At 32.4% G+C, this 59,685-nt stretch overlaps 4 protein-coding genes across 4 annotated transcripts; 2 read left to right on the top strand and 2 right to left on the bottom strand.

Annotated features, from left to right (window-relative positions):
* LOC18612684 (UV-B-induced protein At3g17800, chloroplastic) lies at positions 8,998-12,890 on the bottom strand. The gene is made up of 2 exons (XM_007049592.2): positions 12,341-12,890; positions 8,998-10,361 (listed from the first exon to the last, which is right to left on the bottom strand). Exons 1-2 carry the CDS (start codon positions 12,751-12,753, stop codon positions 9,563-9,565), a joined length of 1,212 nt encoding a protein of 403 aa, XP_007049654.2. The 5' UTR covers positions 12,754-12,890; the 3' UTR covers positions 8,998-9,562.
* Positions 23,955-26,252, bottom strand: LOC18612682 (probable glucan endo-1,3-beta-glucosidase A6). Its single transcript, XM_018118733.1, has 3 exons — positions 25,925-26,252; positions 24,533-25,831; positions 23,955-24,405 (listed from the first exon to the last, which is right to left on the bottom strand). The coding sequence occupies exons 1-3, from the start codon at positions 25,971-25,973 to the stop codon at positions 24,368-24,370; spliced, it is 1,386 nt and encodes a 461-aa protein (XP_017974222.1). The 5' UTR covers positions 25,974-26,252; the 3' UTR covers positions 23,955-24,367.
* On the top strand, positions 29,158-31,287 carry LOC18612680 (pentatricopeptide repeat-containing protein At3g25210, mitochondrial). The gene has a single exon (XM_007049587.2). It carries the CDS (start codon positions 29,299-29,301, stop codon positions 30,445-30,447), a length of 1,149 nt encoding a protein of 382 aa, XP_007049649.2. The 5' UTR covers positions 29,158-29,298; the 3' UTR covers positions 30,448-31,287.
* LOC18612679 (peptidyl-prolyl cis-trans isomerase FKBP15-1) lies at positions 53,580-55,681 on the top strand. Its single transcript, XM_018118997.1, has 6 exons — positions 53,580-53,732; positions 53,899-53,948; positions 54,507-54,569; positions 54,818-54,908; positions 55,044-55,148; positions 55,363-55,681. The coding sequence occupies exons 1-6, from the start codon at positions 53,669-53,671 to the stop codon at positions 55,449-55,451; spliced, it is 462 nt and encodes a 153-aa protein (XP_017974486.1). The 5' UTR covers positions 53,580-53,668; the 3' UTR covers positions 55,452-55,681.

Genomic DNA, 59,685 nt, shown 5'->3' with positions numbered 1-59,685 from the left:
GAAACTTGGAATTTCTATGAGAGATTTTATGGAGGATTCAAGGTTTTCTTCCTATTGAGGGTGAAGAAAACGTGAAATGGAGAGAAGAGATGGATGGAAGAAGAAGCTGTTGGAACTTAGATATTTATATCTAAAGTTTATCCAATTCATCATGTAAATTACCAAAATGCCCTTAATAAGGTCACTTTGTCTTTCTCCCATCTTTTGTATTACCTTTTTACTCTTTTGACACTGAGACAAAGTCCATAATAGTATAAAAATATTCGAGTTCAGGAAAACGTAAAAATTTATACTCGAGAGGTAAAATGACCATTTTGCCCTTACTATGAAAATTATCAGTGTTTCTATCTTCTTCATTTATTTTTCCATCATTCATTTGTTCCTTAGGCTTACTTAGACCGTAATAACATTAGAAAACTACTTCCAAGAGCTCACCATGAGAAATGACGAAATTACCCTTGGTTCGTGTTATCGCATCTACTTTTAATTACGGGTCTATGAAGGTCGAGTTTTCATAATATGAAGGTACTGAGTGTCACAAATCCTTACTAACTATGAGTGGTGCCTGCCTCAACTCGAAGCAAATATTGGTCAAATCTTCACTACCTTGGATTTCTAAAGCTAGTGTGAGTGGCATCTTGCCTCACCCACATTTGAGTGGTACTTGCCCCAACTCAAAATGGATAGTGGACAAAATCCCCACTACTTTGGGTTCTTTATGTATAAGATCTTTCATATCCATATCTCATCTCATGACTATATAAAAATCATGCTTATAAATCGTTCTCATAGTTAACTCATAGTTACGTGGAAAAATACATTACATACAAATTCATAAGCATACATTACATATTCATTCATAAACTCGTATGTGGGAATATCTATATCCACCAAGCATATAGGCAATTATACTCATTATACCATTTGAATTCATTTTGAAGGAAACCATTGAAAACGCTTATCTCCCTTTATTGAAAATTATATAGTAGATTCGAAAAACTTCTTTAAAATTATTGGATTCAAAACATTTAAACAGTCATCATAAAAATGGTATTTAATCATGTAGGACAAAACACTTCAATAAATCATGCTTGCTTTACATATACCAAATACTTGAAAAAGTGTATCCACTCACTTATTTGAATACTCAACTTCTACAAATGATTAAGACTTCACTCTGGCAAATTCCTCAGAGTTTTGATAGCACCTAAAGCGTTCAACAATCATTTCAATCAATACTCAAACTAGGAATCACATAATAATTCTTGTAAGCCATTTTGAAGCTAGTCGAGTTCATGTAAAACTAATTTTCTAGCTCAATACTAATTGTTCTTCACTTAACTTGTAGCATAAACATTTAAATCTTCCTTTATTCTTTACCTTGGTGAGCTATTTAAGATTGAACCACTTTGGAAACCTTAACTTCTTCAAACAATCACGAAATTTGTTGAAACATTTGAAATCAATCAAGGAAATCTAAATTTTAGAAGATCAAATGTTACCTTTGCTTGTTAGAAAACCCAAAACCAACTTCTAATCTTCAAATTTTTGAAAATGAGGATTTTTTATAGCAAAAAGGGTTCAAGGTGTTGGGAGTTAAGAGAAAATAGTGAAAAAGGCAACTAAGGGTTTAGGCTGAAGAAAACATGCCTTTAAGGGAAATTTTTAAATAAAAAAAATACCATTTTACCCCTTTTACTTTGAAACCTGATGCTAAAGTATCGATACCTTGGGTCTAAGTATCTATATCTTTGGAATAGAACATTTTTTCTCAAGAGGCCTCGATTAAAAGCATCAATACTTTAATGAAGGTATCGATACTTTTCTAGAAAATCACGTGTCTCAATACCACATGAACAAGTATTGAGATTTGTTCATTAGAAACTTTTTCTATGTTTCAAGTATCGATACCTCTTGAACGAGTATCGATACTTTTGATCCAGAATGTTATTTTTTAGTTAAAAACCGAACCTTTTGGTCCTCTTTTAGTCTCAACTTTCCAATAAACTTATTTGAGATCACATAGTGCATGTTTCCAAGTTTAAAAACACTTAAAATCATTCTTGAAAACTTAAGTCACTAGCTCACCTAAAGATTTCTTAAGCTAATCTCTTATGTAAGTTAGGGTTTTCACATTTAGCAAGATGATATGAGATGAGACAAAAGATAGAATTTACAATAGAAGTAAGTCGTATCTATTTAGAAGGGAAAGATCATGTTAACGCGGGAATTTAATTTAATTTAATTCAATTCTTGTATAGGCAATTAAGTAATGATTCCATGAGCTTAGTTTAGTGGGAGTTATCTTGAAAACTTGACATGATTTAACCATAAATATTAATTCATATAAATGCATAGATATATGTTCTAAATAATTAAGTTGAGCAAATTTGACTTTTTATTGAATAAAAATTTATCAAAATTAGATAGTAATAAAAAAAATTCATTTGGAAAATGGAAAAAAAAAGCAAGAAAAAACATTAATAAAACACAAGGCCACCTAAATTTTTTTTGGCTTAAATCGATGCATTCTAACATTTAACATGTTAGTACAAGCAATTATTAATGAATATATATAACCATTGGTGAAATCAGGATTTTGCGTTTAGAGGGACGAAGAGTCAAAGACAATGTTTATTAAATAGTTATACTAAAAGTTCAATGTTTTGCAAAAATAGAAAGCAACTTAGATGGAAAAAGTTTACATGAAAATTATACAAATAAATCCTTAAAATTATTCAAAGGAATCAATCTTAATAATTTACTTAAAAGAATTAACTAGTATAATCATAAATAATTTAATAATGACAATAATTCTAATTTCTATATAAACTTAACAGCAAACAAAAATTAACAAATATAATAACAAAAATCTCAATGGGAAGCAATCTCCTAAAAAATATTAAGAGCTATTAATAAATAATTCAATAAGGAATCAATTCCCTAAAATTAATCACAAAAATTAAATACAATATCAATAAACAATTCAATGAGGAAGCAATCCTGAATAAAAAACTTAATTGTTCATACTAATCTAAGCAAAAAAAAAAAACATAAATAATTTGTGGGAAAGCAATCAAACAATCTATATATAAATAATAACTAACTTTAAGTGCTTAATCAAATCCTTATTTTGTTGCTTTCAACAAAAAATGACTAAGATGGTAAATCCTAAATCAAAATCACCAAATAGAAATTATTAAATAAAAAAATTTTAAGTTAAAAATATTATAAATAAAATAAGTAAATAAATTAACCTTATCAATTATCATAACATGAAAATTGAGTTACTGATTAAAAGTTTTATGCACAGAGAATACTTGTAAGCAAAAAAAGTCTAAAAAAATTAACTTTCTTTTTTACAGTATTGGTAAAAGGAAAAGATAACAAGAGTAGGTGGTTGTGAGGTTTTGGAGAAAAGAAGTTTGAGAATAATTCTATTACAATATGCTTTATTTTAATCCTATTAAAATTAATTGTTGATTAATTGTTGTAGGGCACCTCATTAAATAAAAAATTATTATAATGACAAAATTATAAAATTTTAAAAAAATAAAAGTATGTTAAAAAATTTTAAAATTTTTATAAAGACAAAATTTTAAAATTTAAAATAATAAAAATTTTAAAATTGTTGGAAGAGGGGATGAGGGCCCCACTAGGCCCCTCCTCTCCGCCTATGTACATAGCATTAGTAAAACTCGAGGCTGCCTAACTTTTTTTGGCTTAAATTGACGCATTCTAACATTTTATACAGACACACCAAGGCCCAATTTGAGTTGATAATTTTGTACAGTTTGTAATTTAAGGTTAAATCTACTTTTAAGAAATTTTTATTAAGTATAAAGTCAGATTTATTCAATCTTAATTATTTAAAGCAATTCTATGCATTTATTATGAATTAAGATTTAATTGTTGTAATTGAACCACGTCAAGTTTTAATTGTAACTTCAATAGAATCAAGTTCATGAGATCATTACTCTAGTGGTAATTGTAGGTGGATGATATTTAGGGTCAGTGGTTAATTTCTTATTTTAAGCATTTTGATTACGATTGCATTGATTTGAATGGGCTTTTGACCTTTTCTAATATTTGTTGATGTTGGTGATTGTTGGGAGACCTATAAGGTGATGAACAATGAGGAATAGATGAGATCATATCACTATAAATATTGATTAACAAATATTTATAAAAACTTGTTAACGTTAATTAAATTATTCTCTTAAAAATATGCATGATTTTTCAGGGTTTATTCATTTGATTTCCTTTCTTGAATACTTTTCATCCTGGGAAGACAAAAGTTTGATATTAAATTTTGAGAAGTATAGAAGCTTGGGTTTTGTCATCTTGAAGTAGAATTAAGATATTGATATTACTACCTTTTAAACAAAATTGATATTACTCGATTTGCAATAAATTTACCATTTTCATGGATTCTCTAGTTTCAATGTTGTCTATGCGTCGACAGTTCTTTTGTTCTCCTCCATTAACGCTATATACATCAAACAACATTTTCAATATACATTAGTATAGGTAGGGTTTTAAAGCTAATCCTAATATATAGTTTCACTTAAATTGGGGTTTTTATTACAATTACTAGAATTTAGCTCGTGCTTTGCCACGGTCTTTTTATTTATTTATTTACGAAGGAATTGTTGAAAACAATTTAGTAAAATTAATGTAATAATATTTATTTACATATTAATATATTAGTGTTCAGGCGAGAGGAGTTAATTGAAACCTACTATTAAGAGTCACTACAGAATCATTACTAATTGAAATCTACTATAATCATTTAAAATACCTTTGTTGAAAGACTCGGCATGACCATTCTTTAAACTTACGCGTGGTAAAATGAAGAAGCCCTTCGGGCTTCCTTAAGTATGAAATATATTTTTTCTTTCCCACCGCGTAAACCAGTAATGAAAAGAAGGCTGAGATCTTAATCCATTTCAATCGGCTGGCTTGGTCAAAATCTTTTGTTTATTTCTAGGGCTGGCCCTGGCCCTAACCATGCACACTGAGCATTGAACATTCATATAGAAAAAATGAACCAAAAAAAAAAAAAAGAAATACTACAACGAAGAGCTGAATAGTGAATAGTGAACACCAATCAACAATAGTGAAGGCACTGCTTACATTAATTAGTTAATAACGTTATTTAGGTAATTATATAAAATATAAAATTTGTACATTAATTATCCTAAAAAAATTTGGAGCATTAGTCTGACTTTCACTATTGGAGAAAGGTCAAGAGGGTAAGAAAGGGAAAGGCTAAACTTTACCATGTCTTTGATAATTTTGATGTTGCAGTTCACCGGCTTCTTCCCCATCACTGCATACTTCAACCATAGGATGACATAATTTTCCGTTCTCATACTTTTCTGACCAAATGCTTAGTCAATTGTTTCCTTAGCATTGGACAACTTTAAATGAGGTTCCCCGTGAGCTCGAGCACATACATACTTTCCCATTCGTAAGGTCAACGTGGACTTGTTCAAGAGAACAGGCATCCCATACAACACGAATTGTTTTTGTCTCTGGAATTATTCCTTTTCGTGCCTTAACGTGCCTCCAATTCCTTGTAAATGTGGTCATATTCCTGAACAAGTACAGCAAACTATAATTTGTTCTCATCAAAATAAATAAAAAAAAAAGAAAAACTGACATTAGAAAACATTCATATTCTTTGGGATCTTGCATTCTATCAGGGGTGGAACTAGTCAATTTTTATTGAGAGGGTTAAAGATAAAAAAGATATAAGGATTAAAAATTAAAACTAATATATTGAACTTAAAAAATAATCAAAAAATTTATAATATACAATACTTTTATATAACATGTAAATTAAAAGAAATAAGAAAAAAAAAGACTTATCATAGTTTTATAAGTATTAGATTTTACTTGAAAAGCATCCATTTCTTCAAGATTGAGTTTAGGATATTTTGATTCATATTACTCTTTTTCATTATTTGAATTATTGAGGTTTGATTGTTCAACTATGGGAGAATTATTTAGAACTTACTCATACTTTAATCAAACTAGATTTTTTTTTTGAAAAATGTTTTTATTGAACCTCTAATTGACCAAAGATTCTTAAACCATTCGAAAACTTATAATGACTGTTCAAAGAGAACAAAAACGCCCAGCAACAAAAGGAAAGACAAACACATCAGACCACTAACATAAAAAAACCTAAGACCAAATCTTGTCAATGTGTAGTCAACATCCGATATTTTTATTTTATTTTTATTTAAATTTAAAATATTAAATATAAAACTATAATATATAAAATATAAATGTTAAATACGATATATAAGATTTTATACAATGGTTAAATATATAAATAGTTAAATAATATAAATAAATAAATAAAAAGATAAAAGAACACTTTACCTCTTCTTAATTTCACACAATGATGATGAGTGATCTCCGTCGTTCTTTATCCAAGCTCAAAAGCTCATAAATGTCTTTCGAGAAATGAAATGTATTTTAATGGTGAGTTATAAAAAAGAGATTAAAGTAAAAGTAAAAGGATAAAAGAGAAAAAGAAAGAGGGAGAAAGATGTGTAAAAAAAACTTAAATTAAGGTAAAGTTAAGTAAAGTTTATGAAATCATTTTATTATTTTTTATTTATATTAATAGTAAAATAAAATATTATTTTGAGGGAACTATTAAAAATATATTGTAAACAAATAATTTCATAAATTTGGAGAGGGACATTAAAAAATATATAATAAATAAAAACCTCTACAAATTTTAGAGGGGCCATTAATATATATAATAAAAAATTTTAAAAATTCACGGCCACCCATATTTACATTACCCTCCGCCCCTGCATCCGACCTTGTGTATCTATAGAAAGGAGAAATAGATATTGGCCTAGTCAATATGTACCGGCACCAAGAACCTGGTCTTTTTCTTACATACAAAATAACAATGATGGAAGGCATAAACCATAGACAATTGGAGATATATATAAGCTTTCCCTTCTAATTGTTTTTTTTTTTTTTTTGCATATAATAAAGGAGATGGATCATTTGAAACAATTTTTTGAAGATTGTAGGCAGCATCCCTTAAGCTTTTGGTAAGAGATTGATGGAAAGAATTTAGTTCCTGAGACAAAATTGTTGGTATTGTACACTATAATCATATGATAAAACAACCAAGCAACCTGATGATGTATGCTAATACACAATTAAGCATTTTCTGTAACATATCCCAAAGCGTTCTTGTAATTGTTCCACAAATCTGCCACCACGGTTGAAATCATCTCTGAAAACCCTTCAGCAATCTCCGGTATGTCTGTTAACAACTCGTCAAGGGACGTTCTCGTCTTCTCCACAAGTGTACCAAAAGCTGCCCCGGAAACAGAAGCAGACGAAGTAACAGCTTCTATAAAAAGATCAAAACCAGAAGAGATAAGAGAGCTTGTTAGCTCTATAATCAGCTCCAGGAGGTACTCAAAACATGCCTTGATGGCCTCGGCCAGTTGTTCTAATGCACCCTGGAGGGCTTCACCGGGTACCTTGAAAGCATGGATCAATAACACAAGAAGGTATGCTGTGGCGGAGAACATTAAGCGAGTAACCAGGTTGGATATCGTGCTGACTATGCAAAAAAGGACTTTGAGGAAGAGAGATAACATCCTTCTTCTGCTAATTTTTCTGAAGAGCTATGATAGAAGAAAACTTGTAAAGGAAGGAAATGAAGAAGAAGAGGAAGAAGAAGAGTAGTTTTCTTAGAACCTTCAATTGGTGCAAAATTTCCGAGGTGATGTAGGCAGGTATTTGATTAGTTTATAGACCATTGAAAGTTGAAACCTGGTGAGATGATCTGTTACGCGTAGTATTATATTGAGTAGTTGTCTTCACTTCTTGGAAACTCGATGAAACTAAATTACATTTGGCTTTCACATGGATGATTCTGACTAATTATTACTAAAATATAGACCGTATAAAAATAATTAGGGAGAAGAGTAAGTAAGGCATGTATGATGATGGAAGTTTCTCCTTTTCCTCTCATTGGAAGGTGTAGTCAATATCCAAATTAAAAGTAGCGCCCTTCCCCAGAAAGGAGTTTTCATTTTGTTTTCTATGTTTGATTTCGTAGGATTCTACATAATTCGTTCATTGATTCAAATGCTTCAATGGTTCTATTAAGAATTCGAGTTTCGTATTGAATTCATTAAAGTTTAGAATATGTTAATCAAAACTCGATTACATCAGACATAAGGGAGGACTTAAATTGCCTAGTTCCCAGCTTCCGAAGTCCTGCTGATTAATGCATTAGAAAATGCCCCGTTGACTCAATACGCTTTAAACCCCTTTCCAAGTCAACAGTAGGTAACAAAATCTAAATCAGAAACAGCATCAGATTTGAGTGAAACAAGATTATAAAAGAAGTTTTTGAGAATTTAAAAGCAGCAAGTTGCTTTAGAAGAAAGCGATCATCCATGTTAAACAGGTTACTTGAAGTGGATGGACTTCCTATCCAGGTTTCTAAGCATGGGTAATTTAGGTTACTTGAAGTGGATGTGCTTCCAATCCAGGTTTCCATTCGGAGTTAAAAAAAAAAAACCGTCAGTTCCAAACATCCTGCCAAACCAAACCGAGTTTTCTGGTTACCTGCATCCGAGTGTTGGACATTTCGACAACTCTAAGATCACCCTCAACGCCAACATTAATGTTGTAGAGTTCCTCTTTTGGCCCCCATAACTACAGGCGTATGACTTGGCAGAGTGAAATCAAGTTGCACCTAAGCATTTGGCTAAATTAGAGTGAAATCAATTCACACCAAAGCATTTGGTCAATGATAACCGCATCTATCCAACTTCGGATCTCTCTCAATAAAAAGAAAAGAAACGAAAAATGAAATAAATACAGCAGTTTCAATCTTTTACAATAATGGCTATGAGATATTAGGATAGGACTAGGAGAATCCCGCTTTTATAAGATCCTCAGTTGTCAGTACACAATTTATTCAGTCTGGGAGAAGAAAAAGAAAAATTACCATACTTCTTTTATAGGACAACTATGAATCACCCAATCAGTAAAACCATGAAGGAGAGAAAGGAAAAGATCCTAACAGCCTTTACCTTAATGAGTAATCCAAGGAATTAATACAGCAGAACACTGTCAAATTCTTTACTTACACAATTCTCGAAGAGGCAATCTCAACCCACCTTTTGAGACTCTCTGAACAAAAATAAAGCCCTCAGAATTCAAAATCATGCATTTACCCTTGACATTTTAATATTTACACCCTTCAGCGGAAACATTAACCACCACTGGTTTGCTAACTCTCAAATTTTGTCATCAACCACGTAGAAAATAAGTGCAAGACCTCATTAAAAACTGAGTAATGGTGATTGCTCCACTGCTGCAACGAGAGACAGTAGAAAAGTTCTATACTGTACATTATTTATAATACCAACTTATAGCTACACAAGGCAAATTGCTGGGCGCTTGCAAACCAAAGCAATGAAGCAGAAAATACACATCCTCTGTACAAAGAGACTTTACTCAAACTGCTATATCTTTTTTAATTTCTCCCTCTATCCAATCAGTTGTCCCTCAGCTTATACACAGTGTCAACATATTCTTCTATGTCCCAAAGGAAAGAACCGAATGCAACAGCTTCCAAAACTAACCTCTTCAGGCTTGAAAAGGATGTCAAAATCACCTCACCAGTCTCCAGCACACCTGTCTTCTCATCTCCAAAGAGTGCGCAGCTATGCTTCTCAATCAAATTTACAGCCTCTTTGGATTTCACTTTGGCACATCTCTGCAATGTCTCAGGGTCAAATCCCATCACGTAACACCTTAATTCTTCAAGATTCTTTTCCTGTCTACCTGGCCCTTGACCCAATGAAACAGATTGCATGTCCCTAACATGGCCAAAGACCAGACTTTTAAATCCACAAGGCAACAGATCTGGAAACTGAAGGGAGTTCCTCTGACTCAGACGGTCTTGATGAGCCAAAGCTAGGCATTTTTCCAGATGGTATCTAGAGGAGGCAGATTTGAGAAAGTAACCATACAAGATGGAGGCTGCATAAACTCGGCCTAGTTGGAGCCGTTGGATCTCAGTAGTAGCCCAGTTGTCTGTGACACTGGAGTTTGCTCTCAATCCGATAACAGTACTGACATGTTCCCTAACCATCTCCAAAACCTCAATGCTATGTATAGACTCTAGCTCCCAATCTTTTGAAGGCCATATCTCAAGTCTACCATTGTAAATGCACCTGGAGAGCTTTGGAACCAAAGGTACTCTGATTTCAGAGAATTTGTAGAAGATTAGCATATACATGACATCTTCCACAGCAGCTTGGCAGTAGTGTTCTTTCAGTTGAGCAATCCTTCTGGCATTAGGAAAAATCTAATTAGGTCACAAAAGAAAAAACAAAAGAGATTGTTATATTAACCATCTACAGAGTCAAAGGATTCAACATACGAATTTTGAGGTATTTCAATGGCAGCTCATTCATTAGAGTGATAATATTGCCAGCTAAAATAACACCTACTTCATTGGTGGTTATTACTATTACAACCATCGCCTGGGTACATCGTAAAACGTGTCAAGCCAGGGATTTGGAGAGCTCCCTTTCAGCAGAAGACAATTGCCATTGTGCCAGAAAGTCTAATTGATATCACCACAAAACAGTAAATACAATAAACTTCTTATCTAATCCAAGCCAACTGAAGAGTTCCACAAACAAACAAGTACAATTTTCAAGTGAACTTATGATCACAGTATGAACTTAAAAGAGTAAAGAGAAGATTACAGTTATAACTAGTTACATATTTAAGGGGAATAAAGGGATAAAATCAGCAATATAGTCTAAATAATATTTCAAAGTTCAGTTAAATCATAATATACCCAAAAATTATTGTTTCCTTTTGTACTCAACAACAATAGAAACAGGGGAAGAAGTATACGATAAGCATGTAACCAATGCTTTATGTACTTCCATTCTATTGTTAGACAAGATTTAATTGCATCAGAGTCAAGAACTTAAAACTTGTTAAAACCCATTTATAGGCTGCCTTTGTGAAACTCCTATGAAATGAGAGGCTTTTATCTGCTTATAAATATCATAACCTTTCTTGAGCTTTTCATAGTTTAAATTACAAGTGAAAACAGCACCTGAACATTTGGTTCATTGGTTGGTGCATGATTCCTTATTTGAAGAGCAGAGTTCAAATCCCCTTCCCCCAAATCCCCAAAAAAAAAAAATTACAAGCGAAAATAGAAAGAATACAATTAATGAACCTAGACAAAATTTTAGGGGTAAAGAACTGAAAACTATGCTTCAATATAATATTTGTTCAGTCCTGATACTAATAACAGAGTGAAGAAAGCCCAATTACTAGCTATAGCCTTGGCAAAGATGAGCCGACTGCTAGTTATGTTAGTGATTTTCACATCAAATAGACGTTACTTTCAGCAACCTTATCTGAATATGGCATGTGGCATTGCTACTCATCTTTGCCAAGTAATCTTCACTTCAACTGGAACATCAGTTGGGAAATATTTAAGTAGGAATATATCCACAGATAATGCATTGTGGAAAGAAAATATAGATGGCTTCTTTAATAGTAAAGAACAATGAAAGACAGAAGTTGATAAACATGGAGGATATACACAAAAAAAGATGAATGCAAAATAAATAAATGAGCAAATGATGCATATTAAATGAATTTCAAATGCCCAAATAGATGTTGCAATGCCGTTCAAGAGGTAAAACCAAATACGACTGGTAATACCACTATGACCCTAGAAAATTATGGTCAAACAACTCTCTCGCTAGGCTTAGCATAGCCTTAGAATCAGTCAATCTACAAGGTAAAAGTTAAAAAGACATCTATATAGCACAAAGCTATTAGAGACACAGATATAGCTGAAACTTCTTCATACTATATTTTTCATATCACAACTAATCCATCATTAATGACTTTGTTCTGTCATTTACATTTTTCATGAGTTTCTTCCAAAGAAAACATCAATCAAAAGAGACTTATTATTATCTGATGGATCTCATTTAGTAGACCAAGGGTACAAATGATTTAACAACTCATTCGAACAAGGGATTTGAATTTGATTGAAATCAAATTGACATAATTGTTAAATCAACGTTGACTTTTTTCCACACATGATCTACTAAATTAGACCCATCACATAATAAAAGCTCTATTCCACTGCACAAACATTCTAATCGTCATTAGCAAATAAAAAGTTCCCAAGTCACAACTTATCAACATAAAATAAACGCTTCAAAGAACAATAAAAAAATTACACAAATTTTTTAGAAAACTAAAGAAACCCAACTGTCATACAAACCTGTGCAGACAGGCTTCATCGGAAGCAGAGCTGAGAAACATGCGAGCGACGGCAGCATCACGATCACCGGCAAGCTGTTTAAGTTCATCAGCAGCGGCGAAGTGGAAGAACTGTCGCTGGTTCTGAAGAACACTGCTTAAGAACTTTCCAGGAGCGGACCTCGGCTCAAGCGGAGCATTCAAGCTGCTAAAGTCACAGTGGCTGGGGCCGGCGCTGGCTTTGACCGATGGTACCTTCCGGTCATTGAAAGGAGTAGAAGTAAAGCCAGTCCTAAGCGATCTCCGGTAGGTAAAAGTGAAGTTGGAAAATGAATTCGGAGGGGTAAAGATGTGGAGCCCCTGCGAGTTTTTTACCGCGGATGGTAAAAAGAATGAGAGAGAGGGGGCTTTGTGGAGGGAGAGACTATGGTCCATCAACTGTGTACGGGAACCCCAAAGAGATTTTGCTGAGATTATATTTTTGCAGGGAGGGGAGGGGAGGGCAGGGGAAGGGAAGGGAGGGAGAGGTTTATTGGCTTATGGCTTTCACGATTGTTTTTAAAGATGCCATTTGGATAGGGTTTTGAAGACTTTATTATTGTTTTTGCCAAAAAACAAAATAATGAGGAGAGATTGCTACGGTAGTTTGAGGCGGATGTGAGTGTATGTACACCTTGCCACGTGGAGAAAAGGGATGGCAGCAATTGGGCCAGTCCTTGAGATAACCTTTCCTATCGGAAGAAGAATGGCCGAGAAAGGGTCCCAAAAGAGAAAAGAGTTAGCGGAATTTGTCAAAGATCCGATCATATTTTGTGGTTTTGAGTAGGGAGTAGGTTCAATGAACTTTGATTTATAAGAGCTGATGCAAGAAAGATAAAAGAGGATATTATGATGGGGATAAGATAAGAAGAAGGAAGTGGGAGAGAGGGGACAAAATGTATAGGGCATTAACATTTTTAATCAAGGAAAAGGAAACCAGAGCGCCCATTGTATTTGCTTTTCTTACACTTGATCATTAAGTTTGACGCATTTGCCTTACATTAATTGAAAATGTTGGAGGCTTAGATAAGTACGGTTATGTTACTCTACTAATGTTGTCCGTTTATGATTGCTCTATCTGACCATTCAATTGTTTTTTTTTTTCTTTGTAAGGATAAAATATTCAACCGTCACCAATAATTATAATCACTTGATAACATAATTTTGATCTTGTATAAACTTATGATTTCCGCTCAATTCTTTTCTATGTTTGAATAATTTTTCTACTTTTAGTTTATAACTTTTCATTATATCTATAGCTTAACTACTATGACCTAGTTTGGTATTGCTGTCATGATTATAAAAGAATTTTTTTTGATTGAAAAAAGTATGTTTGAAAAATGTTGTGAAGAATTAGTGCCCGTTTTTTTTAAAATTTTATTTGTAAAATTAATACCTGTTTGGTCTGGGTTTTTTCAATTTGTCTACTTTTTAAAAGTAAAAACCAAACCACATAAGATTTTGAAAAGATTTTAAAAAAATAGTTTTTTAAATAACAAAATCTAAAAAAGTATATATGTATTTAGGAAATATTTTGGAGAAGAGTTTTCTCTTCTCTTTATTTAAAAATATGCTAGTTTTTCAAAAAAAATTTTATTTAAAAAATGTATTCATTTATAAAAAATAATCTTAACATTACCCTCTCAAAATTATAACTAATAGAAAGTTATTTATTCAACCATTTATGATAATTTTTACCAAAACTAGAACTTATATAAGTTTTGACAAATAGCTTATTTACAAAAAAAATTTATAAAAATTAATTTACCAAATAGTTTTAACTTAATTTCAAAAGTTATTATTTTTCATAAGAGTTCTATAATCGCTTTTAAACTAAACAAAAACCAAATCAAATAGATATGGTATGAGATTTTTCACTGTTTGACATTAATATGAAAATTTTTTATGAAAAATTAAAATATTTAATAGAGTATGATTATGAAAAGTAAAGAATGAGTAATTTTCTAGTATTTTTTAAATAGTTATTATTAAGATGTAACAAAAAAAATTTGAAACTTAATTTTAAAAATATGAACAAAAACAATTTTTTAATTTTCTAAAAAATTATCTTTCAAATCATAAACTAAATATTTATATTTTCACTATATAGTTTTTAAAATGTACTAATTTTTAATTTTAAATTCACAATCTTTAAATAATTAAAAAATAATTTTGTAATTCAAAAAATTTTAATAATATTTTGATTGTTCGATATTTAAAAGAGTTTTTGACAACAGGAAATGCTTTTGCTGTTTTCTGGCTACTAAAATGCTTTTGCTGTTGCCTCAACGTTTTTGAGCTGAAAACAATTTTTAACGTCACAAATGGCAACGGCAGAGCTAAATGGACCTTTACTGTTTTTTTGTTGTCTCTTAAGAAGATTCCTAACTTGCAAATACACTATTGATGTCAGAGCGTTTGTTCCTCCAGGTGAGATTTCAACTCTACTTTTTTTTTTAAATTTTATTTTTGCTTCCTATTTATTTTTATATAATAAATAATATATTGTTTTTATCGAATCTATCCAGACAATAAGAGTGATAATAAACAAAAAGATAAATATTAACTAAAATATACTTTCATATTTAGATGATCTTAGGCATGCCCTTCGAGGTCCAAGCCTCACTTGGCCCCGCCTAAGCTATGCTCAACTAATCTAATAGGCAATTTTAATACTTTCATCAAACATGCATATCATGATACAATGTTTTATCTAAATCTAATCTAAACTATATTGATTCTTGGTTACATACTTGCTCTACATTCAACACGTGTCCCTTGGTATTTTATTATGTTCGAAGGGCATTTTTAGATTTTTTCTTCTTTTTTCTCCTTTCTTACTGATTCTCTTCGCCTTTAGGATCCAACCTCTCCCATTCTTCTATCCGTCGATTGTATTGGGGTTTTTCTTTTTATTGAAGGGGGTTTGTGTTTTTGATTTCTTTATCCCATGTCTCTTTACTTTCTTCTTCTCTTTCATTCTTCTCTTTGTTTTTGCTTCTTAGGTTCAGCCAGTTAGGGTATTTGCATTGTTTCCCTTCGATTGTGTTGCTCTTTGGATTTGGAGTTTCGCATAGCAGCTGCGACAAAAACAGTTGCTTCAGAGATAGGGATTTGCTTTCCAGTGAAGTTGTAGAGAGAGGGAGAGAAAGTGGGTAAAGAAAATAGAAGGAGGGTTTTTATCGGTAACGATAACGACGTCGTTTAGTAAGGAAGAAAGCAAAAATAAGAAGGGACGAAAAGGAGAAGAGTTGCTAGGCTTTTGTTTATGCGAAAACAACAGCATTTCACCAAGACAACAAAAATAAAATTATTAGCCCCAAAAGCTACGTAAAAGAGTCATGCATTTTTTTTTTTGCTTTATTTGGTGTTTATTTTTTCTTTATTTTTAATTATGTATTTTTTTAGTAATAGGGAAATAGAAATGAACAAAGGGGAAAGGTGATGGAATAGGCCCGACAACCAGCCTTTGATACTTAAGTTAGTGAGTCTTTAGTGGAATGGGGAGTTGAAGCATACCTTTAGAGACAAAACACAAATTAAATAAAATAATTACCCAATATTAGGCATGAGAAAAAGAAAAATGACTCGAAGCAATCTTAATTTGTCCACAGGCATGGAAGATAATCATAAGAAAAGGTTTTGCTTATTTATTCTGTTCAAGAAAGTTCTATAGCTCTCGGGGAAAAAGGAAGTGCTGCAAGAAAGGTTAAATGGACACCTGAATTATGAACCACCCAACTCTTCATAGATATATTTTTGTTTTTTAATGATGAGTTGAGAGTCAAAACAGTTTTATCATAAGTTTGTTAGATTTTCGATCTTTTGACAAGTGGATTATTGGTCGTGTGCAATGCACGGGTCATAACTTTAGTTATCAATGAATTTTCTATTCATGAGCATTTGATAAATAGAGGCTAACAATTTCCATATAAGTTGACAAGGTTTAAAAGAAGAATTCATGTGATTGCAACAAAGATTTGACAAAATAAAACTTGTTTAGTATTAAAATAAATTACAACTGTCAAATTCCATTTTTGAGGATATTTTCAACACAAAAACCTATATGGGTATGGTTCATTAAGCCTAAGTAAATCTTTTACTTGGTACGCCATCACAATATGGTGAAGTTCTATATCACGATGTGTGGAAACGCTAATATACATTATACTAGGTGCATCATAATATGGTGAAATGCTACCACATGATGTGTTGAAACGGAAATAAAATTTTAAATCAAAAGTGGATCTCATAACTCATACAAATATCTCATCATAAACATTTTACTGCCAAATCCTTTAAAAACATACAAATCATGTTGCCACTCGTGGCTACACACTCATAAAATAAGCATCCTTCAATATATAACAATAAAATAAATGTCGACTTGTCAGCGAAACATGACTCGACCCTCTAGACTTTAAACATGGCTGCTGGAACACCTACCAAATAAAACTGGGAGCTTGACTTTGTGACAAGGGTAGCAAACCAATCACTGATCTGAAAAAAAAGTGAGAAACTAATGTGTTAGTTATAAAGACTCGGTGAGCGAATATGGGAAGGGACAAGTCAAGGGGAAAAGTTTTTGCATAAATCATCAATTTCATAATCATAACATTTATAAATCTTATAGGTTTCCTTCAAATCCTTGTAAAGAATGTTGTTCAAAGCCATTTCATGAAGGTTTAACTGAAACTGTAGTTGTATAAACATTAAGGATGAAATAGAAGTTTGAATCGTTTGAAAACCTTGTGAAAACATTGTTCTATAGCTGAAGTATTGATACATCTTAATGAAGAATCAATACTTTTTACATAGAATGCTTCCTAGACTAAATGTATATACTTCCCTAGAATGTATCAATACATTCTACATAGAATGTTTCCTAGGACATTTTGTCATCTAAGTATCAATACTTCACTCATGAAACTTAGATTCTGGAAAAAAATTTTGCACTTTCTAACTCTAGAAGTTCTTGTAGTCTTAAAGACATTCAAACAGATTAGGATTCATTTAGACCAAGTCATATTCCATCAATTCTTTAACAATATCATAACACTACTTAATCATAACTTACATGTAATCTTTCTAAAGATCCAACTTTTCTACTCATCAAGAATCATTTAAAACTTAACTAACTATGAGTAGTAGTTTACCACAACTCAAAGTGGATAAGGTATAGCCCCTTATCTTGGAACTCATTGGGAGTGACAATCCACCCTAACTCCTAACAAATAGGGTTTAATCCCCACTATCTTGGATTACTGAGAGCTTTTGTGATTGGCATCTCGCTTCACCCATGTTGTGAGTGGTAGTCCGCCTAAACTCATAGTGGATAGTGGTAAAAATCCCCATTATCTTGGATTACTCATAAACATTATGATCCATCATATCCGTACATTATAACATCATCATTTTATAGCCTTACTTAACTATGGCTCATGCTTCATTTTCATACTTGTCTCATAAGGTATATGGAATTACATCACATATAATTCATAAACATACATTACATATCACATAATCATTTTATAAGCTCATAGGTGCGAATGTCTACATCTACCAAAACATGTCATCTAGTATACATGCATTGCATACTCATCATATCAACTTAAACTCATTTGGAAGGAAATCATTGAAAGGGCTTGTCCCCCTTGTTAATAGCTAATATATAGTAAGATATTTACAGACGTAGTATATTCAAAAACTTCTTTGAAATTATTTGGATTCAAAATATTTGAATAGTCATCATAAAAATGGTATTTAAATCATGAAAGATAAACACCTTAAAAATTCATGCTTTACTTTACATATAAAATACTTAAAAAGGTGCATTGTGAAACCTCAACTTTTCAACCAAAAGAAGGCTGAAAATTTTCAACAAAGACACATAGATCGAGCTATTTCTTTATGAGTTGTTGGAAGGGATTCCTAATCAAAAGATCTTTAAATTTATCCCTTATATAGTGATTAAATTGTGAAAGGATGATGGTTGAAAGAATGGAAGGAAAAAGAAAAACGAATTCGTTCTTGCAAGTTAAGGCATGAAGGGTTGATCCATAAAGGTATTTTGGCTCAAGTTAGCTACTGAAAATGTTAAGGATCAACCCTTGAGGAAGGGAGGGTCGATCCCTATGTCACAAAACACTTGGGACAACTTTTGAAAATTCAAGGATTGACCCCCATGGGTTAAAGGGTCAATCTTTACAAGATAAAACACTTAGAATAGCTTTTAGAACCAAAAGGATCAACCCTCAAATGTTAAAGGTCGATCCTCGCAAGTCATAATGTAAAGTTTAGCCTTTGGAGCAAAAAAGGTTGAACCTTAAGCATTAAAAGGTTAATCACTAAGGTGAAAGGGGTTAATCCCTAGAGTTTAGCAAGAAAAAATAGAAAGGCCCTAACTTGAGCCCTACTTCTCATTTTTCATTTCCACAGCCTTCATTCACTTTCTAATAACCTCCAAATTGTCCTACAACCATGCAAGACCCCATTGAGCAAGGATTCAACATTCTAAACATGAATCTAAGGTGAGATTTACCATTTTAAAGTTTTAAAGACTATGGGTTTAACTTAACACATTTTTCTACGAATTTTAGCTTATTATTCTTTTTTTCAGTTGAGGATTTTGGGGGTTTTTACTCTTCAAAAAGGTTTTTGAGGTAAGGATACTTAAGGTTGTTGAATAAATGATTTTGGTTTGAAGTTTTGAAGCTTGTTGGAATTTAAATGGAGAATATTTGATTACTCGACTAGTTTAGATAATGGGTTTGCTAGAAACTAGGAAACTTTTGATAGGATTTATTGTGTTAGGTGATTGTTAGAGCTTGAGGATCTTAGACAAGCAAGGTTTTGGTGAAATTGAAGCTTAGGAAAAATATGTTTTTTTCAAGGTGAGTGAATACACTTGTTTAAACTATTTTAGTATATAAAGTTAAGCATGATTTATTGAATTGGTTACCTTACATGATTTGAATGCTATGCTTTCACTAATAAATCAAAATGTTTATATCCAAATGTTTTTAAAGAAGTTTTAGAATTGTTATACTATGTAAATATCATTACTACATATTAGCTTTCAATAAAGGGGGATAAGCCCTTTCAATTGTTTTACTTCAAATGCCTCAATTCTGTTATACTCAGGAAACGAGAAATGTGTATGGATAAGTGGATGTAAGTTTCCCACCTTCGTACATGACGATAAGCATGATGATTAAGCATTTTTGGGAGAATACTATTCATGGTAAAATGGTACCTAAATTGTTGCTTTGGAAATTAGAGATGAATGCTTAAGTGGATGTAGACGTTCCTACCCTTAACCTTATGAAATGTTTTATGTGAGGAATACTTGAACATGTGAATAATGATTCTTTAGGATAATAAGTGATGCAGTTCCACATGCCCTATGAAGAAGTATAGATGTTAAAGTATGAGTCTTAGTAAGCTTGAGCATGTTTTGATAATGAAATAAGTTATGCCTTTGTTGGGTCAACACGTGGGAGGGTTTTAATTGCATGTATGACAAGCAGACACGTGGAGCAAGTAAGCAATTCACTTCTATTTCCTTTCCACTGTCTAGTGGCTAGTTTTGTTTCTAGAAGGTCAACTTAAATTCATGTATACCAAAATTTAAAGGGGATGAATAGTTACGTGGCTATTGGTTTCGCCTAACATGGCCTCGGTGGCGGAAAGAATTTTCGTGTGTAAGCAGCGAACAGCCATAGGAATAGTAATGGATAAGAATTCTCATTGCTTTTGGTTATCTTTGAGGAAGCCCTGGTTTTGCCAATTAGCTCAAAGTTGGCATTAGTTGGAGACTTGAGTTGTCTTTCATTCAACAAATTGTTGTCAAATCTATGGTATCTCTTGAACTGATTTGGACGACTCAGTGTTACTTTCACCGATTTGGCATCATCCTCCTAACCAGAAGAAGTTCCAAAGATTTAGGTTCTAGATTTTGTAGCATGCATGTTTTTTGGGTGCTTGTTGCTTTTTATTCATCCAAATCACAATAATTTAGGACCAAAAGATTTTACAATTAGCCACCCGTCATTTAGCTATTTGTATTGTTTGCCTTTGTTGTACTGTGTTGCTTGGCTTCAGTTGATTAGCTGGAATACTAACCACCGAATTTCTTAAAGGGTCTAATGTTGTAGTTAACTGAATAACACGGAAAGGTCCACATCCATTGTACTATCAGGCTCTTGGTTGACTTTATCATTTGTTTTGGCCTACCCAATCGTATTTCCCCTATTATTGGCATCCATATAGTCTATGTTAGTAGTCGCTTTATTAGTAGGAGTGTTTCCTTGGATTACGTTGTTACTAATATTGATCAGGTTTTTTTGACTAACAATGACATTGGCAGTTGGTTCTATTGACTGCTCATCATTTAGTCTTTCCCCAATATGTGAACCATTCTGGTCCTCATTGGTTGGATCATGAGATACGTCATCCAAAATGCTAAATCTGGATCCCTTGTGTTCAACCCGATTTATGGCGACCATCACCCTTTGGTTACTTGGAGACTTATTTCTTCTCTATTTTCTCCTAGAAGCGATCATCCAAGGTCCATATATAGACTCCTCAGCCTCAATCCTCTAAGTGGATTCTTGGGGATACTCCTTTGAAGCCGGACTTATGGCTTGTTTAGTGCAAACCTCTTTAGTATGCTCGTACATGCCACAGTTGAAGCAGATTCGAGGTAATCCTTCATACTCTATCTACTACAGTTTGTCATTTAAGTAGAAGCTCGGTAGTAAAGGCTTTGAAAGGTCCAACTCAACAGCCACACAAGCAAATTTGACTCGTTTACCAGCAATTGTGTTGTAATCAATTTTGATCAATCTCCCGATTAGAGAAACAACTTTTCGAAGGATAGTTTTATGGTACATATGTAGTGGCATACCTGGAAAACGAACCCAAGCCACCACTTTGAAATGTTATGCATATCGCTCGAATATGTTCGTGACCAAGGATGCACCGTTAAATAATGCCCTAAAACCACCCACGGCCCGTCTAATAATGCTCTTAGAAAGTCATCCCTTTTCTAGAAGAGAATCAAGTAGCTGTTCTCCTCCAGATCTAAGATATTGTAACTACCCCTGGGTTTCCGCAGTAACAGGATCTTTTCACATAGAGTCTTGTAAGACAATGGTCGTCCCAACAATAGCACTATGACAGATTGTTGCCATTTCTTTGCTAGAACTTCCTGTATTCGGTCAGAAACAATAATGGAGGGGATGCCACCGACCAATCCAAACTGTACTTCGTCATCTGATTCAAAATCTGCATCCTCTTCTGCTGTGTCCGTGTCATCTTCATCCATTAACTCATTCTCATCGTCAGAGTTGACATCAAGATCTGTCTTCTCTCCTTCAGAGCTAAGTAAAACCTCCTTAAATGAAGGGTTGCTATGAATAACCATCTGATCACCCAATAATGAAATCTCATCATTTAGGGGATGAAATCTACCTTTTTTTCTTGATCTATCGTCAAGGGTGGTAGGATTTGAGTTTTTCTACAAAAGCACCGTTGGTGCAGACGCCATTATTTAATTTGATTTTTGATAATATAACAACAAAGGAAATTTGAAATTAAAACTCAATTTGGACGTCACAACAGATCCGACAAATCTATTTAGATGCATATTTTATGTTGATTTTCAGTTATATTAAGAGATAACAAGACAAACAGATGGGTAAAGCACTGAACATAAGAAATTCTGTATGCCATTCTGCCAAGTTACATGATACTTTGTCATGATTAGAGAGAAAAATATGGAAACAAAATAAAAAGATTTGGACTTTTTATCCATTTAATATTAAAAAATTGTATATTTGCTATTAAACTTATGAAGATTTTTAATTTCACTCTTTAATGAAATTTTATATTTTGGTGATTTAAAAGGGTCAATGCATCAAATATAAATATTTTAATTTATACTGAAGTTATGATGAAACTCTATAAATAATTTTAAAGAGGTCAACATCAATGTTTTTTTTCTCTGTGAAAAACGAAGTATCGAATTCTATCGCGAGTCAAGGACACTGAGCTAATGATCATATGCTATAGAAAGAGCAAAAATCACTGCTAACAACAATCTTTTCCTCGTCCCACAAAGAGAAAAACAAAGCTTAGCAACACATTTTAAAATTTGAAGTTACGTTGATGTCATTTTGGTCAAAGAAGGGCGGATTTTTTCCTCCAATGCATCACATGCCCTTATATTGCAATCATGGATTCTCGTCAAATTTACTGTAACCAATGAATAATGAGAAAAGAAGAAAAAAGTTGTGATCATTGTTGTGTCAACCATTTGTTCTAAACCTTTCTACCAACAATATGATGGAAGAAAGGCCAAGAGCCAAAGCACGCGCATGTTTGTGTAACCAATGCGCATATGTGGGAGCAGCAGAGTCAGTGTCCCTGCAGGCTATATCTTTACCTTGAGTTTAAAGTTCGATCTCTTTTTGCAGATCTTGCTCGGTGAAATACGGGATGGTAAACAAATTTTACGTCTATAACAGCTTCCCTGGTTTTGCTTGGTCTGATTTGATTTAAGCAACATCTCCATCTCGCTCTCTGAAACAAAAAGCCAACGCAGGAAAAGGTGAAGAGAAAAGGTGTTCAAAAGAAGAGGAATCTGTCCAACCACCAGCCACTGACTAGAGAGCGCATAGCATCCATATTGTGCATTAAGTTTTAGCTGAATTAACAAGCTTCCTCACAATTGGACATGTCATGTCAATGCTAAAGCTGCTTTTAGACCACATTTCATAACTTTGTGGTTTGATCTTTACCCAATGACAGATGAAAATTGACACTACTAGTACTAATTATCACATTTTGCTAAAAGGTTTTTGTAGTGTAATGATGTTGTGGGATCTTGGGAGTTCGGATGACTCCCGCGTTGCATGCAAATGCATAATTAAACTCGTGTTATGAACGGTGAACGGTGAACGTGTGTTGATCAAATTGATGTCTCTATGTGAGCTTTCTTTCTTCTTTAGGTAAAAAAAAAAAGAATAAACAAATAAATAGTTGTAGTAGTAGTAAAAGATTAATGAAGCGTTGTGTTCTCTCTATGGTTTCTTTGAGCTTAACCCATTTTGTTGCTGCATCATTGGATCTCATCCGAGCCAATAGAGAGGCTTGAAAACGAAGCACAAAATTTAAGGGTTTAGCGCTTTTGTATTAATCAAATTGATGGGATCATGGATGATGATGCTATGGAAATTAATTTCAGCCAATTTAATGGATCATTTGATTTCTAGTTTCCCATCATTAAGAGAGAAGAAGAAAACATTTAGAGAGGGAATGGGACAAAGGATGGGCCAGAGCAGAGTGGGATGGCTCATGGCTGGAATCCAAGGGGAGACACTTTCAGAAAGGAATAAAGGCACAGCGGGCCCCAGCAAGCCAGCACTACTGCCTACCGTGTACAAGCTTGCGTAGGGAAAAGAAATGCCAAAAGGCCGAAGCCTAAAAGGTTGAAAGATGCAGCAATCCTGGAAATTAAGCCCTCTTTATCTAGCCGTTGGCAAAAGGACCTATGGCATCATCTCATAAAAATAAATAGATAATAAAGACCAACACCAACCGGAAACCCGTTGCTTTTATTTATACGATGAAAAGTAAAACAATTAGCCGTTGTTGAAATGAAGCTTTCTGGAATAGACTAGACTAATACAGCACAGCAAACAATATCAAGTACTTCAGATTAACAAGTGAGAATGACTGATTACAGCAATGTGGTTTGGGTGCCCATTTTACTAATCATGGAAATTTCCTGGAAATTGCAAAAGACAAAATCAGGACTGGAATTAGAGAGGTGTGCCTTCCTTCCCATTCCCAGAGGGGCTAGGCTACAAAAAATTACTAGAAATAATTATCTTATTTTCAAGTATCTCTCGCTCCCTCTTCAATACAAACGAGTAAAAGGGGGACCCAAATCACTGTCTGAGGAGGACCTCCTAAAATCCCAGTCATTGGATTGTGTAAAGCTTCTTCAAAGAGTCACACTTGGAAACTTGCAGTGTCCAAAACCTGCAAAAGGAAAAACAGAATACTATTAAAAGAAAAGATTTCAACAAAGAAAACCAAGTAAATTTGGCAAACTTCAATCACCCTAACACTTATCATTAAACTTAAAAAGAGAAGAAAATAAACTTACTTGGATCCTTAGCCGTCTGAGTAGCCAAGCCGTTAAAATAACAGGTCGCACCAGTCTGCTTTAGCTGCGACCAGTAAGAGCTAAAGGCGTAACTCGCGTGCCAAACCAACGAATCCGGTTTGAAGCATTCCTTTCCGGGTTGAATCGGGTCACAAGTTTTATTCCCCTGCGAACACGCGTACGATAATGCCGAACCCAACTCGCTCGCATTAACTCCTCTAGCCGCCACACACCAAATCTTCCCCTTATACGGCTCATTATTATCCGGCTTTGGCAACGGTTCGAAATCCGAATCCGGCGTCTCCCCACTCAAATCGATCCCGTACACATTCGACCCATTAGGATACAACAACCCGAAATGCCGTTCAGTTCCAGGACCCGGCTTCTGGTTCTCATTATAAAGAGCAAATATGAAAGACGGAAGAACCCATCCGGGTCGGGCCGGAGTCCCAATAGCTGGCTTGGCAGTCAGTTTCTTTATAGCATTGCGGTTGTAAGTAGCGGCATTGTAAATGTTGGCTCCGATTTGATCGATGTCGCCAGCATTGGGCCAACCCGTTTCTGCAATCCAGATCCGAACATCCGGGTACCCGAGTTTTTTCATTGCGAAAACAACCGAGTCAACCATCTGGTCAAACATATTAGTGTAGGTTAAATTGGATACCGGGTCGGTGTACGTTATGGTTCTGGATTCGAAAAGCGCGTAATCGAGGTTAATATTTTTGGGCTCGCTCGACCAAGGGAAATATGGGTAAACATCGAGGAAGTAGAAAGATTTGGTCCGGCTTAAAAACTGTAACATCGGTTTAACGATCGGACCGGCAATATCAGATCGGAACGTGCCGTTCGAAGGTGGAAATGACGATTCCAGGACATCCATTGCCATTGAGGTACCGACTTTGATTTTGTTGAGGCTATGGGTTTTTAAGGAATTTTTTAGTTTACGCATGGCTGGTACGATGCTGTACCAGGTTTCTTTAGGGGAACTGCTGATGACTTCGTTGCCGACGAGTAGGTATCGGATTTTGGTTTTTGGGTAAAAAGGGACAACATTGGATTCGACCCAGGAATCGGCTAGTTTCTGATTGGTGGAGATGTTGGTTAGGAGTTGGTTTGGGACCATGATCGAGACTTGGAGATTAGTGTCTTTGAGAGCGTTAAGGATGTCGGGATTTGCATCGTAGATTTTGACGCGTTTGGCTCCAAGGGATTGTATTAGCGTAACTGATTGTTTTGGAGATGGTAGATTGTCCCCTAGCTGACCGTAGTTTATTCCCACTTGACTTGAGATCTCACCTCCTGAAAACAAAATAGCAAAGGAAGATTAATTGAAACCCGAAAAAAGAACTGGAAAAAAAATGACCTTTTCGGGAAGTTTCCGAGAGAGCTTACTGGAAATGGAAAAGAAAAGAAAGAGGACAGAGAGACGAAGAAGACCCATTTTCAGAATCGCTGGCCAGATGCTTCTTCCTGAGCCTGGTATTCAATCTCCAAGTCGCTGGTTAAAATGGTAGGAAGCAACTAAGAGAGTAGAAAAAGAAGGTCAAGCCGTTAGGGAGAGAAAGATTGGACTTTGAGTGAACAAGAAATGATAAGAAGGTGAGGTGGGTTAACAAAGATGATATAGGGAGTTGAACCAAAGCAGTGACCAACGAAATGGTCGTCAAAGGTTGGGTTTCCTTTCGATGTGTATTGGAGACTTAGGGTGGAATTGGAATAATGCTTTTTAAATAGACACTCTACCTTTGTGAGAGGTAAAAGATGAAAGAAAGAACCTAAAAGAAGAAATGATAAAGTTAACGAGAATCAAATAAGAATAAATAAGACGGTGCAGTGATATTTAAGTAATAAAAAAGTTGAAAAGTAACACATGGGGGCAGGGTGGGGCCTTTTCTGTGATCTATTATTAGCTCTTGTTCAGTTTCCAGTTTCCAGGAAGCGCAGGAAAAAGCAAGAGTGAAAAAAGCGGAAAAAAGACCCTGTCTGAAAAAGAGTAGATAGCCGTTTGAGTGGGGTTTGTGCCCGGCTCCTTCACAGGTAAGCAGCTGTTCTTTGATGGTGCTGTTGCCTGTGGCCTTCTGAGTCAGAAATGTGCGCTTATGAGCTAGGCAGATCTATGTGCCTTTGATGTACATCTTGGTACCCTTTCTACGAGCATGATTTGTCGTGATTGTTACTCTAACAGTAAAGATTAACGAGGTTTTCAAAATGACATTCGGATTAGCATAGCATCTCGGGCAGAACAAAAAATAAAACGTGTCTATCATATGATAGAGAACCAAACTCGTATGATACTGATGCCAATATATTAAGGCTAATATACCGTAAAAGACACATAAGAGATCTCATTCCTCTCCATCTACTCTATTTTTAGGCTTCTTCTTTTATCTGTCTCTCAAACTCGCCACCCCACCAATCTGATTAAATTGAAACCTGGACTGGATGCATATTACCATACCCCACCAATCTGATTAAATTGAAACCTGGACTGGATGCATATTACCATACCCCACAACCGTGAAATACATGTTCTCAAACAGAGAGACTGATAAAATTATGAAAACGGAAAAAACAACAGAAGAGTTGCAAACAAGAAGCATAATAAAGGGTGCATTTTGTCAAACGTGGTATGGGGGAAAGAGAAATTTATAACGGTAAACAAAAAACCATACATTTCACTCTCATCTTACATTTAATTCTGAAAAAAAAAAAAAAAAAGGAGCCACATCCAAATTACCAATGTTGATAAGAAACTTTGGCCAGTTTTATAAAAGGCTAAAACTTTTTGCGTTCTCTGAGGGCATGCAATAGAATAAAGAAGAGGTGGTTTTATAAAGTGAAAGCATGGAATTAGGAATCGTGGAGTTTCATCATCAATTTTCAGTTACTAATATGAGAAAGACGATTGGAATTAAGGAAGAAAACGATGATCCTGCAAATAATATAATTAGGTTGTAAACAAACAAAGCATTAATTTACGCTCCCCACATATACCTGTGTAGTAGTGAAAACAGGATCACCTGCTTGTCCCTTTTTCCCGCAACATAAATGGTAGAAAAAAACAAATATAATGACAAAAACTCATGTATGTAACTTTTGTTTTTAATCGCAATTGAGTGTTGTACCATTTATACATATGCTACTACATTAATTTTGCTGCAATACACTCTTTCTCTCATTACTTCTATAGACTCTTTGATACTCACAGCCACCTGACTAGAAACTCACCAAATCTAGAGGGTCAAAATCCCAAGGCCGGCTAACATGCCAAGATTGTAGAGCAAGGAAAATGGGGCTGCATAGGATTTTTTGTTTTTTCTTTTCTTTTCTAGAACCAAGGGATCAAGTAAGGGGAACTTACAGGGGACTCTTCCTTCCAACTAAAATAAGGGAATATTCTTTCTTTTTATCAAAGAATAAAAATAAATTTTCATATAAATTTAAAAAATAATTTGATAAGTAAAATTGTTTTAAATTATAAATATTAAAAATATCAAAATAAAACTAAGAAAAAAATCATTCTATCTAAATAAATTACAAATTTTTTAGTAATTTTCATTTTTTGTTTTTTTTTTGTCTACCTTATAGTTCTCTTTCTTTTACCAAACTAAAGATCCAGAATTGTTATACTCACTTTGAAAGAACTAATTGCTTATGGAATATATTCTATACTCTAGAGTAGTGCTGTTTGACTTTACATGTTTGTCCTCCAAGTTGTCTCAAGCCCTTCTGCCATATTAGGAAAGATATTTGGTGGTAACCTTTGCTCCAGACCATACTTTAAAGTTTAAACACAATGGTTTTTAATAGAAGGACTATAATTGACTGCTAATAATCCCACCCAAAAAGTTAATTATTCTTTGAAAAGAAGGATAAATTCCACTCTAAAAAGAAGGATTAGCCTTCGCTCTTAAAAAAAAAAAAAAAAAAAGTCTCTCAGACCAAACATTACCGAATCTCCGAGCCAAGACAGGAAAAAGAGAGTAAAATTAATAAAAGATGCAGCCAATGCCATTATGAAACACAATTACTACCTCCAACAACTGCATCAGCATTGCCGGTGTATCAGTTCCTCAGTTCTCACGAAACCACCCTCACTCGTGCTTTTACATGATCATTTAAACCTACATTACCCTGTATTTGATGCAAAACTCCATCAACCAATCCACATCCAATTTCTATTTGTATGCTTTTCCTTCCCTTCAATAGCATGATGCTCACCACTCACCAAATATCAAGTCAAGAACAAACTTACACCAAAAACTGATTCAGTCCGGTCTAACTTGTTCAGAGCTTAACTCCATGCAAGTAAAAATCAATGATAAAAACTTAAATGTTATCTTTAACAAAGTAAAAAACAACCATGTAGGTCTACAAACTCAAAATGATCTTCCTTACTCAAAAACTTGATCCAACTTGATTTAAGAAGGCTAAAATATGAATGGAAATGGAATCCACCTCAATTCCATTGCCACCTTGGACTTATCTTAAAGGACCTCGCTTTCCAAATTTTGCCCTAATTGAACCTTAAGCCTTTGCCAGGCCGCCGGAGCCCGGGGAGAAGATGGATAGCATCTGACCTTATGCTTATATTAGGCATAGATCCAAGCCTAATCTGCTTAATCATTAAGGAGGCCTAGCCCATCCGAAAGAAAAGAGTCGGTTCTAATGCTCTTACTTTTTGGGCTCACATTCACCCAACAAAAACTGCCTAGGGGTTTCTTTCTTCCTACTTCCGTTTCACCCGCTTAATCCCCGACTAAAAAATGCCTGTAGCCTTCCATCGCTTGCTTACCTCCACTCTCCAGAAAACCCCCAAAAACCTCCATTCCTCTCCACTTCCGGCTGTCTTCTACTTCCATTTCACGCGCCCTTCACTCTATCACCGCACCTTTTCCATCCCACCCCAAAGCCCCGCCTCACCCTTTCTTCGTCCCCGAACCCGAACCCCTCTCGAGACCCAATTCGAAACATGGATCCAAAAGCTTAAACCCGGCTTCACTACCGCTGAGGTGGACGCAGCATTGCGAGCCCAACCGGACGCCGATTTGGCCCTTGACATCTTTCGCTGGACTGCCTTGCAACGCGGGTACAAGCACACCGATGCGACCTACCTCACCATAATAAAACTCCTCATCTCCGCAAAACGCTACCGCCACGCCGAAACCTTAATCGAAGAAGTCATCGCCGGAGCCTGCCCCATTAGCGTTCCTCTTTACAACACCATAATCCGCTTCTGTTGCGGTCGTAAGTTCCTTTTCAATCGCGCTTTCGATGTTTACAAGAAAATGCTGAAATCAGATGATTGTAAACCCACGCTGGAGACGTTCACTTTATTGTTTAATTCTTTGCTTAGAAGATTTAATAGACAAAATGTTTGTCATGTATATTTACACGCGGTCCGGTCCTTGACGAAACAAATGAAAGCTTTAGGAATTATTCCGGATACTTTCGTCTTGAATATGATAATTAAGGCGTATTCCAAGTGTTTAGCTATTGATGAGGCAATTCGGGTTTTCCGTGAAATGGGGTTGTATGGATGCGAGCCTAATGCCTATACATATGGTTATATTTTCAAAGGGTTGTGTGAGAAAGGGAGGGTGGCGCAGGGTTTTGGGTTGTTTAAGGAAATGAGGGATAAAGGGTTGGTGCCGAAAGGGAGTGCTTATATGATTTTGATTTGTAGTCTTGCGATGGAGCAAAGACTTGATGATGCGGTTGATGTTGTTTCTGATATGTTGGCGAATTTGATGGCACCTGATTTGTTGACTTATAAGACTGTATTGGAAGAGTTTTGTAGCAGAGGAAGGAGTCATGATGCTTTTGAATTGCTGGAGGATTGGAAGAAGAGGGATTTGTCTATGGGCCAAAAGAATTACAGGATTTTGGTGAATGCACTGCATATTAACAATTGAGAGTGAACTTTGTATTCTGGTCTAGGATACTATTTGAAGATCTGTGTATTTGTCTCTAACCTAAGAATGTGGTAGTTCTAGCTGTCAAACCAGTCTTGAAGCAGTGAATTTGTTTGTACAGCTTGACTTACGAAAGAGAGATGCAGAACTGAATTATGACTTTTGAGGGTTTTTCTTTAAATGGATCTATATTTCATTGTGTCTATTGTCAAGGATAACTTTACAATCAGTAGGAAGGTGGAGAAAAGGAAGGGAGGGAAGATGTTGATCCTGTTTGTTATTAACAGGATGCCCTGTTTAGCTTGATGGAAGTGAACATTGGTCATTTGTTCACGGAGACACTGCAAAAGGGTCAAGTTTCCCTGTGGCTGGCTTCAGTGCCGGTGTTTTCTCTGATCAACTGTCAGAAACAAGTAACTTGACACTAGCAATTTGCTTCTTAGTATATCTAAAATGTTAGGTGAACATAAAGTGGCTAGTCATGACATTTCACTGATAGTGTTGGGACAAGAGGATGATAAATTGTTTTGCAAGTGGAAGAATATTATCAATTTACATGAAGATTTTTGGTTAAACACCTGCTAGCAGCTGTAACATTAAACACCTGCTAGCATCTTGGATGTTACAGCTGCGACAAAAATGGTGTCATTGCGTTTTGTTGTTTTCTTTTTATATATATTCATGCCTCATAAATATTGGGATCTTGTTACAAGACAAGATTTACTTGTATGTACCCTGGGTGAAGATTGGTTAATAAGCCTACTGTGTATGGAGGAGCAGGCAGCTTCTGAATTGTTGCTGATAATTAATGAAAGTTTGCAGTCATATGATTTTGTTGTAGTAGATTTTGTAATATTAAGAGTAATCATTGGCTACTTAAGAGGTATCTTACTTCTTGTGGTTGTTTTATGTTGGTTAAAATTCGGGCATTTCAATTTTGTACTTAAAACCCTATTAATAAAGGTTGTATTCCCCTCCTCCACCCCCCNTCACCATAATTAAATCAAAAAACCAAAACCCAGATACGATTTCAATCAAGAATCAAAACCCAAAATTGGTTTCCAACAAAAAAAACTAATGCCACAAAACACCCAGAAAGCTCCAAACCCCACCCCCCACCCCCCCCAAAAAAAAACTGCGGTTTCTTCTCAGGAATTGTATCCTGTCACCAGTTGAAGAGCAAGATGGATTTTACGCTGGAAGTTGCCTTGGATTATAAAGCTCTGATGCTGTATGTGCCTTGCCTGCATGGGGCTAACCAGTAACCTCTAACGTAGCTGTGCTATTGAGGACTGTGAGGACAAGTGCAGGACAACCGGCCGAGTATCATCATCTGTTCAAGCTCCAATTGGCATGAAATTATGCTGTTTCTTTCCACACTCTCAACAAGAAGAGAACAAAATATTTATTCAAAAAAAATATTTATCTTTAACTTTTAGAACTGCATGGGCATCTATCTATATTATTCTGCAATTGTGATATATCACGCAGCTTTAATGGGAACAGTGCTTTTCTCTTCTAGACTGAACAGGATTTCAACAAAAGGATGATCCGTAAAGTGAGTGGACTCAGTTTCTGTGACCTTTCGAAAGGTTTCGCAAGGCTTGCAAGGTTTTCAGTGCCAATCAATTAGTGAAGGCTTAGTTTGATCAGTGAATAATTCGCAAGGTTTGCAAGGTTTTCATTGCCAATCAATTAGTGAAGGCTTAGTTTGATCAGTGAATAAGTGAAACCAGGAACCAATAAAACATAAAACAAGGGATGACAAGCTTAAGAATTTGTTTACTTTTATTATTTACTTTTTATTTTTTAACTAGAAGAACAAATATTATGTTTGAATTAAGAAAACAAAGAGTAGAATTAATTTAATGTCTATGATTGACAAAATATTTAATAATGATTTTACTTAAAATGGTATCACCTTTTTCATTTCTTTATTTTAAACTAGTATTATTGTTTTGAACACATAGATTGAAGTTTTTAAACTTTACAAGTGAGATTATAAATAACTGTTATATGTGTATTTAATAATTAACTAGTAGTATTCATTTTTTATTTTAATTAATAATTATATAAATACACATGTTTTTAAAACATAAAGTTTGAAATACAAATAATTAAATATTTTAATATTAATTTATAAATTATAAATTATTCGATACTATTAGAATTCATATAACCATTTTACATACCAACATCTATACTTTTATACATATTATAGATTATATAGACTAGTATTTTTTGCTATATGTGCACATGAGTACTTGTTTTTTATTTATTTTAAATAATAATTAAAAAAAGAAAAACATTTCAAAAAAATTTTTTGTCTGACATATCAGCATCATGTCAGCATCGTTTGACATGTTATTACCACGTTACCATTACTAATAGTCAATTTGGATGGAGTTAAGTAGAGGGACTTGATTGCACAAAATTTTAAAGTAAAGGGGTTAAATTGACCAGTTTTAAGGTAAAAGGAAGAAATTGACAAAAAAACCTATAGTATAGAAACCTATGGAGTACTTTTACAAATATTTGTTGTCACGTGCATTATGTCACATACTAAGACTTTAGTCCAACTCGTATGACCTTAAATTTTGAAAATTGAGCTTAAGTAAGTCTCAAAACCCACATAAATGAGAGTCTGATAAAGGAAGAAGAGAGAACTTTAGAGAAATGTAAAGGATTCTTATTTTTTACTGTATTTATAGGTTGATAGCCCTCGAGATGTAAACAGGTAGGGTACTTGCTATTTTTAAGGTACCCAACCCCAAAACTATTTAAATACTAAGATACTCGAACTTTATAAAACTCAAATAAAATTATAAAATACTACCCAAAACCAAACCCTATTAGTGTAGCACTACCTGTTAATTATCTGAATCCGTTAATTACCCTATTTTTCAAAGCACATTTTTAGTATATGAATACCATTTAATAACTCGAACTTGAAACCCAAATAAAAAATATTTTACATTAATTCATAGATAATTAACTAACAATTAAAAACTATTCCACACTTGCACCTAAGCATTTGGCTCAATAATTAATGCATGATCTCTTTGCTTAAAAAAGAATGAATTCGAATATCTCTTTCTTAAAAATAAAAAAAAACTCTTCCACAATTAAAATCAACAACAATACAACATAAAAATAATACAAGTTTAGCATCAAACATCATATTCAAATGAAACATAAAACAACATGAATACATCATAAATTTCATTTGACTTCCTCTTCTTCCTCAACATCAATTGTGCAAAGTTCACCTCCAACTGAAAATCCTACATAAATTAAAATAATAAAAAATTATGTAACTTGAAATATAATAAATATTTTTATAAAACAAATGAAAAAAATAACTATTATATTATTCACCTTCCATTTCATTCTTCAACTAATTTTGGATGCACATTAATGCCTCCAAAGTTTTTGAATGAAGCCTACTTCGATGTTTGCTCACCACTCCCCCACTAGTACTAAAAGTTTACTTGGATGCAACCGAAGAAATAGGAACAACAATAAAATCTTTTGCCATCATTTACAATGTGGGATACATTAACCCATTTATCCTCCACCAATTCAAAATATCAAAATATCCAGTCCATGATGCAGGTGCCTCATCTAAATAGTAATCTAATTTTGATTTCACATTCCCATCACTAGAAGAATAACTCACAAATGCAATAAATTTGGAAAGTAATTTTTTTTTACTTAGTGCTTGAATAGTTGGTGATGCCTCAGCTAAAGTATTAGAAGAATGTGATTTTGGTTTAAATGATCTAGACTAGTATTCAAGAAGTAAACCATAAAAATTCTCTTAACTTGTGCAATCTCATAAGTTGCATCATAACCATGTACCTCAGGAAAATAAAACTCCACTGTCTTCATTTTACACCTAAGATCCAATATAACCGCAACAACTAACATGGTATGAATATTTTTCTAGTACTTATCAAACTTGTCAAGCATTTTTTTTTTGCCATTGTACTAATTGTGACATCATAAGAGCACAGCCAATATACTATATAACTTCAAAGTTCACATACTTGAACAAAATAACAATTCGCAGTAGGATACTTGTCCTAGAAAATAATTTAGTGGCATTATAAAACAATTTCAACTTTTCAACAATATTGTTTGCCTTCTCCCATTCTTCCTCACTAGGCATAGAAACGTAATATTTATCCTTAAGTTTTAAATTAGGGAAAAAAATCTTTATACTACAAAGCAATGTGAAGCATTAAGTAAATCGAATTGCACTTAGTTTTACAATCAAGGTTTAACTTTTTAGAATATGACACTTTTGACTGACGTGCTATATCTTCAAATTTTGCCACCCTACATGAACTAGTTGTCTAAAAAATTACACTACTACAAATATTTTCAATGACCTCATCTATCACTGATAATCTATCTTTCACAATCAAATTCAAAATATATGCACAACATCTCATGTGAAGGATTTTCCCATCAAGTAAAATCTTGGAACACAACTTATCAACTATGATAGAAATCATACCATCATTAGAGCTACAATATCCACAATTATAGTAGAGATTTTACTCTCTATATTCCACTAAGTCAAGGCATCTAATAGTTATTGTACAAGAACATCCATGGTGTGAGGTGTAGGCATATAAATAAACCTATATATTTAAAAAAATATTTGTTAAAAGTATGCTCATAAAAACATTAATGAATTTATACCACATATTATATAATTAAAAAAATATTATTTATGTCAAGATACGGCATTGCAACATCCAAGAATCATTTAATAAAATGAGTAGCGACAGACATTGTTAGAAAGATAAACTTAAAGTAAAACTACCAAGAGGGGGGCAAATCGGTTTTTAAATAAAAATTCCCCCATTTTAGAAAATCAGCTAAATATGAAAGAATCAAACAACAAAATAGAGTATAAGATGAATGACTAACAAAAAAAAAAAAAAAGTATTTCATAGGATTTTTATAAAGGTTTGGCCTTTCAATGCCTACGTCTTCTCCCTTGATAGCACAAGGAGTTTGAATCTACTCTCAACTTGTCTTTTCAATAAGGACAAGCATAACCTTTACAACATGCCTTTTGTAGGATCAAGCATAACCTCTACAACTTGCCTTTTGCAAGACTAGGTATAATCTCTACCAAGACACTACTTTTTTCAGGTTAATGCACAATCTTTACATAAGATGAAGCCTTTTAAAGGATCAAGCAAAACCCCTTTACCTTTTGCTTAGAGGTAAAACCAATACAACAGTGTGTTTTAGTGAATCACTAATTAAAAACTCTAATAAGGTTGATAAAGACGTTTAGGATCAAAAAAGTGAGAGCTTTCACAAAAATATGGATGATCAAGGAAGGTTTAAGCTCAGGAAGGATCAACTGAAAACTAAAAATGTGATTTTTAGGCTCTTTGCTTACTCAAAGGTGGGAACTTTTTACTCACAATTGTTTGTCTTGTTTTTTTCGCTCTTTTATTCTTCAAAGATGATTCAAATTCTTTCAAAATCCTTTTCTCATTTCACTTTAATGTCCTCAAAATGGATATTTATAGCCTCTAAGATTTTCTACACATTGGAGTGAAATTTGAATCATTTTTTGTACATTCCAACCAACTTACAAAGTTCTATCGCATCTGTAAAATCAATTCTTTATTGTTGAGTTGTCAGTTTTTCGCAAAGTCTGTAGCTTTTTGTCTCTAAAGAATCAATTTTTCTATCTTAAGGTTTTGGTTCTTCTATAACTAGGTTTAAAGGTGATATCTTTGCAATATTGGAAAATCAATTATTTTGCCTCAAGGTGTCGATTTTCCACTATGGTTTGACGTCAAAATTTGAATTCAAGCTTAACTTTTGCCGCTCCACTTTTGTCCAGTTGTGCCATTGCTTTCTTAGTCACTAAGTTTCTGATATGTACTTTTGGTGCGTCAAGAATGGACATCTTCTCCAAATATAATTGATTCTTTTTTTTTTTTTGCTTATGCATTATGTCTCTCCATAATCGATTCTTTGTGTCTGAGGTGTCAGTTCTTTACAAATTCTGAAGCTTCTGTCTTCCAAGAACTAACTTATTCCTTTTTCAGAATCGATTCTTCACTGTTGATCTTTTTTTGAGAATTGACTTCTTCTTTTCTAAAATCGATTCTTCCTCTAATCAAAGAAATAGATTTTGCTTATTTTTTTTATTTGAGAATCAAGTCATTTCTTTTGAGAACTTGATTCTTATGTTGGCACTTTGAATTTTGAAAACATGAGATCTTTGAGAAAATTAAGAATTATTTCTTTAAGTTAAGAACATGATCAAATAATCAAAGTATTTCAATATATCTTTCTTTTAAGTTCAACTTTAACACTCCCTTTAAGATTTTTTTCATACTAAAAAAAAATCTTTCATTCATTTCAAAGCTTATTAAGTTTAATCAACTTTGCCCTATCAAAATAAGAATAAAGCTAACAATTTCTCCCCTTTTAATATGACAAAATTAAGAATTAAATTTGCTCATTGAAGAAAACTCCCCTGAAAATATGTTCAAAACTTCAAAATGTTTTTCTCAAGTCAAGGTCCTTTAGAATTTGTGCTTTTTCAAAAAGATTTACAATTAAGTTTGAAAGCACTTTTTGAAAAATCCAACCATCATGAATGAAAATTTAAGTACAAATTTACTCATTATATTTATCTTTCTTTTTGTTATATAAAAAAGGAACAGGAAATAGAGTATAAGAACAAAGGGAAGAAAAACTCATAGAAAAATAGAGCATTAGTAACACAAGTTAAGTGTAATTATCAATCAACATAGAGATATTCACAACAAGTAAGTTCAATCAATCATCAATCAACACAGAGGAATATTAACAAATAGTGATATAATCAAGGAAATGTTTCATTAATTAAACGGAGTACAAAAGACCATTTGCAATACAGTCATATTAGAACAAAACAGAATGTATGCAAATGTTGTGCAATAAAACTTTCTAGGAGGTTGTGAATATGGTTGGAGTTTAAGTCAGGATTATGACTTTTTGAGCTAGTCGTATAGAATTTTCTGATTTTGGGACAATTACTATTGATTTCTGAATAGTGGAACTATTTTGCTTCGAAGCTTAATTAAATTTTTGTCAAGTTCGATGAAGGAAGCAATACAATGATCAACCATTTGTTTGAATTTTTTAATGTAGTTCTTTATTATTGCATCAGTCTTTTTGTTGATTTTATCAAACTTATCTAACCAAATTCTTTCTTCACTGTCTATTTCAACATAAAAGAAATGATGTGTACCTTTAGGTATATACTCTGTACTAGGTAGTCCAAATGGACCTTTATTTACCCTTGGAGGAGGTTCATAAGAAAATGATGGATCCATTGGTAGCTTAAGTATCCCAAATTCTATTTCAAAGTGGACATCAATAGACTTTTCTTTTGGACCTCTTGCTTGAACATATTTTTCTTTTTGACCTCCTATTTATGTTTCTTTCCCTTTAACTTTATCTTTCAATTAAATACTTTTCCTTATCCATCCATTCCTGACAACATCATATTCAAACCCAAGTTTTTGAGTTGCTCCTTGCTCAAAATTGTTGGCTTTCTTAGCCATTATTGGCTTGCCTAGTGAGATATTAACCTTCATTTTATCCAAAATCATTAAGATGGCCATTCCATAAGGTAGACTATTTCTTCCTCCTCTAGCTATTGACTCCATATCTTTGTAAATGAACCATGCTAGATTGATTGGGGTACACTTCTTGATATGATGTATAAACCATATGTCTTTAACTATCATTGTATTGTTCTTGTGATTGAATAGTCTCAGTGTTTGTATAACTATCAAATGCAAAATTTTGTTATTTGCACTAAGTCTTATTGTGGTTTTGGGATTCTTTGCTGATGTGACTGGACCAATCAAGAATTCAACTTCTAGCTCATCTTCTGGGATTTTGTTTTCTTCATTTATCTCACTGATAGAATCACTTTTGATGGGTTTCAACTATAATAATTTTTGTAGTAGTGTTGGTGTGATGATGATCTCCTTTCCACTGACCAATGTAACAAATGAATCATTGTGGTCCTTGATGTTTTCATCATTGATGTTTTCATCATTATCTCCTTGATAGATAATGGTTGCATTTAAATAAAATATTTGAACTAATTTCTAATAAATTGCTCTTCTTATACAGAAATATTCATACCATCCCATTTTTCTCAAATTTTCAATATTTACAATTTAAATTCTTTCTCAAACCATTTCAAGTCTATGACTTTTCCCTATGTTACCTTTCTTTTGGAGTAGTCCTCATCAAATACCTTTTTTCTTTCTCTATTTGTAAAGTTGATGTTGAATGGATCGAGGTTCTCGGATCTCATTGTTTTTAAAGGTGTTACCAAAGCTTTTTCTTTTTCTTCTCTTAACCTTTTGGAAGCCATTTTCTTATAAGGTTTGGAGTGAAGAATCAAGGTATGGAGAAAGGGTGTTTTGATTCTTTCATACTACATTAAAAAGTTTAAAGGATTAAATTGTAAATATTAAAAGTTTGGAGGATCAATAAGTAATTAGCCTAATATATATCCACCCTTGCATTAAACAAAAAAGGGAAGGAAAGCAAAAGGCTAAAACCATGGGTAAAAAAAAAAGTGCACTAACTTTGGAACTTTCACCCAGCAACATTGGTTATTCCACCCAATTCTTTTTTTTTAAGCTAGTTTTTGAAGTTTTTTCTCTTCCAGCAGAGTGCATGTCGCTCCCTATGGATTTTACTTCCAAATTGGCGATTTAAGGCCTGGAACTCAGTAACCATGGTGAAAGTAAGCTTCCTAGGTGCTTGAGTTTAAGATTTGACCGATTTTAACCTTTGAATTTTTACTGTTCTAGCAACTATTCGCTCTCCATGGTTAAAGATTCTAGAGATTTGGATGGCTTTAAACTAGCCATTAAGGTAATGATTTGATGTCTAAGTGTGTAAGACACTTAAGGTTGTTATTTGAGGCATGGGAAAGGAGTTAATTGCTTAAATAATGTGTTGAAAAATTTACAAATGCATGTTTGTCAATGCTAAGAAGCTGGATGAGTAGTATGTAGAGCTCTTATTGTTTAATTCAAAGATCAAGATAAATTCAGTCAATAAGGTATTAAAGAAGCCACTAAGCTACAAATAAACTAAGTAAAGGTAAGCTACTTCAACCTAGCTCAATTTCAAAAAAAAAGTTAATATATTAGCACAATTGTGAGATTTGTACACAATTTAAGATCTTTGCAAGTGCTAGTTTGGTAAAGGTAAAGTCACCATGGACAAAAGCAAGCTAAAAAAAGGTAAGCTTAGATTGAAAATAAGTTGTGAATGATGTGAAAGAGACATGAAAATGAAAGTACGATAGAAATGATCTACAAAATGCTAGGCAAAACGTAGTTGGAAAAATGACAAAGAATTAAGCACGTTAATGATTATTATACATTATTCTAACGTTAGATTGCATTTGAAGCATCAAGTATTACATTAGAAGTTTGATAAGCTATGTTGCCTAGCTATGATTTGAGCTATTACCAAATAAGTGGATATTGCATCCAAATGGTTTTAGAAAAGTATGAAATAAAGTTTTAAATGAATGATGCTATGTAAATGATTTTATAGAAAAGTGCAAGGGAACAAGTTGTTTTGAATTGAATTCTATGATATTATGCAAACCCTAGGTTAGGGTGAAATGTTTATACACCTAAGCATGTGTGTTTAACGATGAACAGATTATGATTAGATGAAACGTTAATGCACTTAAGTATATGTTGATCTAAGAATAATTTATGACTTAATGTGCACTGAAGGACATGGTAGTTGAGCTACATGTCACGTGGATATATAATGATTTATGACTAGATGTTATGTAGGTATTATGTTATGTTGTGTATGATTTGTTATGTTTGATGATGCATTGCAAGGCCTTGGTGGGGCGAAAGCAAAGCACCAAGGAAAGGGGTCGAGGTACCCAATTAAAGTGAAGGTCGAAGTACCTTAAATGCACATTTAGCCTCGGTGGGGCAAACAGTACCACTAGAGATACGTGCAAGATGATGAAAGTTAAGTATGCATTTTGCTATGAAATTGCAAATGATGTATGAAATGTTTATGCACATTTGATGGATAAGACCCAATTATTTAAGGTTTATGTATTCAAGTAGAGAACCGAGAAAGGTAAATGGCAGTTAAGGTTATAAGTGCAAAAGATTGATATAGGAAAAGCTTGAACAACCTTGAAATGGATACATGTATGTAAGATCCTACACATTAGATTGAGATATCGAGATAGGCTAGGTAAGATTTAAAAAGCCTCTTAAAAAGTATACCCATTTACTCTCTTGGCACCTCAAAGTTCATTGTTTGAAATTATATGTAAGTTACAAGCATTGGTAAAATACCAAAGCCTATGATTGACATCGATAGGTGAGTTCATGCTAAGATATATTTTTATGGGTGGAACCCAAATGCATCACAGATTTGTATAGTAAAAATGTGCATGTTTTTAAGAAAATGAGCATGGTTTACAAAGTTTCTAAAGCTATTACTTGTTCCCCTCTATATCCCTCACTAAGTAATTGTACTCATATTTTTAAACTCTCATGTTTTATAGATTCAAAGCTACTCGAGATATAGACATGCGAGGGATCTGTGTGCATAACATGATAGGTTCAATGACCAAGGCATTCAACAATACCTTCTGCACCTAAGAGTCACTTCGCTACTAGTTAATTGTTAGTCATGTTATGTGATTGGTCATGTGGCCTTATATGTACAAATGTATGTAGGTGATGGGACATTAATGAATTGTCTAGTATACATTGATGTAGCCACATATTGGCAAATGATAGAAAAGTTAATGAAATGCCTGTTATAAGTAAAGGCACATGTTTTAGCACAATGTAATGCTTTGTGCATATGTTTAAAAAATAAAATGTTATGTATGTCAAGTATGAATTATGAATCAATGTTAAAAGTTCTAATGATGGACTAAGATATGATGATGGATGTTAATGAGGCTTACATGGGCTTGTTAGATTACCGCCATTGGGTCCTCGTGCAGATCATGGCCTAAGATAGAGTCATGACATACCTTGAATTTTCCTATAAAATAGAATCAATTTTTTGTTTTAGTTCCTAGGCTTTCTTAGGTCCATGAGAGTTAGTTCTTCCAAGTTTGTTTTTACTTGGAACCTCAAAATTTCCATATTCTTTCCCATGTAGGTTTGGTTTCTTTTGAAACCCACACCTTTTTGATAGTCTTTTTTTTTAGGTGTTTTTTTAAAAGGACAAAAATATATAAAATGTCAATTCTTATGACAGCAACATATGATGCATCATGCTTTTCATTTTATTTTTTAAAAAAAGTTTTTATCTTTGTCTTGTCATTTCTTAAGCCATTTTTGTCAAAGAATGCTTTTTTAGTTTCAAGCATCTCATTAAGTTTCTACAAGCTCATGTTCCATTTAGAATATGATTCAGTTAATTGCTCATATTTCTTCTTCAAGGCATCCACTTCATTCTCTAAAATGTTTACTTTATTTTCCAGCTTAAACTTAACGTTAATAATGTAATCATTTTCTACTTTAAGCTTATAGATGACCTTTTAGTATTTTAAATTCATATGTTTAAACTCAAATGCAAGTCATCGTATGCATCCTCAAGCTCATTAAAAGTATATACATCATCAATATAATCATAAGAACAAGAAGCAATGTTTGAAGAGCATACCTTGAAATTTTCAACTCCCATGAAGCACATGTTTGCAATTTCCTCTTCCTGCTTATCTTGGGATTCATCATTAACACTCCACACAGCTACCATAGCTTTTCTTTTGGAGTTTTTTTGATGACTTTTTTTTAGTTATGGACATTTATATCTAGTATGACCAGGCTTCTTACATTCATAACAAATAATATGATCATTTCCATGATCAACCTTTGGACTATCTTTTCTCACATTTTTCTCTATTCTTCTTTTTGAAAGGCTTTTTGCTTCCTTGTTTACTCTTAAAAAATCTAGTGAACCTTCTAGTCAATAGTGCTATCTTCTCATCATTCTCCTTTTCATTGTCACTTTCATGTGACTTCCATCACTTTGCTTTACAGCCTTGATAGCAATGTCTTTCTTTTTTATTTTCCTTTAATTGTTTCATCTATTTCTTTCTTATGTTTAAGAGTCATTTTATAAGTAAGCCAAGATCCTACGAGCTCAGCAAGCTTAAAGATATTTAAATCCCTAGCTTCCTTAATAGTATTGATTTTAGGTCTCCATGACCTTGGTAATCATTAAAGGATTTTCTTCACTAACTATGAATTTGGGAACTCTCTTCCTAAAGCCTTAAGTCCACCTATGATTTTTGTAAATCTCTCAAACATTTCTTTAATGGATTCCACATCTTTCATTTTAAACAACTCATAATCAAGTATCAGCATACTAATATTTGATTCCTTAACTTGACTAATGCCTTCATAGTAGTTATTTAAAGTATCCTACATCTCTTTTGTAGAGGATCACATAGCTACCCTATTAAATTCATCTTCACTAAAAGCACAAAATATCTGTTACAGCTTTGTGATTCAACTGTATCAATTTTTTGTCCTTATCTTCCCATTCAGCTTTTGTTTTAACATGTTTTACACTATCAACAGTTTTAGTAGGAATATGAGGTCCATCAACAATAATATCCCAAAGATCTAAGTCAATAGATTGTATGAAGTACTCAAACCTCATTCTCCAAAATGGGTAATTTTCCTTTTTGAATAGGTAGTTATCCCCTTTGAACAAAGGAGACCATATCATAAATTGTCCTTCACCGATAAAGCTCGAGGATGCTTTGGCTGTTACTTTAAGCTATTTGTTTAAGATCTCTTAAAGATGGTTTAACCTGTAAAGACTTGAGAACCTACTATCATACCAATTATTAAAAAGATAAGCTTAAAGTAAAACTACCAAGAGGAAAGGTGAATTGGTTGTTAAATAAAAATTCTTTCTTTTTCGAAAATCAACTAAAATATGAAAGAATCAAACAACCAAGTAGAGTATAAGTTGAATAAGTCAAGAGTAGAAAAATAAAAAGTACTCAGAGGAGTTTTATAGAGGTTCGGCCTTCCAATGCCTACGTCCTCTCCCTTGATAGCACAAGGAGTTTGAATCCATTATCAGCTTGCTTTTCAACAATGTCAGGCATAAACTTTACAACATGTATTTTACAAGATCAAGCGTAACCTCTATAACTTACTTTTTACGGGATCAGGCGTAACCTCTACCAAAATACTGCCTTTTCAAGTTAAAGCATAAGTTTGACACAAAATGAATCCTTTTAAAGGATCAGGTAAAACCCTTCTACCTTTTGCTTGGAGGTATAACCAATACCTCTAGAATGGCTGATAAAGAAATTTAGGATAAGAAAGGTGAGAACTTTCACAAAAATATGGATGATCAATGAAGGTCTAAGCTCAAGAAGGATCAGTTGAAGAATAAAAATGTGATCTATAGGCTTTTTGCTTGCTCAAAGATGGAAACTTTTTTATTACAATTATTTTTCATGTTTTTCGCTCTTTTTTTCTTTAAAGATGATTCAAATTCTTTCAAAATCATCTTCTTTTCTCATTTTAATGTCCTCAAGATGGATATTTATAACCTCTGAGATTTTTACCTATTAAAGTGAGTTTGAATAATTTTTTGAATGTTTCAGCCAACTTGCAAAATTCTGTCGCATCTATAGAATCAATTCTTTATTATTGAGTTGTTGGTTCTTCACAAAGTTTGGAGCTTTTTGTCTCTAAAGAATCGATTTCTCTATTTTGAAGTGGTAGTTCTTTTACAACTAAGTATAAAGGTGACATCTTTATAATATTAAAAAATCGATTCTTTTTCCTCTAAATGTTAGTTTTTCATTGTGGTTTGGTGCCAAAATTTGAATTCAAGCTTGACTTTTGCCTCTTCATTTTTGTCTAATTGTGCCATGTCTTTCTTGGTCATCAAGTTTATGATTTGTGCTTTTGATACTTCAAGAATCAATATCTTCTCCATGTAGAATCAATTCTTTTTTCTTTGTTTTTTTACTTCTATATTTTGTCTCTCCAAAATCAATTTTTTGTCTCTGAGGTATTGGTTCTTCACAAATCCTAAAGCTTCTGTTTTCCAAGAACCAACTTCTTCCTTTCTTAGAAACGATTCTTCACTATTGATCTTTGCTTGAGAATTGATTTCTTCTTTTCCAGAATTCATTCTTCTTGTAATCAAAGAAATAGATTTTGCTTTCTTTTCATTTGAGAGTCAAGTCATTTCTTTTGAGAACTTAATTCTTAAAGTAGCACTTTGAATTTTGAAAACAAGAAATCTTTGAGAAAATTAAGAAACATTTCTTTAAGTTCAAGAACATGATCATTCATATTGAAACTATGATCAAACAATTAAAGCATTTCAATATATCTTTCTTTGAAGTTCAGCTTTAACACTCCTTTGAGGATTTTCTTCATACTTAAAAATATCTTTCATTTATTTTCAAAGCCTATTGAGTTCAATCAATTTAACATGTCAAAACAAGAATAAAGCAAACAAACATGTAACTTTTCTTTTGATTTAAAGTCCACATATCTGTCGTAATTATTATTCTATTTTTTATCTTCTCAAATACACCTTGTAACATGGCTTTCTCCATGTTATAAACCTTGATAATATCCTTTCTAATCGTATTGCAAGAAACCAACTTAACAAGGGGTTAAAGACTATTATTGTACCTCCTAAAACAAACATGTTCAACTGTACTAAGAGGATACTCATGTAAAGCTATAGCACAAGGCAACTCATGTCTTCAAACGTTTGGATCAAAGGTAAAATTTGGAAGTTGAACCTTTCCATCATTTTGCATCCCCACACAAAGTTATTTCTAACTTTCAAAGCATTCGTAAATGCTTGAAAAAAATTTTCTTAGACAAGTACCCATATTATTTTTCAAAGATGTTGCTTCATTCTTACTACTGGCCTTAAGAAAAGTGTTCCAATAATTGCAAACTACCTTGTCTAGTCCATTTATGTTTTTCTTTCCAAAGTGAGCCCAAACCTTTAAAGTTAACTTATAATGTTTTACAGTTACAGCACCTAACAAAGGTTTAGTTGAAATACGCATAGGAAGATGGTGCATTAGGTGTTTCCATCATCATAGGTGAGTTTCTCGAACAAGACAAGTTTACATCCATCAAAGATAGATTGTCTACATTCTTATAATTCTCACCATCATAATTCTCACCTTTTTTTTCAGTTGTCAACATTCTTTAAAAAATCTATACATTGTAGAGGAAAAAAAAAGATATTAATGAAAAGTGACAAGATATTAACAATATATTATTACTAGCAAAATAACAAGATATATTATTGCTACCAAATAATAAGTTATTACTTCATCCCAAAAACTCAAAACATCCTAATAGGAGAAAAAAAAAAGAAATCTGCTCAAAACAACAGAGGCAACAAAAACAAAGTCCAGAAAACAAAACATTAAAGAACAAAGCAAAAAGAAGCAATCATGGACACCAAGAAAGCTATAAACAGAAGCAAAAAACAAAGTCATAAAGGCAATCAAGAATGCAGCAAAAAAGAACATGTAAAGAAGCAAGTGAAACAAACATTTTTCAAAAAATATTTACATTGTAAAAAAAAATATTAATGAAAAGTGACAAGATATTAACAAGATATTATTGCTGCCAAAATAACCAGATATTACTCCATCCCAAAAACACAGAACATTCCAACAGAAAAAAAAAATCTACCTGGAACAACAATGGCAGCAAAAATATAGTACAAAAAATAGAACATTAAAAAAAAGGCAAAAAGAAAGAATCATGGACACCAAGAAAGCTATAAACAAAAGTAAAAAATAAAGCCACGAAGGCAACTAGAAATGCAGCAAAAAGAACCCATGGAGAAGCAAGTGAAGCACCAAAAAACTCAATAACTAGGACATCAAAAAATTAAAGCAGAGCCAAATCACTAGAACAATGGACAAAGCATGGAAAAATCAAAGCAAAACAACAAGATGAGCAAAAACACAGAAAACATGGAACCAAAAATCCACAGCAACGTTACGATCAATAACCACAAGAAAAAGGGAGAAATAGAGCAACAGCCATGCAAATAGCCAAGAAAAATTCCAAAAAAGAATAGAAAAGCAATTAAGAATTCTCTCTAAATTTTCAAACAAAAAAAAACTATGCCATTTACCTGAAGTGACAAGATAGTATTTCAACACTAAAGTAGCACTGTAGTAATTGCTAAAAATAGATAGAGAGGAAAGGGAAAGGAAAATGAGGAGAGAAAATGAGGTTTATATACCTAGGGTTTAGGCTGATGGAAGGAAATAAGTGCTAAACAGCACTGTTTTAGGCAAGTTGAAGAATGTTTTTGACTTTTTGGTGCCTTGAATCTTGATTTTTTAGTGTTTAACCCTTTATCATCTATGCTAGATAAGTCATAAGTGGTTATGACTTGATTTTCATGTAGAAGAAAGGACTAATATTTTTTTTCAAATTATTTGAAACATAATGAAAAGTATGGTAAAAAACTTTGGACAAAAAATGTTTTATTATCATAAATGTAAGGATTTATTTTCATATTGAAAGCATGCAACTTGTGAAACCCTTTCAATTAAAAGAAAGCAACTAGTGGCTAATTAGCTTTAAAAACAACTGTACAGTAGATATAAGTTACCAAATCAAATTAAAATAGTTGAAAGGATAATTAAAGTTATTTCAAAAATATTAAACATAAATTAAGGAAAAATATTATTCGTTGCTTCCAAAAGATTAAAGTGTTTATTAAATAAAACAATGATATGCTATTAAGTTTGCATCATAGTTCAAGTAATATAAATTAATTTTACATTTATTTGTTTACAAGTTCAACTAATATAAAAATTTTATATATTTAAGTTTGCATTATTATTCAAGTAATATAAATTAATTTTACATTTATTAGTTTACAAGTTCAACTAGTATAAAAATTTTATATATTTAAGTTTGCATCATAGTTGAAGTAATATAAATTAATTTTACATTTGTTAGTTTACAAGCTCAGCTAATATAAAAATTTTATATATTAAGTTTGCATCATAGTTCAAATAATATAAATTAATTTTACATTTGTTAGTTTGCAAGCTCAACTAATATAAAAATTTTATAATATTTAACTTNTAGAAATTTATATATTTAAGTTTGCTTCATAGTTCAAGTAATATAAAATAATTTTGTATTTATTAATTTACAAGTTCAGCTAATATAAAAACTTTATATATTTAAGTTTATATCATAGTTTAAGTAATACAAATTTATTTTACATTTATTAGTTTACAAGTTCAACTCATATAAAAATTTTATATATTTAAGTTTGCATCATAGTTCAAGTAATATAAATTAACTTTATTTTTAATAATTAATAAAGGAGAAAGTTGGTTGAGATGATTAAGATTATAAAAAATGTAAAGAGAACAAAAGTTCAAGTTTCACTAGTTACAACATTTTGTAACATTATATACATTATAAGTATAATTGAGCTGTACGAGTACCGGGGTACCAGATAATACCCAAAATAAATATAATCGCGTTCAGGTTTAAGGTACCTTAAGGGTGATACTTAAACTCGAGTCAAGTACTAAATGTAGTACTCGAACCCAACTCGGGTACTAAAAGTAATACCCAAACCCGTCACGTAACCGATTATAGAGTACTTGAACCTTATGTTATCAAGTCAGGTATCCACGGATACCCGATTACTTATTACCCATTTACATCTCTAGATAGCTCCTTATTAGGTAAGATTAGGTTACAAAATAAGGATAATAATAAGGGATTTAATTTAAAGAGATAATATTCAAATTAAATCCAAATCTTTAGATAATCTAGTAAATCTATATCTAAACCTAGATTAAGGTGGCAGATTAAATAGTTTTCGAAGGCCTTAGTTGTGGTACAAAAGGTCAATATTCTCTAGATTTTGTCGGTTTACTTGTCATAAAGGTGTGATAGAAGTTAGTTAGCTTTTGTAATTCAGGTTGAATGTTTTAAGATGTAGTGGTATGGTTCAAGCCTTACTAGTTACAACATTTTGTAACATTATATATAATATAAGTATAATCGAGTTATACGGGTATCGAGAACCCGATAATACCCAAAATAAATATAATCAGGTATGGGTTTAAAGTACCTTAAAGGTGATACTCGAACCCAAACCCAAGTTGAGTACTAAAAGTAATACCTGAACTCACCCCATAACTGATTATAGGATACTTGAACCTTATGTTATCAAGTTAGATACCTGCAAATACCCGATTACTAATTACCCATTTACATCCCTAGATAGCCACTTGTTAGATAAGATTAGATTACAAAATAAAGATAATGATAAAGGATTTAATTTGAAAAGATAATATTCAAATTAAATCCAAATCTTAATCTAATCTAATAAATCTAAATCTAAACCTAGATTAAAGTGGCAGATTAAATGGTGGTCGAAGGTTTTAGTTGCGGTACAAAGGTGAATATTCTTTAAATTTTGTTGGCTTGCTAGTTATGAAGGTGTGATAGAAGTTAGTTAGCTTTTGTATTTCAAGCTAAATGTTTTAAGATATAATGGCATGGTTTAAAATGTTTAAATCGTGGATATATTGTAATCCAAGAAGTTTTTTAAAGTTGGAAAGATTAGTCTTTTTTGTATAGGGAACTCATTGTTAAGATAGAGCCACTATTATCTATTTGAAGAGTGGAATCTTTTTGTAATTGTACTATTTCCTTCTTCCCTAGCTTGATTTGATATGCTTGTACAAGTCTTTTATCTCCAAAGTTCAAGCCTTTTATCTCCAAGGTTCAAGACTTGTTAGCCATACAAGCTATGTTGAATTACTAAACTTGTTTTTCAAATAAAAAATACATTAGGAAATTCAAGAATTCAAATCAAATTACACTTCTAAGTGTGTGAAGACAATTACGCTAGCATTACATGAGTTAGGATTATTATTTGGCCTACTGGACTCTCTAGCCTATCTAGGCTTCTATCTACTAGGCTACTTGGCTTACCTAGGCTAGTCTGAACTCTTAGGTCATGGCGTTTTCCCCCACTCGATCTAGCAACACCCTCGTTATTGAGAAATGGATGTCTTTGTGCATTATCACATCGTGGTCGTCCTCTCGTACATCTTTACCTCCAATGACCTCATTCTATGCACTTTTTGGCTTTTGCAACTTCTTTAGAATACGTTGTCACCTCCAACACTTGTTGTAAACCAATCCACCATTATCTCAACCCTTTGGTCTTACGAGTGCTCGACTAGTCTTGATGATTCTTTGCCCATGTCTTGGGCCTCTTGGGTCTCATTTATGGCCATCTTATCACCATTGATCTATTAATGCAAATAGGGTTTAGATGGATTTTAAGGAACTAACAAAATTGACTTCAATGTGAGCTTTTTTAATAGACATTATCTTGAAGACTTTTTTCCCTCTCACCACTCGGTATGCAAAAACGAATAATGTGAATAGCCTTAGGGATACAATGAAACCAATGTCTAACTTCATCTTGCACTTTACGAGAGTAGACCATTAGATACACTTAAGGGTTTGTAAAGTTGTTCGGCCTTAAATGGGAACTTAAGTGTTTATGTTAATTTTCAAAACACAACACTTCTTTTGCTCTTGATTTTTCTGCTTTTGTTTTGTTTTTATTTTGATGTGTCAAAATGGTTGGCAACAAACCCTTTATATAGACTTACAAGTGTCTCTTCTTCATCGACACAACCCTTTCATTAAGGCACTATTTTGTCTAAAAACATCTTTACATTTTGCAAAACACAACCTTTGGATAAAGGTATTGTTTCAATAATCATCTTTTGAAAAAACAATTATTCATTCCATAAAACATAATATTTGAGTTATAATTTGAAACGATAACTTTTCATATTTAATTTTTTAAGTTGTGGTGTTTTTTCAATTTGTCTCATAACCTTTAGATGTCATTTTACTAAGAAACGTAACCATCCACATGAAAAATCTACCAACAATCCAGTAGTCACACCATGTCACTTTATGTGACATTACCTTTGATCTAAGATAACTTTTCATTATATGACATAATTTTTTATTTTGAAAATACACCAACATGATCTTAGTCTTTCTTGAACCATATGAAATTTCACTGTTGTTGGTTGCTCCTCTCGATGTAACATGATGCTTCCTAATCCTAGTGCACTTATAAGCTCTCTTAGCCATAGATAATGGCACTTTTTACCATTGCATTGGTCCTTCTCTCATACTGTATAGGTATCCTTTTCCATCTGCAACACTAGGCTCCTTAAGTATGACTACTCATTGGATCCTTCTACACATTGGCTGCCACTCTCGTTGCTTGGATCTTTTTCATCTATCATGATGGGCACGAGCTTTTTTCGTGTAAGGTGGTCCCTCTTTAAGTGTGATTCCTCGCACGAGAAACATTTGATGGGCTTCTTTTCCTTACCCTTCCACTTGGTGACTACCTCGATCTAGTGGCATGGAAACTTCTTGTTAGCCTTATCCTTTCATCCATTGTTTTTCTCTTCCCCACCATTGCCTTTTTTCTTGGGCTAGGATGAGCGGAGATTAATCAAACTCTCAGCCAACACTATGGCTTGTGTGAGATCTTGCACACCTCTATGTTGAAGCTTTTATTTCACCTATGGCTTCAAGCCATCCGTAAATGCAAATAGCACCTCTTTCTCCAGAAGATTGCTAATTTGAAACAATAATTCAAAGAATTCTTTAACATATTCTCCTACCTCACCTTGTTGGTTCAGTGTCTTAACCTGATGGTTTCTCCCTCAAGCTTTTTATCACACCTATATTGCTGCCACAATAAGGTTGTCTTCACCAAGTACATAACAACTGAATTGGTCCTTAAAGCATGCTTCGTGATGCTCATTACTTTAAAGTACTGTTCTAAGCTCTATAAAAATTTGTTGACATCCTTGGCCTCCTTTTAACCTCGAAACTCTTTGGGCTTGGATACTTTTAATTGAGCCCCAATTTGAGTAGTTGGTACACCACCCCTCGTAATTGTCTTTATTGCAAGGAGCTCGTCTTTGAGTTTTATTACCTTCTACTAAAGTGCCTCAACTAGCTCTTTTAATGCAGCATCTAATTGACTCAACATATCCACCATATCATTAAAGGTTGATTGTAACTCCCCACGAAGCTCGAGGCCACCTCCACCTTGGATACTCGACCATTAAAAGTAAACATCTTATCGCTTTGTTAGCATTGAAATATCTTATGTTTTGATTTGACAAAATTGCATGATATCTTAGTTTTATTGACAAGCATTCAAAATTGTCAAAATCATGTTTTCAACCTTCTAAAGTCATACAAATGTTTGAAGAGCCATTCATACTTAGAAAACATCACAAAGCTTTCAAACATGAGTGTATCCAGCTTGAGAAAACATAGAGCAAACATAATTTAACTTGATATTTGATCACAATGAAGAAGCAAGGAAGACATAGTTGAAGTTAAATGCCAAAATGACAAGGAATCTTAAAGAAACAAAGCTACATTCAATCCTAAAGCAAGACAAATCGATCCAAGGACAAAATAGATGAGAAATCATGAAGAATCAAGTTCCAGTCGATCCTAAAAGTAGCCCTAGTCAATCTTATGGTAGAACAAGCGAGAAAACTTGAAAATGCACAACCGTAGTCAATCCTATAGAGGCAGTAGTCGATCCTTGAGTAGTACACATGTGAATCCTTAAAGAGATAATATTAAAATTAAATCCAAATTTTAATCTAATCTAATAAATCTATATCTGAATCTAAATATATATATATATATATTAGCAAATCCAAAAGTTCAAATTAAATTACACTCCTAAGTGTATGTAAACAATTACGCTCTTGATATGTGGGCTTGCTCAAGTTAAGCTTGTTGGGCTCCCTAGTTTGTCTAGGTTATTTGGCCTATTTGGGTTGTTGTTTATTGGGCTGCTTAGGCTGGTTTGAACTCTTAGACTATGACACATTACATGTGAATACTTTTTTTTTAAATAATAATTAAAAATAAAAGATAAATATTTTTAAAATGTAAAATTTGAAACATAAATAATAAAATACTATAATATTAATCTTAAATTATTCAATACTATTAGAATTAAAATATTTTTTAATTAAAGTTTTTCAAAGCAATTAAATTTCTTGTTTACAAAATATGTAAAACTTATTAAATATTAATAAAAAAAAAATTTACAATAACAGTGTAAAAATATAATGAGCAATTGTCTCCATTTTCACCAATTAAATATTTTATCAAGATCTAAATTTGTGTGTGTGTATACATACGCGAGTAAAATTTGTGACAAAAATATTAATTTATTTATCTATAATTTTTATTTATGTTTATAATATCTATATATGTGGATACTTGTTTTTATTTATTTTTAAAAAAATATGTATATGAAAAATGTTTTCAAAGTATCAAGTTAGTTTTTTATCTATTTTTAAATCACTATTAAATAAATAAAATTGTTCACGAATATAAATATGAAGTATAAATTAATGAATTTTTTATATTAATTTACTATTATCATTACAAAATATATATTTGATGAAAACCATTAAATGTAATTAGAACTTTTTATATACAAATTGGATAAATCTTATTAATATTTATAATAAAAAATACTTTTAGGATTGAGAAATTATTTTTTAATGAGAGATATTCAATGTAATTATTATTTTTATTTGCAATTGAGTAAATTTTATTAATATCTATAATAAAAATATTTAAGAAAATTTAAACAAATATTTTCATTTTCATCTATAAAATATATTACCAATATTTGTACTTTTACTTATAATAATAATTATAACTATAATATAAACATATATAAATAATATATTAAATTAATTGTGAAGTTTTAAAACTCCAATATGTTGTATAGAATTATTTTTTAAAATTCTTATTTAATAATTTTAAAAAAATCTTACTTTTAATTTATTTTGCATAAAATAAAATAAAAACAATAAAATGACCAGAAGACGTCTTGAACGGCCCGGAACACAAAACTAAGGCCTCGAATAAATCAGAGGGACATTTCAGCCCAATACATTACAATTTTTCACGTCTTTTGTTGTTTAGAAAAATCGAAACACCGAAATTACAGAGAAAGTCGACAGTGAGTTGTGATAGAGAGAGAGAGAATGGGTGTAAGCTGCGCGTTGAAGGTGGCTCCGATTCTGCTTCTGCTGATCCTTTTCGCATTTGGTAAGTTTCCTTTCCGATCAAATTTTCGATCATTAATTTTACGGTCTCGCCATTTTCAGATCTGATCAATTGTTAAAACGTCTGCATCCTTTTTAAATGTTTGTAAGGAATTTAGCTTCCTTACGCTTAATTATTGTTTTCATTTTTGAACACTTAAATTCTTCAGCGGATGCCAAGAAGTCAGCCGATGTGACTGAGCTGCAGATAGGGGTCAAGGTATTTCTACTTCCTGAGTACATATACTCCCTTTCTTTCTGTTTTTCCTATTTTAATGGGTTTAAACATTTTTGTGTAAGTGTTATAGTGATTTGATCTGAGATAAATCAAACGCTTTCAAAAATGTGTCTGTAATTAGCTTTAATATGGTATTTCGGTTTGGAGAATTCTATGGTTGCATAGTAGTAACTGTTTTGTTTTTTTCAAAAAATAAAATTCATTCTTAATGACCATGGTTTCTTTAGGGCTAGCTCATGGCTATTTATCTGTGAGCGTCGGATCTATTACTTTGTTTATGAAATTGCAAGAAATGCACAGTTAAAAGTTAAAACTCATTGATGAATTTTTACCTTTTAATTTGGCTATTGCGGTGCTAGTTCGTAACCTTGTGTTTTGATGCTAGTTGGTTCTTATTGTTAGAAAAATTCTTTTAAGTACACATAAATGAGTTAACTGTTGTTTCTTATTTCTTTTCTTTTTCCACATTTTCCCTTGCTTGTGATCTTATTATCTATTCGTTGCTCACCATTGTTTTATGTGTCCCTTCTGTATTTACAGCATAAGCCCAAATCATGTGAGTTTCAAGCTCATAAAGGTGATAAAATCAAGGTGCACTATCGGGTATGTTTCAAGAAAGCTTCAGCTGGATGTTAAGTTTTGTAATATACATTGCTTGAACCTCAAAAGTAAATGATTAGATGTTTGATTGTGCCTTTTTCCTGCACTATCGACTTTGAGAAACATTTAGGTCATTCTTCTGAAAGTTTGGTAGTAATAAATTAGGAGCTAAACATTTTTTAGATTGGTTAGACTTAATTGTATGCTGCCTGAGTTTCTTGGTTTATAAAAGTTGTCATTCCTTTTTGCAGGGGAAACTCACTGATGGAACTGTTTTTGATTCTAGTTTTGAAAGGGGTGATCCCATTGAGTTTGAGCTTGGTAGTGGTCAAGTAATTAAAGGTTTGTGTGCATTAACAACCACTCACTGCTTTTTGCAAAAGCTCAGACAATGTTTTAACTTGCTTTATAGCTGGATTGTTGGTTGTTATATTGCATGGGGTTCATTGATGCTTGAACAAAAAATAATCTTTGCAGGATGGGACCAAGGACTGCTTGGGATGTGTGTTGGCGAGAAGCGCAAGTTGAAAATACCTGCAAAGCTTGGTTATGGTGCACAGGGTTCGCCACCTACCATTCCTGGTAAGTCCTTTTTGTCTGTTATTCTTTTGTGGGGGATAGAACTATTTTAATGTCTTGAGATGGTAACAATAATTAGTCATGTGTTACTTACCTAATCGAAGGAATGATGTTATTATGCAAGCTGCATTACATAACTGCATCAAATCTTTGCTCAGCTGCTTCTCTTGATTGTCCATCAGAAAATTTGACAATTTGTGGTTTCCTGAACTTACAGGCGGAGCAACACTAATATTTGACACAGAGCTTGTTGCAGTCAATGGGAAGCCATCAAGTGGGGGGAATGCAAGTGAAGATGAGCTATAGTAACTAGTTAGAGAAGCAGCAGCTTTTATCCTTTACTACGTTGTCTTCCTTTTAAGAACACCATCGATGGTAAACCTCACCAGGCCTTCTCACTGGAATTTGGAAAATATACTTGGGTAGCATATTTTCTTGTGCAAAACTATTTGTTTGTTACTTTGTTGGAGAAACTAATGTTTCATTTTAGAGTGGTTGTTCTTGGATCAGAATCTATATGACCTTAGCTAGGCCGATGAGGTGAGTTTAAATGCCTGATTACTTTATGGATGGAATAACAACATTTAAATAATTTTAAAAGAAACAAAATTGGGAGTTCTAATGTTTTTGAACTTGATCAAGAAATCATTGAATTCTTTTCTCAATTGTATTAGTAAGGCAATATCTAGGTTACTTTAAAAAATATTAATGTGTAGTAATAAAAATTTAATAATATTTGTAATATTCTCACTCTACTCTTTAATAAGTTATGGATATAAAGAGAATTATATATTTTTCATATTCATCTTTTTTATTCGGTTCAATTTTTCTTTCTTGTTTTCATTGACTTTTTTTTTTTAATTTTAATTAATGAAAATTATTTTATTTTAAATATATTTCATTCTAAACTTTATGATTTGATTTAATAAAAATGAATTTTTTTTATCTACTAAAAATAAATTAAATATGTGATCATATAGTATTTTACATTTGACAGCATCTATACATTAAGTCTGCTAAAATATTTTTTTTTTTTACAAAAAATTCCAACTGAACCAAGTTGCAGTACTAAGCAGGATTAAAGGATACACAAAATGGAATAAAAATGAAAAATGTACCGAGGAGATGAAAAACAAGAATGAGACGCTACTCTTATGGCGTACCAAGTAGGGTTTGGATGATGCGTGGGGGCCCCAAGTGAGGTTGGTACAAGAAAAAGGGTGAAGTGCAGGTATTGGTGCACCTTGATTTTAGAGTTGTTCCTTGCTTTTTGATACACTGCACTGAGCCTGCAGCATCATTTCCTTGTTGTTACTTTTAAGGAGGATTTGTATTTCTTTTTTTGTCAAGAGAAGATTTGAAATCTGGTCTATGTTATTGTGATTGGTACAAAGCACAGACGTGCAAGTATGTGGTACTAGTTCATCAGATGGCAGCTTCAACTGGTACCTCTTAGGTGTGATGTGAGTCTACACAGTGAAGAAATTCGTATTTGATTGCAACTACATATTATATACGACTGAAAAAGGTTGAAACTCAAAACTCTTCTACTTAAGGTTAAAACTAGAAATCAATTCAGAAGAATGTCAAGATACTTGAAAGAACTTAATTCCACTTTGGCTTAGTTGTCATGGACCTCAAACTATGAAAAGTAGGTTCCAATTCCATGTCAAAGTTTAAAAAAAACATGAATGTTATACCTACGTACGGTGTGTGGTGAGTGACTCACTTGATTAGTATTCAACTGGTTGAACTTAACCATTCGTTCAACTTATTAAGTCAAACAAGAAGAGGGACAATCAGAGGTTTTGACTCAAGCAATACTTTGGAATCTACCCAAGCTCAAGGCTAAGGTCTTCAATTAGGCAAACAAATCAAAACATAGGTGCCCAACTGAACTATGGCACGGGGGGGACGGAACCAGAACATAAGTGTCGTGTTTAACCAAATTATGGTTAGCGAGTACAGGGCTCAAGAGTACGTATTAATACTGCTCCAACTGTCGTGTATCCAAACCAGACTAACGGGACACCAGTAAATGCAGGTTAGAATTAAACTAGAACTACTGTAGAATGCTTTGGAATAACCAAGGGCTGGAGCATATGAATTAGACTTATCCATTCATAAAATACCAAATTCACAACCAATTCACGGTGCGACAAAAGTGTGATACAAATAATATCTTCCATTTAATTTTTTTAATAATATTAAAACTAAATTCTTGACACTATTAATGAAACAGGATCTCTTTCACACAAACACATCCTTCAGCAACAATGCTAATGATTTCTTCGGGCCTTATTTCGTTTTTTCCTTTTTAGGCTTTTGGAATTATTTTGTATTGTTATAGTTATTTAACTTCACCTTTTGTTTTCTTTTTTGGTCGTCCAAACCTCATTATATGTTAAACAATCTCTTATCACTTATCTTTATTTTAAAAGATTTTCTTCGAATGCACAACTTCTTTTATCATCATTTCCCTTTTTAAAATACTAGTAATAAACTTTCACATCAATGCCATATCTCAAAACAATCATTTAATTTTTTAAATAAAAAACCTTAATAAATTTTGATTGAAAAACATTAATATATTATTCTTTTATCAACTAACCAAAAAGATGGTTCACCAATTCAATTTTCATACTCAAACTTGACTTTGTTTTTCTCTTGCTCTTTTTACTTTTATAATACTTGAGTTTGGATAATTTCTTTTTTGTAAAGATTTTGGGCATCTTAAATTCTTATTACTTTTTAATTCACTAGTGTTTATCATCATGTGCATTGCACCTGAATATGTATTATTTATTTATTTTAGATTTGAGAAAGATAATTCGAACTCTACTTTTCAAATAAGAGATTATGTATCAATCAATAAGTCAAATATTCAAGTATTATTATTTTTTTATTTTTAAATAGTAACTATAATAAAATATAAATATTTTTAAAATGTAAAGTTATTATCTATAACTAAAAAAATAATTATAATTGAAAGACAATGTTTTAATTATATATAATTGAAATTTTGTGCTAATATTATTTTATTAATTATTCAATATTATTAGAATCAAGAAATTTGAAAAAACTCATTCGTTGGAATTAGAAATCTCATTTAGATATTGGATAAATCTTATTAATATTTTACAATAAAAAATATTTTTAATGAGAGTAATTCGATGCAATTAGAATTTTTTATCTATATACAAATTAGATAAATCTTATTAATAATTTAATATTCATAGTGAAAAAATATTTAGAATGATAATTTAAAAATAATGAATAAATATGATTATTTTCGTCAATAAAAATATAAATAATTTTTTTATACCTTAATCTTCAAACTCTACTTAATTGTTTTCTCTTCATAATAAATTTAAATCTTTGGAGTAAAACAACAAAACATGTTAGATTCAAAATCACTATTTGCTCTACCGTTTTTATACCACATAATGTGACGTGGTTTACCAACGAATCCATCATTTAATGTTTGACACTTAACCTTTTAATAGCTCACGGTAAATCTTTTCTCTCATTCTTTCCTAGTTTTTTTTTTTCTTTTTAGTAAAAGAAGGTAATGGAAAATATATATTTGTTGGTTGATAGTTTTTTTAATATATAATTTTAACATTAATATAATTTGTTAGATGTAGACTCGCAACAATGTGTGAATAAAATATGTTTGTGTTTATCCAAAATTTGATAATTCTAATTTTTTAATACTTAAATAATCCAGATTACTACCATAACGTATATGTTTACATATACCCAAGGTTAGCTCTTGCAAATTTAATTTATCCATACCACGAAAAGTTTGATCAATTGGTCTAGAAACTAAGGGCTTGGTTGGTTGGAGGGAATGAAATAGTCATTCCTCCCCTATTCTCATTCTTCAGATAAAGCTGCATTTGATTCAATGGAATGACTATTCTTCAGAATAACCATTTCAAGAGAAACCTGAATAGTCATTACTAAGGCCTCCCTTGGTAATAGCTATTCCAAATTATTGAAAATAAGAAAAAAAATTGATTAGACAAATATACATTTTTACAATTTAAAAAATTACCTTATAAAAAATACTAAACCTATTTTTTTCTTTCTCTTCCTCACTCCTCTCTCTAAAGCACAAAAGATACAAAATTTTTTACTTCATGTTCAAAAAAAGGGAAATGAAAATATTTAAATATAATTTAATATATTAATATTATTTCACTATAATAAATATTATAAAGCATATTACTTAATATTATTATTTGAATATAATAAATGTAACAAAGAATATTATTTAGTATTATTTAAATTTAATGAAGAATATATTTTTTCTTTTAATATTAAATATTATTTAATTATAATAAAAGGTTTAATTATCTTCTAATAAAAAATATTATTAAATTATAATAAAAATATGTTTGTATTTTGATGAAAATATTATTTAATTATAGTAAAAGTTATTTTGATTTTATTGCTCAGAATATTTTTATTTTTTAACAAAATAAATTCTTTAATTTTTATAAAGAGTATTTATTTCTCATCATAGTTTTTTTTT

The sequence above is a fragment of the Theobroma cacao genome, chromosome 1 (assembly GCF_000208745.1).
Source record: "Theobroma cacao cultivar B97-61/B2 chromosome 1, Criollo_cocoa_genome_V2, whole genome shotgun sequence".
Classification (NCBI taxonomy): domain Eukaryota; kingdom Viridiplantae; phylum Streptophyta; class Magnoliopsida; order Malvales; family Malvaceae; genus Theobroma; species Theobroma cacao.
Note: the sequence above shows the minus strand (reverse complement) of the source record. Positions and strands in the feature narration are given on the sequence as shown.

Excerpts from the sequence above, each read along its gene's own strand:
- LOC18612684 (XM_007049592.2), bottom strand. The coding sequence starts at position 12,753 with ATGGACCATAGTCTCTCCCTCCACAAAGCCCCCTCTCTCTCATTCTTT. Across the intron at positions 10,362-12,340 it reads GATGAAGCCTGTCTGCACAG|AAGGATTGCTCAACTGAAAG; the intron begins GTTTGTATGACA and ends TCCTAATGCCAG.
- LOC18612682 (XM_018118733.1), bottom strand. The coding sequence starts at position 25,973 with ATGGGTCTTCTTCGTCTCTCTGTCCTCTTTCTTTTCTTTTCCATTTCC. Across the intron at positions 25,832-25,924 it reads TCTTTTCTTTTCCATTTCCA|GAGGTGAGATCTCAAGTCAA; the intron begins GTAAGCTCTCTC and ends TTTTGTTTTCAG. Across the intron at positions 24,406-24,532 it reads TCAGACGGCTAAGGATCCAA|GTTTTGGACACTGCAAGTTT; the intron begins GTAAGTTTATTT and ends TTCCTTTTGCAG.
- LOC18612680 (XM_007049587.2), top strand. The coding sequence starts at position 29,299 with ATGCCTGTAGCCTTCCATCGCTTGCTTACCTCCACTCTCCAGAAAACC.
- LOC18612679 (XM_018118997.1), top strand. The coding sequence starts at position 53,669 with ATGGGTGTAAGCTGCGCGTTGAAGGTGGCTCCGATTCTGCTTCTGCTG. Across the intron at positions 53,733-53,898 it reads GCTGATCCTTTTCGCATTTG|CGGATGCCAAGAAGTCAGCC; the intron begins GTAAGTTTCCTT and ends TAAATTCTTCAG. Across the intron at positions 55,149-55,362 it reads TTCGCCACCTACCATTCCTG|GCGGAGCAACACTAATATTT; the intron begins GTAAGTCCTTTT and ends CTGAACTTACAG.